Raw genomic sequence first — 72,089 nt, forward strand, 5'->3', positions numbered from 1 at the left:
TCTCAACATTATGGAGTCAGTCTGGGATTACATGAAGAGACAGACACAGCTGAGACGCCTAAATCCACAGAGGAACTGTGGCAACTTCTCCAAGATGCAGGAACAACCGACCTGCCAAGTACCTGAAAAACTGTGTGCAAGTGTACCGAGGAGAACGGCTGCTGTTCTAAAGGCATAAAATATGGTTAAATATCAATATGCCACTGGGCTACATCGATCCATAGTCCCGTAGGTTTGGATAGTTGACCATCATAGATACATCATAGAGCCTATATACTAGTCTATACTGTATGTGTGTAGTGACAAACATCAGACTTGGATTCACACGTCATCTATTTATGTAAAGGTGTTGCTCTTTTCATCAATGTTGATTTCTAAAAGGCGCACACCTACATGTGATGTATGAGTCATTATGCTCCTTCCAAAGACTGTCATTCACCCTGTCATAATCAATGATCAACCAGTTCAGGCTGTGGATAACTTAAAGTATATTCCTACACAGTATCCTTTGTTTCTCTGTGAATGTTGATTCCGTTTATAAGGAATTTACAAACCAAATTTTCAAAGTTGTCCAGAAATCTGCCATTGAAAATGTTCTGTCATACAGTTTGGGACTGTACACTGCATAGTATTGTAGCAGTAGATACAGCAGCAAGCTGGCGAGGGTCATCTAAAGCCACAGAGCCAGCCGGAGGAACCTTCACACCTTCTGTTCTCTAGATTCAAGCTCTGATAGTCGCTACGGGATACAAAGACCGTATAAAGCAACATTTATCTCACAGACAGTTGGCTTGCTCAATTCTTAAAGACTCAAATTTTATTCCTCTCTCTTTTCAGGTGTTCTCTTAAATTTTGTACATTGTACGGTATTTTATAATACATTATATATTAATTTTGACTTTTCTCAATTTTTCTTTTCTTTCTTTGTATTTTTCCTTATATAATATTCCTTGTATTCACACTATCCGTGTTGTTGTTATGTGAGGTGATTTAATGCTTTAATGATCAGCCACATGGCCATAAAACAATTTTCCACCTTGGTGGGCAGTTAAGTGTTCTATTCTATTAAAGTGTGTAAAAACGAGACTTTCACTCACATGTTCTCAAGTCCCTCAAACATGTACAGGTCTTTTAGGAATTGTTAGTACATAATACAATATATTAAATTATTATTATTGCTATATTATAATTGCCGAACAGACAAGTTTTATAACTTATTTAATGCATTTTGTTCTAAAGTCTAAACATTATGCTGAATTACAACTTTCAAAAGCAAGACACAGTTGGTAGTTTGCATTGTGTGCAAACAGCTGTGTCAGATAAAAATGACAAGATATTTGAGTTACATGTGTTTACATGTGTTTTAACATGAAATCAGACTTCTCGCTCTGAATTTTACAAGTCAGTTTTCTTATATGGAAAATGCACTTAATGATGATTGATTTGGGGATATATTGATATGAACACACTTGGTAAATCTTTCTGACTAAAGACTTTCTTTTTTCATCACAGGGGTTCTACGTTTCACTCCAAACAAACAGTTCAGTGTTGGATGTTGTAATTATGTACATAAACTTGGCCATGATGTCGTCTCTTCTGCCAGGGTCATTCACACATTTAAACTTTATTTTCATGTGTATTTACATTTAACATTGTAATTATTGCTATATTATAATTATTATATAATATAATAGTAGAGATAAGATTATTACTAAGAAAGTCAACTACAATGGCAGTATGTGCACTGACTAAAAATGAAATATCAAACAGTTGAGTGCAGAGGAGCCTCTAGGGGGAGCAATTGCTCTTTCTTTGAAGTTTAAAGACTGCTCAGGCTCACAGCATGCAGCTTCAGCATCACCAGCGTAAATGAAAGCAAATGTCTGAATTTATTTTACATGGCTTGAAAATGGAGCATGTGCTTTTTTTTCCTTCTCCAGTGATAGAATATTTTTCCATATTTGCACTCTGTGGGAAAATCAGAGCTGCTCTGATTTTATGAGATTTCCTAAATGGAAACTGGCTATTAGGAGATATCACAGGCATATAATGGCATATTATGTGGTACTCCCAGTGCACCATGCTGCACTGTATCTCCCTTTACCTCCATTCATCTATTCCTTCCTCTCCACAGTTATTTCTCCCTTATCTCCCCCCTCTCTTCTCATTTCTCTGAGACACCCCAAACAGACACCCCCACTCCCTCATTTTCCATTTAACCATTTTGCTCTTCTTCTTCTTGTCTTCCTGTGTGGGTGGAAGGGAGGAAAGGGAGGGCGGCTGGATCTTGAGATTGCCCTTGCATCCATGCAGGAACCCCTCAAATAAACAGTGTGAACTTGCAGTGCAGGTGTTGGTAGTGACGGTAGTGATGCAGGCTGCCGCGGTGGCCTCACTGCTGTCGTAGTAGCGATCACACCCGTAGTAGCAGAGCAGGAGGCTGGCAGGATGATAAGCGGCAGATAAAATCCAGGGCTTCCATGAATATTTCATTTCTTGAGAGATGCAAGCCAGAGAGGGTGAGAAGGAGTTTGGAGGGGGAAAAAAGTGTCAGATTGAGAAGAATTCAGCTGCTATCTCTGTCTCTTCTCTCTCTCTCTGCCAGCAGTCCTCTCACTCCTCTTGCTTGCCTGTTACTGCTTTTATCACCTCCCCCTCACTGTGCCAGATGGACTATTTTCATTATCTGATTGGCTTTTGTAATTAGTACCGATGAGCTTTCCTGTAGTGTAATAAATTTAGAAACAGATGTGAGAATGTCATTCTTCTTTCTGCATGACTATGGGTCAAAAATACCAAAGCACACTGACTGCATGGACATGTAGATGTGTGAAAATAAAGGAAAACCTGACATAAAGTGTCTTAGTACCTCCAGTACAGATTCATTGCTCCTTGGCGAACCATTCAGTGACCTTTTGTGCTCTGTAGAAGCATCTGAATTTATTATGTTATTCCACACATTCATCCAGATTGTTCCCTCCATTTGTCACCTGCCTGTAGGAACATTTTACATGCACAGACAAGGTTAATGTGGCACTGTGTGAACTGCTTTCAGTATGTAACAAACCTCCTGATTTACACTGCAGTAAAACTATGCAGAATAATTAATCACAACAGACGAGCAAAGCATGAATAAAGAGATTTGTGTAATTTCAGAGAGGTTTATATGGGTTTGTCTTGACCAAATGAAGTGGCCAAAATATTGTGCTTGCTGAGCTGTCAATCTGGTCTGAGAAAATCCATGACAACGGCACACCAAACTAATCCAGTGCTGTTGAAGAAATAACCTCAGTGCACCTCAGGAAATTGCTACTTCCTGCAACAAAATAGAGCCCAGTATGTCAAAATTGAGACTTACTATCTTATTTTTTTGACATAGGATCATGATTCTAACTTAAAATTTCAAAATTCTGAGTTTGTATCTTATCATTTTGACTTTTTTCAAATTTTATTTTTTTACTTTTCATCTATTTTTTTTTCCTGGCAGAAATGGGCTTCCGTACACAGACATTTCAACAGATTGGAGTTTAAAGGTTTTCACCTGGCAACACTGATACTTATGCTGGAAGACTACACTTTCTAATGTTCATCATATTTTGTTATGGATACATGAATGAGAGTCTAATAACTGCATTAGATAATAATAAGTGGAACAAATCTTTAATTTTCATGTTTATTACCCAGCAGTGTTAGCATATTAGCATGTGTTATCCTTACCCAGTCTGATTCCTGTACATGTCTTTAACCTTGATTACTGCAGGGAAGCTTTGCTGAGTGCAAACAACCTCAGCACCATCCAACTTCCCACGTTGACCATTTCACACTTTTGCACATGGAAGCAGCCCAATAAAACTACAGTTTTTTTTCCATTTGTCAAAAAGCACTAACACTGCAGCAGTTAATCAATGTGTCCAAGGACACTTAGATGGATGTAATTTGTTGAATGGGGAAGTCGAGGGCAGCTGTTGGTGCTAGTTTTTTCTTTCAGTCATCAGTCTTTCAGTCTTTATTCAATTATCTTGAAATGTCAAACTTTATTTCTTTGTGATATGTGATTAGGTAATGATAGCGGTTGCACATTCAGCCTCTTGTTTACAGTAAAAAATGATGCATTGGTCAGATGTGATTCCTTCAGTGCTTGTAAGTCTAAACTTTGACCAGACTGTCAGGTTTACTACAATAGACTGGTCTCTAATGAAATCAGCAGCAGAGGGGCAGATGCTGTAAAACACGCACACATACTGGCAATCCAGTGATTGCCTTAACTGGTGTGAAAAACAAATACAAGAGCCCACTGCTGCACACAAAGCCAACAGAGAATCAACAGAAACCATACATAAGCCCCATAACGTACAAGTTGACCTTGAGACTCACATCATTAAAACGGCATCGCTGAAAAAATGTAGTGTATACACACACACACATAAATATAGTATATTTTAGGGTTAGTATAAGATAAATAAGGAGTTTTATTATTATAAATCATGCAGTGATATTCCAGTAGTGTCCCAGAATATAAATATAGACCTGTAAATGTGCAGAATGTCCCCCTTTTTTTGGATGAATGCAGGTAAGAAGGATGTTCCTTCAGCTCCTACCTTTAGCTGGCTAGCATTGGTGATTGGCATTGATAAAATGAATGATGGCTGAATTCCATTCAGCTGCTTCAGTTTCAGGGTCTTGGTATTGCACATGGTGGCTCACTGTCACACTGTCATGGTTTACAAGGACACTTAAATTGAACAGAGCCATCGTTAATGTTATTAGTAACACCTGTGTTTTTCCTACTATGACAAGTCAAAATGTCTGCTGTGAAAAAAGCCAAGGCTTAGACATTTCCTCATTGATCAGATGCCTTTTCACACTTAAAAAAGGTGAAGAATGTAGTTTCACTACCTCTAAAGTTCTGACATACCATACTGCTCATCTTTGGCCACAAACTATTTCCTATTACATGCACAGTGCATTGATGTTAATCCATAAAAATGTTGCAGCTTTAAGCGTGATGTTGACAAAAATAAACTTTTACATGTAATCTCTTGATAATTGCACTGTGATCTAAAGAGGCACAGTCTGATATCTCAACATAATGAAATAATAAGTTGCGATCTCAAGATAACAACCTGGTGCTTTTGACTTCTGAAGATCAGTTCATAGCTATACTATGCTGTATGGTCATAGCTTGTTGGTGGAAATTTACTACTGAAATTTAACAGACAATGAAAAAAACAACAAAAGTCACTCACACGTGTTTCATAGACAAAAGCTTTTTTTAATGAAAATTGTGAATTTTTTTTTGTTCTGTCAAGTAAAAAAGATTGAACATATGCATACTATTTATAGCTTCAACATAGCAGGCAGTAGAAAAAGAGTTTACATTTAAAATATTCAGAGCATTCAAAAGCATAAGTCTTCTAATAAATTGAAACTGAGACATTCCCTTACATCATCAACTCACTATGGTTCTATTTCTGGCTGGTCTGATCGGTGGTGTTCAGCCCCTTGCTACAAGAGAAATGTATACAGTATGCAAGCCTGGGCTCAAATTCTATCCAAAATCCTTGCAGATGTACGTCCAAGAACATTTTGGTTTGGCTGTCAGTGCCAGGACTGGGCTGTATTGTAATGTGCTGGGTGATATCAGTCAAAAATTACAGTGAAAAGCTTTGTTCAAAAAAGGATTCAGGATAATATTTTGACCCAGGTGATCTCAGTCCGACATATTTGCATTTTTTTTTTTTTTGTTTCTCCATTTTTGTAACAGTTAGCCAGCTGAGATGGCAAAGCTAGGATGTCCAAGAGGTCTTTTATTCTGATAATTTGTCACCTACATGTTTGCGCTTATGGAAGACTGCTTTTTCATTTTCTGCTGCCGTGAGGGTTTACATCATTTCACATAGCTGAAGTTGACATCTGAGAGGATTCATGAGCATAAAACTGCAACAGAAGTCAAACAGAAGCTCACGTAATACTCACATGACAGAAAAATACACACAAGCTGACATAATGTGTGTAGTTATGTGTATCTGTTTGTCTAGTTCAGAATATTAGTGACTTTGTTCAACCTCTATCAGAGGGCCAATACATGCTGGAGTATTGACACACTGCTGGTGATGCAAAAACTTTAATTCCTTGACTGCATTTGAAGATTTTGGATGAATTAAATCCAATATATTGAACACTGATAGCAGCTGGGCAATGCGATGCGCTAAAGAGCAGAAGAGTATTGTGTCTAACAATAAATATTACTATATTTGATATAACACTGTATCTAAAAGGACATCAGATGTGTATCACATGTACGTTGTTTTTTCTATTTTAATTCTTTTAGAGACTTTTTTGTGCTATTTATTTATATTAGAGACCTGGAAGTGATTAACTCTTTACTTTTCAAGACCAGCAAAGCAACTTGACAACCACACCAGCAGTTTTGTAGTCATCAGTCACTATGTCCACTCTAAGCCGGCTAATTTTCCAAATGCTCTCTGTGTGTGAAAGCAATGTGCATCCACACTAGTGTTGTCAGGTTATTTTCATAAAGATCTCCGTCCACACTAAAAAGCCTTTACAGTAGGAAAACAACCAAATCTCTTCCTCTGTGTCTTATTTCTGTCATCAAAACAAAACATACACTGTTATTCTCATTCACAATTTTTTTGTTTCTGTTGTCACAATGAGCAGAAAAGGGTGATTTGTCATAAAGTACGGAGGCTCATGAGGGTCATATAGTTAAAAACAATATTGGTTTGTAAATGTGTGAGTACAGATTATAAACTGAGTGCATGGTTTACAGGACATTTTGTAGGGTTCCGGTTATGCATCTGGCCTTTAGAATTAAATCAATTTTTCTGTTTTTTCCACACTGTTTTTAATGAAATGCAGCATTTAACATACCAGCTAAAGAGGAGACACAGACTAATAACTGGTGTCAGAAATAAAAGTGAAAATACTATACTATAAATACCATATGCTGTACTTAATATACTGAAAACAAGTGTGTAACAGCATGTTAGCCATTGTACAATTCCTTTTTAGTTGTTGAAGCACAAGTTATATCTCAAAATGCATCTGGCTGATTGTTGTTCTATTTTATTCTTAAGGTCAGAGGTCCGGATCAGAAGTCTTGTTGTTCCCATAAATGCAATCTGACTGTGTACAGATTTGTCCCTAATATTTTATTAATCTGTGCACAGAGTTCATCAACCCGTCTGCACAGATTTCCACATCACGATATTTTTTTTTAGGGTCTCCGTATAAAAGCTATCCATTAACCAGACAAACAGTAAATCCTGCTTTGCATATATACAGCTTAATGACCACATTTGTATTGATTCATTGGCTATATTAACATTAAAAATGACAGATTACAGGATTATGTCATCTTTTTCCAAAATATCAGTTTTCCTAGTCTGTATTAAAACATACAGCAGGCCTTAACAGATTTATCCACCTTGTTTTCAGGTGAAAAAAAAGCTGGTTTAGTGTGGACAGAGAGCCAAAATGGAGAGAAAATGGTGCGTTTTTATGTTTAGCTTAGTGTGGCTGTACTCTCAGATTTGAAGTGACCTGGATGCTGAGTGAAGGACAGAGAACAGCAACATGTGTGCATAAAGTTCAAACTGAACTAATATATAGAATTATAGTAATCCGGAAACCAACTGAGCCTGACCATTTTTCCACTCCTCTTTCTCTCTCTGCTTTCTATCATCATTCCATCACTTGTTAGCCACCTTGCACAGTGATAGTCCCAAACAAACTGTAAAGAAAATGATTAATAAAGATTTCACAGAGTATTCTCATTCATTTTTTCTCACACTCAGAGAGAATTAGACTTTCAGTCTCAAGTCTAATATATATTCATATACTAGTCCAATCCATTCTTTGCCAAAAGTCTTCAGGATCTCTTTTTAGGCTGAGAGAAAGAGCAAAAGAGAGAATTCTATGGAAGTAATTATCGCAGCTGCCCTCTGCAGGGAATTCAGACTACTTTAATATGTTGTGAAGAAAAGCGATCTCATTGAAGGGGAGAGGGTGGAGGGATACATTAAAAGCCAGGTAGTGGTGCTAACAGGATTATTGATTTTGTAGTTTTTTTTATTTATATATTTGCAGGGTGTGGGGGGAACTGCAGATATATTATATAACCTAATGAATGAATAAATTACAGATCTTATTGGTCCCCAGCATGGGAGCACACACTTCATCACTGGAACCATGCAGGCACGATAATGATGACACAAAGGGGAGAACTGGTGGTGGTAGTAGTGGTGTTAAAGGAAGGTGCTCAGAAGGAAAGGATGGGAAAGTGTGAAAGAAAAAAAAAGAGGAAGGAGAGAGAAGGTGAGAAGGGGGGAGGAGGGGTGAGAAGGTGGGATGAACAGGAGGGGTTGGGGAGGGGAGGAGAGAGGAAGCATGAATAATCCATTGGAGAATCACGACAGGATTAAGACAAGGTGGCAGCCAAAAATATCCCTGGCCAAGGCAGCTTGGCGCAATAACGCTGCAACAGAGCACAACACGACAGCAGCCACTCCTGCTGCCAGTCTCTGTCAGCTCAGGAAGTAAAACGTTTGGGGATTATAAAAAGCCACTATGATGTGGCCTTGTACAGTAAAACTTCCAGTGTCATGCAGTACAGGGCCTAGTCCTCAAACTAGTCCTCTACTCTCTCGACTGTCTGTATACTGTATATATCTAGGACGCTGTAACAGAGATGCACTTTTGGTTGGTTTACCATCAAATAATGCAAAAACTAGGCAAACACATAAAATTTTAAATGTCTTCAATCATACTGATTATTTCTGAATCCAAACTTTGAAATTAAATACCTCATGGCTAAATTCTGGCATCTTACTGCAAAACAAAAGTCCATCTTGACAAAATATTTACTGAGACTTAAAGGGGCACTCCGATTTTAAACATCAAGATCAGTGTACATGTGAGTAGTATTATGAGGAGGAAGCATTTAAAAGTTTAAAAAAAATAACCCGGACGATGTCATCTGGGTTGTCTCAGTTTAGGTTTAGAGACTACAAATTTTGAGGGAAAGCCTGCATTATAAACTAGAGGTACGGAGTGTGAAAGATGAGGGCATAAAGTGTGAATTGAGACAGAAAAGGGTCAATTGAAAGATGCTATCGAGTTGCATTATGGGAAGTATAGGATCCAGTTTACGGAGCTTGATCCATACTAGCAAGGCTAGCAAGACTACCAACTGCCCCAGGGCCCCAGACCCTGAATGCTCCAGTTTGTCTGTGTGGCAGTTACTTTATGATAATTTCATAAATTACACATTTGGTTGGTGATATGCACCACTGAGCCACAATCAAAAACTGCTATGGTTAAGGCCCTAAGCTCGCTCAGTATACCTCTAAAGCCCCTGAAGTTTTTCTCTACAAGATTAAATATTAATAAATAAATAAGCAATAATCAAACTTAAAGTTTTTTTAGTTATTATTTATGTTTAACACTCACAAACTCAGCTAATGTCTTCATCAGGACTGTGTTTGATAGTGCTGGCTGCGTAATTAAACAACTGTTACCATATTTTGATTCAAATGTTTCTAAACTCAAATCGGAGCACGGAAATACATGACATCACCTTCATTCAACTTAGCCCCACCCACTTCAAACCAGTGAGAAAAGCAAGGACAAAAACACAAATAAAGAATCTCAACTAAAACTGTTTGTTCATATAAGACCGCATTGCTCATAATAAGAAGCTGACTGAGAATATAGGGTTTCAGGACCTTTAATATTTTATTAATATTTGATTTAAAGTGTGCATTTTTCAACAAATTTGTTTTTAATCTTATTCTCACAAACTAACGGACATACAGCAAACCTAGGGCAGGAACATAGGGGAAACATCGGTTGGTTTCTGAGTCTCTCTGGGGGTCCATGGCTCATTTTCGCTCTGGGACCCCCTAGTGAGTTAATCCAGCCCTCTGCGCTATTGACTAAAAATCTGGATATCTTGGCCTCTGTTGCATTGATTTTGACCATTTTTAAAAAATCCATTCTTCGCAAGCTCCCAAACTTCATGGAAGTGCAATAGGAAGTTGTAAAACCTGACAAAGACTGAGGTAATTCCCTTTTCTTCCCAGGCAACTGAATCCAAGAAAATTGAGAGTAAAGTCAAAAATCCACCCTTCACAAGATAACTACTTTTTTCTGAAACAAGCAAATCAGCATTTGACACAACAGACAGCAACTTTCTACGTGCTGTACATAAAGTAAGCCGATAAGACTCATTACATCAGCAAAGGACTCAATGTTAACATTTCTTGCAGTGCCGCAGTCACCCTCGATTCATACATCTGCCTTCACCGAGAAACTTGCCTTCATCCCTGCTGCTGAAATCTTCTCAAATTCAAATGAGGGCTTACCTCCTGTTTTGCCAGCATCATTTTTCTTTATCACTCCCTCCCTCTAACACTTCTCTCATCCTTGCCTACATTTTCTCTCACTGTTTTTTCCAACCCTGTATTTCTCCTCTCTGTCACTGCAGTCAAATGAGGTTAAATCTTCCTGCTGTTTGGTAAAAGGCATAGATTAGCAAAACAGAGTTCAGGCTTTGCCAACACCTAAGAAGGCAACCAGAAAAACAAGCAACACAAAGACCAAAGCTGATAATTTCCTGTTCTTCTTTGAAGAGTATCCCTTGGCAACATGTGTGTACATGTGTTTGTGTATGATACAAAGCCATGCAGAGCTGTGCACTGGTCTAACAGCTGAGTGACATTAGCATTTACATAACATAGGCAACCTATTTAACAGTGACTAGAGGCGGTGAGAAGGGGATTACAATTCATTCTTTAGCAAAATCACAACATGTGAACTACGATTTCTGGGCACACATGTGCATGCTCTTCTCTCAGTTTCATAGCCACATCGGTTCTTGTGATTTTGAGTGATTGTTATGTGAAAAATAGTTATGAGGAAGGCATTAAGAATGAACAGCACTTTAAAAAGCCTAAAGTCCACAGTATAGTAACATCAAACGACAAGTTACCATCAAACTCAATACACCTCCACTCACCTATTGACACAACACGCAAACATCCAACGACATTTGACAACATCGTCATCTCTTCACAGTGTTTCTTCAGTGCACCTGGTTCCAAAGACATACTTCACTCCATCACAATACATAAAAAAATACTGCACCTTAAAGATGACATCAGTATTGAAATAGTGGGAAAACATATGTAAGGCAATGCCAGTGGTCATATGAGGAGCACAGATTTATGAAGCTACCTGATACTTAAAAGAGGAATACCACCCAGTTTGAGAAACCATTCTTGTCAGGTACAAACAGTCCAATCAGCCATTTGTGATAAAGACTAAATTTCAAAACCAGAGCTCAAACAAATGATGAGTCTGAGGCTGCTCAGTAGAGCCAGAGCATGACTTTAGGTAACTGCAGATTAGAGTTACTAAAGATGTACTGTATATTGAGATGCAGAAAAATGTAGTTCTATCTGATTTCACCAATCTACATCCAGAAAATTCTGTAACATCCTTCAGTGTTAACTTACTTTGTTACAACCTTCAAAGAATGTTCTGGAAATATTTGGATTCCAAAAAGGTGTCTTTATATAAGCATAATGATAAAACCATTGGGAAAAGTTTACTAATGGTCTGTGCATAGTTACTTTTAAAATACTACCTGAAGGTTCTTCACTCTACATAATATTCTTGTAACATTAAAGTAAGACTATGTAACTTTTTACAAACAAAATAGCACATTATTCTTTAACAAATGAAAAGCTGGATACAAAAGCAATAAAACAGACCCTTTCTCAGTATAATACCTGCATTGATTTTGCTGGTACAATCTCTCTTGCTCTGGCATAACCAACACCTTCTGAAAGCTAATTTTAGCAAATGTTAGCGCTTTAAAATTGCTGTATAACTGACATTACTGCATCAGTTCACTGAACTGATGCTTTTAAGAATGTCCAAGGAACCGCATCTTCTAACTTTCAGGAATGTTGCAGAACTTAAGGGAACATTGCCCTGACCTGAAAACGAGTCTCCGGACTAATTATTTGCTGGGTATTTTGTGTACTATAGATTAACCAGCAGAAAACTGTAGTTCAATCACATTACAACCAACAAAAATGGAATATTCTCTACACAGAACATCTAGAGAACTTTGCTTGAAGGTTTCCCTGTATATATAATATTCTTCATACCATATTCACATTTAAAGGGAGATTATGTAAGAAATGTAAGATCAGGGTACATTTTCCCTCTCACAAACTAAAATTTGAATACAGAAGCAGTAAATGGACCCTTCCTCAGTTTAATACCCTATAGGGGTTTTGCTGCTTCAGCATTTCTTGTTCTGGCATGACCAGTAGTTTGTGGTGGCTAATGCTAGCCAATGTTTTAGTTAGACTTTAGTTAGATATTACTGTAAACAGACATTACTGAGTCAGTTCGGTGACTTTATGACCAATCTCTACTTGTGCTAATGTTACACTATGTTTTCGCATTCACTCTAATCCCATAATTGTCACTAGTGGACATAGTAGCCACTATTCAGCAAAAAAAGAACTGACTAATTTAAAGCCTGAAAAGTTAGCCTCCCTACCATAAACTATGTCTGAACTAATAGTAACTGTCATACCTGACAGTTACCAAATTTATGTGGTAAAACGTCCTTGTAAGTTTCACAATACACACATTTTCAGCTGAGGTGACTGGAGGATAGCATCTTGAAGCTGTAGTTTTTAGTTTGAAAAGACCTTGTTTATCCAGAATTAGTAGCAAAACATTTTAGATAGTTCAAGATATTCGAGAGCTAGAAAGCATTGTGCAGATGAACTTCAATCTGAAGTCTGTTTGTTAGATCTAAGCCATGGTTAATATCTCTTTGTGAAACCAGTCCCAGGAATGATGCTGTTACATCACGGTAAATACAATGTATGGGAAAATTACTGCGTAACCATATATGAACCTCCTCCTTAACTCAAAATGTGTCCCCAGAACATTTCCATAAATAATAATTATTTGCTGGGTGGTTTAAGGGAAAGTTAACCATGGTAGTAGGACTGACTGGACTGTCCATAGAAACCACATAGCATTAGTATCCTCTAAAATTGAGTGGTATACCCTTTTACAGTAAGACACAAGGCTCAGGCTTTGGCAAACTCAAACTTGACCAGAATCCTCCAAATAGATCAACGAGCAAACAACAAAGTGTACACTTATACTAGAGCCACATGACCACATTAGACTATGCTATCATTGTTTAAGTCAAATCAGGAAATTCATACAGACAGTTGTATGGGCAAACATGGGGAAACAGTAGCACACAAATTGATTTTTGACAGCAATGCAAACCTTTAGGTATTGCTATAAGTTAGTATTTAAAATGAATAATGAATGCTATAGATAGATAGTTAGATAGATAGATAGATAGATAGATGGATTGATAGATAGATAGACTTCCATTTGTATATGTTACCATCTGCATAATGTTGAAACTTTGTGAAAAATGCTGAAACTAGATACCATTAAATAAGAGATTTGATGAATGGGGGCATCATGAGCCTATACTCAACTATACAAGATAGATGAATTACAATAAAACAGTAATTTGTCCTCTGAGGCTGTGGTTGAAACAGATTTGCCATGTATATTATTCAACAAGCAGAGTGGTGTTGCATAATTTTATTGCCCTGTATTGTGGAAATATTGTGCTGTCCCTGGTTGTACAAACAGAAAATGTGCTGGTGCGTGGTCAAAGGACTCCATGAGACTTACAGTACACTCATCTTCCTGTCCAAACCTTGACTTGTCATGTATATTTCAACTGGAGTTCTGGTTTTGCTTTTGAATAACATGCATTGCACTTATTAGCACATTAGATTAGTGAGAAAAAGATCTGGAGGCAACCTAACCTATTATCAGCACACATGTGGATATTTCAGCTGCAATGTCACAGTATCACATACATTTAAGTTATGATATGCCCATAGAAGACAAAATGGGCTACACCACACCATACAGGAGGAGCTTATAGAATAGATCCAGTGAAAGTGATTTGAAACATTAGAAATTGTGCAACACTTTAAGAGGTTTGATTGAGTATAAAATGGTCACTTTGATCTGCTTTCAATAACAAATGCTCATGTATGGATGATGGTTAGTTTTCACAAGATGATAAAGAGGGTGTGTAAATGTGACTCAAATAACTGAAATTTACTACAAATGTGTAGGAGTCAAACTATAGTTGTGCGCTGAAACAAAAAAAGAATATGTACATACAAAGTGTAGTTTTTAGAGCAGATATAGAGTATCTGGTATCTCACTGAATCTGATTATAGCACACAAGGTCAATTTACCTTTCGAAGGATAAGACTGGCAATATTTTGTGCCTCAGTTTTTAACAAATCCCATGAAAAGACCAAAAACAATCTATGAATTAATCCTGGCAACAAGTATTGATTGTGTAGTCAAAGCCTAATATTGATTATTCCTCTGTGCCATAGAGCTCTATTGTTGTTCAATAGATTAGATAGATAATTAGATAATTCATTAACATGCAGCTGAAAGTAGCCCAGAAAATGCACAATTTCCACCTTTTAAACTCTTTTGTTAAAAACTACAGTGCCCAACTGTTTGAGGCAAATATTTAGCCTTTTTAAAAAACAAGTATGCATTTGTGACCAGCAGGGACTTCGTGTCACAGACAGGGTAAAGAATTTGTGAAGTATCAGTAGATGGACTAACACATTGTTGGTTTTGGTTTCACATGATTTGTTGACTAGAGGAAAAATATAAAAAAATAATGCCAAGCTCATCTGTCAAGCCAGGTTTTTGTCAAAAAGAACACTGAGACACATTACAGATTTGTTTTAGATATTGAATAGCACATGCTGTTTCAAAAAACTCATTGGTAAGACTCAGTGTGTTGCCAATTCTAAATGGAAAGATTGTGAATATAAGCTACAGCAATAGAATAGCTTTCTAGGCAGCAATGACAGGTTGCCTTCAGTAAGAGGACACCAATTACATTTAGGAATGATGTTCCAGAAGAGTTTACAATAATGCTAAATATAGAATTTTTTGCTTCTAAGCTTGACCTGCCTTATAGCAAACTGTAATAGATATATTTCACCTATATTCTGTAAATTTCTAACCTATGTTTTTGTTAAAAAAGAAAAGTAGAAAGCCTGATAGACTGTTTAGTTATTTAAAAAGGGCGGTTGAGTAATGAATATTTCCCTTAAATGTGAGGGCCAGATAGAGGTTATATAGGAGTCAAGACACACAAACAAACAGTAAAATGGTGGCCACAGTTTCCCATATAAAAGTGTGAATCATCAACAAACATTGACACTGCAGTGTGCAAGGAATAAGATCTAGTATACTGGTAACATTCCACTGTTTATTACTGGCCTACTGTGTTCAACTTTTTTCCCTTTTTATTCTTTTTTTTTACGAAAATCCTGTCATTAAAAATCTTTCTATAGTATATTTTTTTCTTAGAAAATATAGAAAAGAGTATTGTACAGTTATTTTACACATGAAATATCCTCTGGCTTTTGTTTTGGAACATATATGACTCATTTTGTTCTTTTGCAGCACATGGTGTTACAGAATATGCATTGAAACAACAAACATAAGTCACTACAGCGTAGCAAAATAAAAAATATGCAGACTTCATACAGAGAAATTAAATACATGCATACATACAATACAGTGCCATGCAAACACAGTCCATTTTGGGAAGTAAATTATTTAAGATTTGCATTTCTTTCCCGTTTTTCAAACAATTCATGCCTTCTTGCTATACATACATGACATGGCTTTTACATTATGTGGTGTTCACTGCAGCTGCTGCAGGAAGTAGCTTGCCAAAACCTCCTCATTTCTAAGTAGGGCAATCAATGTCTGCTTGATGAAAGTTATACGGTTCTTATCAGAGACAATTCAACACTTACTTTCTAAATCCACGGAAGTGTGTTCATGGTAAAATATGACAGGTAAAAGGTCTTTCTTTTCCACCTTTGTGTCTCATTTATTCACTGATATTAATTTACACATGAAGTGGATTTTAAAAGCGTTTTTGATAACTAGTGATTTATCACTTGATACTGACAATCCTCTTAACTCACACACTTCTTTTTCAAACATCAAAACATATTACTCACTGATATTTGGTCCAGCATGAAAACTATATCCTCACCCCAAGCTACCTGATTAGCTTCCACTGTCTTGTGTGAGAGCCTTTCACTTTCTCAGTGGTAGCACAAAGAAACAAGACAGCAGTGTCCCCTCAATGACAGCCCCGTAAGAACCAGCCAATCCCCTAATAAGGTATTGACTGGTCCGCAATCAGCCACATCTGCTCACATATAGGGCCTCTCTATCACATACCACCAGCTAATATCTGCCTGCCAGAGGTCAGTGTGAGATTGGTATCTGTTAGGGCTGCTGACCTTGAGTGTGTTTGTTTTGGGACTGCAACAGAGATTCTTATCGGGCCTTGGCAGACTTAGATAATACTGTTTACCCTCTGGGGAGACAGCTTTTTTGGACTTGCAAGACTGAATACTGAAGAAGGATATTTGTGGATAGTTTTGATGGAATGTTACTTGAAATACTATAGCAAAACATACATACATGGACCAGACCAGCTCCAGGCCTACGGGTGGCAGTAGTTGTCTGCACCCTTACTTTTGCAGTGTTCCCGATAGAGAGCTGAAGTCCTGACACCATTCCCAGTCCAGCCTCTGTTCCACTAGCTTTTGTAACTCAATGGAATCTCTCATTGGGGTTTTTTATTATAGGTCTTTCTCAGGAAGTGAAACACATTCCTTTCCTTCTGATTGCAACAAAGTTAAACGATTAATTTATTAGTGTTTAAACTAGTGGTTAAACTGCACTTCCCACGAAAATTTTCTAATGTAGTAGTATGCATATCATACATAATAGTAACTGTTTCTTCCTCATGAGTGACATCTCATCTGTCAAGCTGGTGATATTTAACCCCAAATTGTCTTGGGCTTGTGGGAAATGGTGTTTGTTAAAGCTGCATTAATTTATTTTTGGTGCCACTTTGGGGCAGCAGAACAGCTTGAAAAAATGACATTGACATAGAAAACAGTTGTTTATCTACACATCCAGCAGACACGGAGCAACATTAGCATTACTTTGGAGATGTGTTTCTAATCACCTGGCGAATCTATGCTCAATATTCACTCTCATTCTAAGTCTGTTTTGGTCTCTCTTTTGGAAAACTTTGTCCGTCTGCTGTTTGGGGAGGTTGCATATAGTGGATTTATCAGAGCAAGCTGCTGCTACTAGAAATAAGCTTGATGAAAGCCATGAGAGTGAAACAAAAAAGTGAGGAAAACTAAAACAATGAACTAAAAGATGCTGAAATGCTCCACAGAGCTGAGGGAAACTTCAGAGTTGGGTAATAATTCCCCATGAGCTCATCACTACGATCAACTCCTTTTGCTTTAAATTTAATCATTGGATCCATTGTCAATATGAAAGTATTGATTAATGCAGCTTTAAAGGCCAGTGAAACACAACTCGTGAGCAAGGTTATGTTGTAGGGCTGGACTGTTTGTTTTATTACATCATTATTAACGTCAATTTGATTTTTAAATGGGGTTTTCTTACTTCTGGAACAGTCCAGAAGTTCTGGTTTGACTTCGGCTCTCTATCAGTTTTTCACTATATTCAGAGGAAGTATACTTTACAGAATGTAATTTAAAGCCTGCTTCATAATTTGCTTCACAAACCTTGACAACACTAGATAGCAATCATTCAAATTAGCTCGATTAATTAATGATTCATGGTTAATTTATATGAAAGTTGTACTCTGTACACTATTTGGCACCACTGCTAGTATTGAATCACAGTCAAGCCTTCCAATTACCAGTGCTGTTCCTTTGAGCTTTTGTAAGGGGATCATGGAGACATTCATACTCTCACAGAAACTTTCCATTGTTATCAACCTACTGGAAAGTTCAATATTTCAAGTCTTGGAAACACTCTTCACTTTTGGTTTTACTGGTCTGGTGCAAAAGCAGTTTAGGATTTACTTAAGTCATACTCTAAAAATCAGGCTTACTGCCTGATACTGCTGCACGACAGTCACTCATCATTTCCTCCTCATACGCTGCAGCCCACTGCAGTTCTTTTTGCCATTGCCTAAGACCTTATGTGACCTCTGGAATAAAGCAGAAATATTTGTCTCCTGCTTAATAAACCTCTGCAGTTCTATTCACACAATGCAATGTGCAAGATAATTCTTCATAATGGACACAGTGTATGCCATCTGCCCAGTTCAGCTGTTCAGCTATTTTTAATGTTATAATAATGCATGCGATGTGCTTTCGGTCCACAGTATCTCTCTTTCCACAGAATTTTGGTTTTGTCTCTTTTTGCTGTTATCAGTGTGAAGAATAAGGTGTGAGGAGTGAGGTGTGTGCACAGTCATCTTCTGCACAGTTATTAATTTGTACACCTTTGTATAATCACACTAAGCACTTTCACCAACTCATCTAAGCGTCCTTGGCTTAACAGACTGCTATGCTCCTCACTCACTTCTTTTGAGATAAGGGCTGCAGAAGATGAACATAGAATTGCTAATATTCAAATGTACTAATGTAATATGTTTGGAATTTACTTACAGTTCTGGTAACTAACTTGTTTTCATGTGCCAAATAGTTAGGAAAGAGTTTTAGAACCATGAGCAAGTTGCAGTTTGTGCAAATGAGATACACTGTCCAGACTGAAGGACTGAATGACTGTCCAGTGGGGCTGCGCTCTACTCTGGCCAGCTTAGCTGCTATTGGTTGGGAGTGACAAGTGCCCACTCCACAGGGGACATCTCAGACTCCCCTGCGCCTTGAGAGGTGCCTCATCACTGGAGAACACCTCTCATCCACCAATACTTGACGGATACCCACTGATACTCACTGCTAAAATTACAAACTATTCAGACGTTTGTCACATGATCAGGATTCTCCCTGACTTCGATGCACTCTATCTCCTCCCTTTCTCTTTCCCTCTCCCTTTCCCGCTCCCTCTCCCGCTCTTTCCGCTTGGCCCGTTTCTTTTTCTTGTGTCTCTTTTTTGACGGCGGGAAGAAGGTTAGGAAGACGGGCAGGATGACGAAGCAGTGCAGCACGGTGCAGCCCGCGGTGAGGAGGGAGCACTTGAACAGTGTGTAGGTCAGATTGGAAGGCACAAACACCAGGGGCATGATCCCGATCACAAAGCAGGATGTGTTCTGCAGGATGGCTGCCCCGTGCTCCTCCAGTGCCAACTTGATGCACTGCGTCCTAGTGTGCTCGGTGGCCAGCACAAAAGTGTACAGGTGTGGTGCACAGTGATCCATGGCGAAGTTGAGGGTATAAATAAGGCACAGGATTGAGATGCTGTCCATGCCAACGTTCCAGAGGGTCATCAAACCCAAGACGCCCAGCTCCACGGATGTAACCGTGAGAATGAGCCAGAAGTTCCCCAAGGGGTTGATGACCAGGAAGAAAGTGAGGATGAGGATGGTGAGCACGCTGAAGCCTGAGGTAAGGATGGGAGAGATGACTGAGGAGCTGTAGCGGTCCATGAACACAAATGTGGGATTGAAGGCAATGAACTTGATGCTGTTGATCAGCATCAACGGGCGAAGCTTCTCCAGAAGCTCCACCACCTCCTCGCGCTTCTTCTCTGTGGTCCGTGCCACCAAATACATGCGTGAGGCGATAATGTCGTATTCGTCAGTCTCACGGATCTTGGAGAATATGATGTCCTCAGTGAAGTGCTGGTACTCTGGGCTGCGCAAGAAGGAGCCCCTGAGGATGGTGATGAAGTCGCTCTTGGTTGACGCACTCACATTCACCACTCGCAGGTAGTGGAAAAAGTTGTCCATCCAGGAGATCTTGTTGAAGCCGTGACTTAGAGTCTTCAGGTGCTCCTGCACCGTGGAATTCCAGTACTCAATGGGCTCATAAATGTAAAACCCAATCACAGGACTGTAGTTGCTGAAGTATTTCTGCTGGGTCAGAGCATACGAAACACTTGGAGAGTTACTAGCCAGCAGGTTCACAATGTTTGATCCATCACTGATTTGTAAACATCCCATGAATGAAAAAGAGGCGTAGATGAGATACAGAATGACCACAAAGGGTTTGACATAGGTGTTGGTAATCCATTCTGTGTAGTGCTCACGCAGGAAGTGCTGGATGAAGTGATTCTGGTAAGGGGCACTGTCATGGTGTGTGGACAAGTCATGGCCATCACTCATCATGGTTTTAAACCACGTGGGCTGGCGGTCCAGGTATTCCACTGAGGGTATTTTACAACAGAAAACACTGTGGTAGCGGTTCTGCTCAAGTTGTCCAGCAAACACCAGGCAGGAGCCATAGAATGAGAAAACATAGAAGTAGTTGACCAGGATTGCGACACACATGCTCTGGCAGAAAATCTTCACTGACTCGATGTTGGTGAAAGGGCTAGCTCCCATGCCAAATGTGATGATGTAAAGTGAGCTGGTCATGGTGTAGCACACCATCACGTCAGCAAAAGCATCCGCCACGCGTTCTTTAAAGGGGAGGTTTTCCCTTGTTCTCCTCCAGCCTGCCAGCAGCTCGAATACCCCTTTGGTTCCATGGCCTGGAAGAAAAGAGAGAGAACCCAGTAAGGATTATGTTTACACTGAAATGTTAGTACTATGCACACCTGCTTTAAACATGTTATCATCTCAACATGAACGTTAATATTTTTCCTGATGGCAAGAACACTGCTTGATATACACTGAGAGGTCAAAGCAAGCTCAAAAAATTTTACCTAAAAAGAAGGAAAACACATCCCTTCAGCATCAAAAGCCAAGAAAAGGACCTGCTACCTACTACAAATTTTCTGGATATCTGTGGTGTTTAATGTATGTTGTGTCATAGAGTTGTGAAGTGGGGGAAGTTGTTTTAGGTGTCCAAGTAAAAATCCCATACATTCTCTGCATAGACAATGTTGGGGCCAGGCAGTTGGAGTGCTTTGGAGTCCTTTATGGGCATGGCACAAAAGATGACCTAGGTCTGGCTCTTTGATAAAAGTCAAAGGTGCAAGACTTTGTAGAGAAGTTAACTACAACTCCCAAGGAGCATTGTGGTGATAAGCATCCAATGACTGAGTTTGAAATTTTGTTATGTGTGCTGCTAATGATGAGCGGAAACTAAAGATAAACTGCAAACAACAAAGTGTTTTGAATTCACTACAACTCCAATTTATTCTCAATTAGAAATAGAAATGGTGATCAAGGATCATAGGTATTGTGTGTTCAGTAGGCAAGCACCTACCAGTTGTCTTCCTGAACATTGTTCCTGAAACTGTGTATTTAAATTGAGAGCGACTAGAAACCGGAGCCGCATTCCTTGTATGTGTAAACATACTTGGCCAATAAAGCTGATTCAGATTCAGAAAGAAACCGTTTTTAATGGATCGGATTGGATCCACTCAGTAAGGTCAGTATTGTTGCTGATACCGATTCAGTGTATGTAATCCATGCTTCTATCATTGCTACTATTTAGAACCATCATACTAAACTGAGAGGAAATGAGGTTGAAATAATCACAGTTGATGTGTCAGTATGTATTAGGGCATCTCCTCATTCTAAGGCTCTGTTAGTGGTCCCTAGAGGCTGCCATGTTAGGTACATCCTTTAATATAAATGTGTCCAAGAGAATAAACATTGTACTGATGTTTTTGGTATTTTTTTATCAGTGCTGGTAAGGATACTTAACAATGTGTGACAATTGTGACAATACAGATTTAAAATGACAGATAAAATTAAAAAACATTAATTCTAGTATAGACATGGGCTTTCCTTCACTCTGTTGTTCTTCATATCTGAGATATTACACTGTCCTCTCTACCATGCACCAGTGAACAGCAGGCCCATTCATGTGAGTCAAATCTGTGGGATTTTCACCAGTCAAAATTATAGATATAAATACACAATGTTCAAAGGCATATGCTCCATAGTGCAAAATCTCCCACACAGGAACACCCGCCCACCCACGTATTTTTATTTGTAAAATGCCGGAGCTGCATTTCTGATGGGGGTGAAAACTGCTGCGAGGGAGTGTGTTATGAATTTCTGAACACTAGAATCAATTTAATGTTCCTCCACAGCACCATGTAAATATTTCAGTAACAGTGAACGGTGTATGTGGTCCATCCGTATATTTCTGTGCCAGCATCAGCTTTAAAATATTCCTTTCAAATCTAGCAGGTGGACAGTCAAGTGAGAGGGATTGCTCCCCTTGACAGCATTATAAATTCCCCCCTGTTTGACACATAGAAAAAGTTAATTAACTATAAAGAATTAGGCCTATGTAATGAGTCGGCTAGATGGTTCTTCCTGCTTTTAGTTTTATTAAGCTGTGCTGCAAGTCAATTAGTTAGTGTCAGTTGGTTTAGAGGGTGTAGAGAGAGAGAGAGGAAATTCACGCCTCTGCCTTTTCCAACATTACACCAGAGGCGTCCGCATGCGTTTCCCCTCAACAGTTACCAAATAGGATGTTAAGTAGCATGTCATTTTCAGGACATGATTGGAAAAGCTCTGGGATTTTGTGCACTGATTGATTGCTGGCAGGTGAAGGTGGATAATAACAACAAGCACATCTGGTAAAGTGTCCCTGGTTTGTGTCATTACTAATACTGCTGAAGGATTCCAACAAAAATCTTTTCACTGAACACTTGTGTGATAAAATCTTTATCTTACATTGCAATACATCTACTGTATCTATAAAATTATAATTAAATCCCTCTGCATGCTGCAGACATACATACTGGGCTGCAACTTTAGCCCAATCAGTATGCAGATCAGTGGAAGAAGTACTCAGATCCTTTACATAAGTAAAAGTACCAAGTCCCAGCAATGTAAAAATACTCCATTACAAAGTTCTGCATGAAAAACCCTACTTAAAGGTGCAGTGTGTAGAATTTAGTGGCATCTAGTGGAACGGACTTGGCAGAAATGGAATATAATATTCATAAGTATGTTTTAATTAGTGTATAATCACCTGAAAATGAGAATTGTTGTGTTTTCATTACCTGAAAATGAGCCCTATATATCTACATAGGGAACGGGTCCTCTTCTGCCTGCACCACCATGTTTTTACAGTAGCCCACCATAGACAAATCAAATACTGGCTCTAGAGAGGGCCTCCGTTTTTTTTGCAAGTTTTGTGGCCACCATACCGTTCTCCTTCACACTTGGGAGGGGAAGGGTATTCATTTGGTTGCAATCTGCAACCTCACCACTAGACGCCACTGCACGCTACACACTGGTCCTTTAAGTAAAAGTACATAAGTATTATGAGCTTGATGTAAAGTATTGCAGTAAAAGTAGTGGTTTGGTCCCTCTTACTGATATACTATTATATATGACATCATTAGATTATTAAGACTGAAGCATCAGTGTGTAAGCAGCATGTTACTGTTGTAGCTGCTGGAGGTGGAGCTAGTTTGAGCTTCTTTATATACAGTTAGCTAGCTTAGTTCAGTGGTTCCCAACCTAGGGTTCAGGCCCCTCCAAAGGGTCACCAGATAAATCTGAGGGGTTGTGAGATGATTAATGGGAGAGGAAAGAAGAAAAAACAAAGTTCTGATATACAAATCTGTTTTCAATTTTTGGACTTTTTCTCTAATCTTTGATTTTTGGTGAAATATTGGATCATTTGAACATTTATTGTAACTAGTGCAGCACCCGTTCAAAACGTGCCTGTTCGGAACGGGTCGATTGCTTGGCTTCTGGTATTGCTGCTTCAATGCACAGAAAAATACAGTTGATGTGAGCTGTGAATGAGTATATACACTAACAACATGAAAGAAACTAACATTCTATTATACACAGATGTTATAAATAATAAGTAGTCTAATAGTAAATAAATGTTATTTTCTCATTTCAAGTAAAATAAGGGCTGCATTTAAAAATAAATTACATAATGGAGAGCTTTTGAAAAAATGGGCATATAAAGTGGATGTTTTATTATTTATTTATGGGGCTCTTAGATCATTTAACGCCGCGGTCTCATAACATATGAGACATACTGGTTTTGAACTGCCCATGGGAAAAAGGAACGTGAGAATCTGTCCGTTCTTGAGTACGCCTTGTGAAATTACTTAACTCTGACCTGCTTATTTCTCTGACTGCAGTCTCTCGTCTTTTCTCTCCCCTCTGTGTGTGTATCTCACTCACTGACTCGAGTCGCAATATGATTATTGGAATGCACAGATTTGACTGGCTGAGTAGCATCACGTGAGATCATTTACAATGCATGCAACTGGTCTGTGAGTTTCCTGGGTTGCTAAACCACTTCTGTAAAGACTAGAAAAGCTGCACAGGTTAAAAAAGAAAAGTTTTGTCAAAATTTCAAAGCTCTCAATTATTCATCAGTTATAATGGACTTCCTTTGGTCCTCAGCAATACACCCACCAAGTGTGAAGTCAGTCGGATTAATAGTTTTCGAGAAAATCAAAATCTATGCAGCTATGCATCGCTTGGCTGCTATATTGGAAAGATCAAGGTCCACTATATGTTTTCTTTTAATAATATCTTTAACATTTCTCATCCAAACCACTTCACACTCAACACTGCACTTTGAGGTCAAGATTCACTAGCGCCAGTATTTACACCAGTATTTGGGATTGGTGCACACCACGGCCACAAGACATGTGTCCCAAATACTGGAACACCAGGACCCCCAACAGAAGATTAGATGAATAAAATGAATATCATCATCATGTTGTCTTGTTTAAGTGAATAAAAATCACATATTACAAAAATTATTTGGTCAGAGGTGCAAAAACTACAAAGAAGCACTTCAAAAATACACAAAGTAAAACAATTCAGACAAACCATAAAACAACAATACCCCCAAAAACAACTAGCCTACATCTATGTCATGGGGGTGCTTTGTCTTGTATGTTCTCCCCCACTAACTGCTAGATTCTTCCTATACCCATCTTCCCTGAAGAAAAAAGCAGGCACACACACAGTACAGCAGTTATGACCATGAAAATAAAACTAAGGACAATCTGTACCAGTAGCTGTTCTTAGCTGCCATTCTGTATCTTGCAGTTATAACTCTTGACTGAACATCTTCACGCCATCTACTCCATCACCATGCAAAAATGAAAACAGACATGAAGAGACATGACATCAAGCAGGTTTTGTTTTTGTACTGTACTGAAAGATCTCAGAACCAAAGCTGTCTGGAGGATGAAATATCAATGTGAAAACATGGTATGATAATGTAAAGTATACATGATTTGCATTAAATAGGATAAAACATTATAAAACACTGGTAATACCCTTCAAATAGACTGGATTTGACTATGATTTCAGTGCTGTTTTGATCAAGTCTGCTTTCTAGTAAGTAAAGAACTCATTTCATCAATGACAAACGCTTGGGAGATTTCACACCTGTCTTCTCTCTCTGTGAAACTACCTTTGTCTTTGAAAGCCTCAAAAATGAGAAGAATCCCAATTAGAGGGAATGAGAGCGAAGTGAAAGAGTGCGGGCAAAGATCAAAAACAGCAACATGCTTGCTGGAGTGATATGTATTCACACCCATGTCAAACTAAGACAGGTGTTCCAGTGGGTGACATGCTCGAACCGAGAATTGAGAAGGAAGGAAGAATAGTAACAGCATTCCCTCATGTTTAGTGAATATGAGAGTGTTGAACTCACATATTTCAGTCAGTCCATGAGGACATTTGACATTTATTCTGAGGACTTTATTCTAGCAGAAGTGTAAAAATGTAATTTTTTTTGGGAAAAAAAAAAATCTTCAGACACACATACACACACGTGCAGTTCGCTGACAGTGTCATCTTGCTTGCTGTATATTAGAGTGAGAAAAATTGTCAAGATAAAGTACGAGCAATGTCGCAGCACTGAGTCTGAGTGTATGAGATGTTTATAAATGCACTGGACAGAGCAGAGGGACAGACAGCTGCTGAGTGCTGGGAGCTCTGGAAAAGAGAGCCGGGGGCAAAGCCGGAGCTTCGGGACAATAACACCCACGAGTCACCGGATTCTGCTCTGATCCGCAGCAGGCGGGAGAGCTAGGAGTTTATTTTTTAAACTTTAAGCAGCAGCAACAGTGAGTGCTCAGTCCGTTTCTGTGGGTACTGGCTAGGTGGGCTAGGGGGTTTATATCGGTTCATATGTAGCAACGTCTGCAGAAACCTATGTCAGGTCACATGGGAAGAAGGCTTGGGAAAATGACATTTTGATGCTGAAACATATGTGCTTCAACCAAAATTTGAATTTTCAAATTTGAATACATATGGAACATGACTGGGAAGGTACAGAATGATATAAAAACCTCAACAACAACAACAAAAAATAATGGGCTCTTTAAAGAAGATAGTTGGATTGATCAAGACAATTGCACATTCAGACTTAGACTAGTAAAAGTGTTGAATGGAGATTTACGTATCACTGAATAAAAATGGAGAGATTAGCTGTAACAACATATTTAGGTATAGGTATATATTTAGATGGAAATGTTGTGTAGTCAGTTGAACTAACTGGCAAGATAATGTTAGTTTGCTAATATGACCCGTTTAGATTAAATAATAAAATTGGTGATAGAATAATAGAATAAGGACATATCTGATGAAAAATGCTATAAACTGGGAAGACTTCATGCAGGATACCTCCAATTACAAAATTTTATGCTGACATTAGACTTAATGACTAAATAGTGTCCGTTAAGTTAGAATAATTGGATATTTCCCACCCATTCCAAACACAACTTAATTTGAAACACATATTTCCCAATACATGCAGATATATGGAACAGTATAAACAAAACAAAGTAAAGTAACTAGATTTACAAATTGGCAGTTTAGTTATTATAAAACTGTAAAAAAAGAAGTTTTCGGATGTTATGTTACTGCTTGTAACATAACATACAAATGCTACAGTAACTTCCTGTCAACATAGTTGATTGCTTTTGTTTGGACAGTGCTGCAGATGTTTCCTAGAAAGCAATTTATATATTACTAAAGTCTTTACTAGCTACATTCCTCAATGGTTCAATTTAATAAATAGCAAGTAGTTATTAAGTACGTGGACATGACTTTATACACAAATTTGGGAATTTTGAATAGGTGGTACAACCCAATCCTGATGTTTAAACTTCATCCTTTGTGCAAATAAAGAACAGACAAGAAGCCTGGCCAGTGTGGACACAGCTTTAATCAATGAGAAAGTGAGAAAAAGCATGAGGGAGACGAGGAGAGGAGCACATGGCTGGAAGCATGACTGCCGCTCAATGCTAATCAGCTTTGGAGCTGACTGACAATTCTGTCTGTATGCTGAAAAATGCAAAACTGGACGGCCAAATTTTAACAGGGGCCTCTATAACTGTTTGGAATTACAGAATTACAGATATCATTGCAGTCATAAAAGTCAAGCAGTGTCATCGTGATGTTCCCTTAACAACGGGACACACACGCACGCAGTATGACTACCATTTTAGCCACGACTGAGTCTGCAGGGAAGACCAGACTCTCATTTTCTGTTCTCACCATCTTCACCCACACTCAGACACCCACACACTAACACACTCTAGAACCAACACACATACAGACAGAAAATGAACAAATCAGCCTCCTTTCACCTCCCCTTTTCCTCTATATAAGAGTCTGCAGGTGGTATAACACACTTTTTGGCAGTGGTAGTGAAGGACTTCAGCATTTGGTTCTCAATAGTTAAGAACAACTGATGGCACTGACTGAGGATTATGTTTAGATAACAGCCTGTTACCAGCAATGGCAACCTGCAAAAACCATTGAAACATGCTTTTCAAGCTGCATGGATTGGCTGTTTTCAGAGTGTAGGTGCTATTGAGGACAATTGTGTCATGTCCTCAGTATTCTTTTCTGTAAAGTTTGCATTGTAGCACCTGGTGGCAGTTCACATTCTACAATGAAACAGTGATTAATACAAATATTTTTAAATAAGTGTCATCTAACTAGTAGGAGAAGCTTCCTCCTCTAGTAATCCGCTGTAATGTGGATATGCTACTGACTGATCATGAACCACTTCTTGATTGTTCACTGATTGCTTAGCAACTATAACTAGGCATGGCAGACATGTCAAATTTTGGATTTCTCAACATGCTGAAGCAGTGTGCATGGGGCTATATATAAGAGAGATTCTCGCGAGACAAGCGTTTCCATCTAATTCATGAAGTTAATATGGATTCGCTAGCAAGCTACAGATCATAAACTCTGCCAGCAACAGCTGCCATTTTAGCTGGTAAACCGATGGTCGCTGAAAAGGAGAAGCCTGCTTTTGTCTGATGTCAAGGACCTACTGTTTCAAAAATTACTAAAAAATTTTGAATGGTTTACCTGCTATAATTGTTATTGCAAACTGCATACATGCATATTGAAACATTTAAGAGTCAACAATAGAGGGTAAAAGAGGCAGCAATAACTAAGGGTGGGTTAGAGCTTAACAATTTCTTGATGAAGCCTTGCACGCTGACTTTGTCTGTTCTGTATCTGTTTCATTAGCCAATGCAAGCATACAAAGAAAGTGTCTTTGTGTTTGGTCCCAAAAAATGCAACACAGAAGAATAAAAATAGACAAAAGTAAGGTAATAATAATAAGAATAAGGATAATAATGAAATAAACAATGTAATATTAAAATTAAATTGAAATTTTCAAATCTATTTACAGAATGGTATAATAATATTGTTTTGAAGTGGGATCTAAAACTTGTGAAAATAGTGAAAATAGAATACATTGAATGTGTACTTCAGTGGTGGTAATTTGAGACTTAATGAAAACTCAGAAAGTATTTTGACATTTGTACACAATCTATAAATCGGCGCCTGGGTCTCTGAAACCATAAGCATAACAGAACCTCCCTTTTCCCAACAGACACAGACTCACCACTGGTCTTGATTAACCAAAATAAGCCTCTTTCAGCTTACCCCAGAATGTCTTCCCACAGGTTTAACCTCACTGTGGGTCTTATCTGTGTTGGGTGCAACCCAAAGCTGCCCTGGAAAATAAAACACCCTTAGTGGTGCTGTGGGGTTAAAAAACACACATCACAGCCTTTTTTTCTCAAACCTACCAACGACTGACCTCAGCAACCATGTAACATGAGATGGAAGATAAAACCTATTGACATAAAATACAATACATACTGGATAGTACTACTACTACTACTACTACTACTACTACTAATAATAATAATAATAATAATAATAATAAAAACAATGTTAAATCATAGAATACATAGAATGTATAAAATCAAGTATAATACATTTTAAAAGAAGTGCAGTATTGCATAACTGTGAAGCTAACTGAGAGAAAAGCTAGTTAAAGGCTAAAGTGAAGAGATAAATTTTTAGCTTTCTTTTAAGAATATTTAGCGAGCTGGCTTCCCTGATATCTCTGGATAGTGTGTTCCATAGCTTTGGGGTGTAATTGGCAAAGGCTGCATCCCCTATTTTCTTTTGGCTGTTGCTGGGAACATCCAATAAACCAGCAGCAGACAATTGCAGTGTTCTTGAAGGCAAAGACAAGGGAGTTAGCAATGCAGCTAGGTCCTAGCCCATTAAGGGCTTTGTATGTAAGGAGGAGTCAATTCCAAATGTCACAGGAAGCCAGTGCAGAGCAGCTAAAACTGGACTAATGTGTTCGCTTCTCTTGGTTCTGGTTAATAGCTGAGCTGCAGAGTTTTGAATGAGCTGAAGTCTGTCAGAGGCCAGTAAAAAATGCATTACAGTAATCTAGTCAGCTTGAAATGAAGGCATGGATCAGTTTTTCAGCATCCTTTTGATTTATAAATGGTTGTACTTTAGCTATGTTTCAAAGGTGGAAAAATTATGTTTTCGTCACCTTGTTAATAAGGGACCTGAAGCTTAGATCTGAATCTAAGATAATGCCAAGACTTGTATCCTCAGATTCAATCTAGGGAGTTAATTTCCCCAGATTATTAAACAGCATTTCTTTTTTTGTTTTGGGGCCAGCTAGTAGGATTTCATTTTATTTAACTTTAAGAAATTCTTGCTCATCCATTTATTTATTGCGAGATGACAGGTAGTAATGGAGTTTATAGCTGCAGCATAATTTGGTTCAGTGGAGATGTATAGTTGTGTGTCATCTGCGTAACTATGGAAACATAAATTGTGTTCTCTGATTATGTCACCAAGTGGCAGCATGTATAGTGAGAATAATAATGGACCAAGGCAGCTCCCTTGTGGAACCCCAAAGCAGTTGTCATGTTCCTCAGACATATGATCTCCAAGACTGATGTAAAATTTTCTCCCTTTGATGTATATTTTCAACCAGTTTAACACACAGTCAGAAAGATCAACCCACTTTTTAAGACGATTGATGAAGATGTCTCAGTCAATCATATCAAACGCTGTGCTTATGTCTAAGAGGATTAGAATTGAGACCTTATTTTCATCAGAGTTTAGTCTGAGGTCGCTGATTATTTTAGTAAGAGCAGTTTCAGTGTTCTAAAGCCTGATGGAAAATCCTCCAGGATATTGTTCTCTTTAAGAAAGGAGTTTATTTGCACTGAAACTTTTCAAGTATCTCACTAATGAATGGAAGGTTGGATATCAGCCTATAGCTGGTCAGTGCATTACCATCTAGGTTGGGTTTCTTTAGTAAGGGTTTAACAACAGCTGCTTTGAAGGCATGTGGAAAGATGCATGTTTGAAGAGGTGTATTTATAATTTTAAGGACATGACTTGAAACACTGTTGAACACCCGCTTAAAAAATGCTCTAGGTACAGGGTCAATGCATGAGGTAGAGGAGTTACATTCAGTTCATATTCATCTTAAATATCCTCAGCCATCTCTGTTAAACATAAAATTTAACAGAGATAGTGGCATTTGGATTTGGGTTGTGGCTGACCAGCAGCAATTTGAAATGGAATGAAGCCCACCCATGGCAGACAACCCTAGCGATTTTTGTAATCATTTAAATTTGGCTGAGTGGTTAATTACACATTTTTCTGTGGTGTGACAAACTCAGAGCACATATTTATTATTGCTTTACATGGACTTTAACACAGTGACAGTGAAGAAAATACTTCCAGGCGGGTCCTCCAGTCAGCCAATAGTATGGCTTCAAATTCTGGTTTTCAAATTCAATTCAACCCTGGGGTGTTCTAAAATCTATGTTTTTTTATTGAAAGAACATTATCAAACAGTTACATGAAATAACACAAACAACATAACAACTCAGATAACTACACAATGCAAAGACAATGATTCAAACAACATACAACTACATGGTTTCAGCAATAGCAGTGTCCATAGTAACATCATGGCAACAGAGCTGTTATAGTGAAACTAAACGTTTTGCTCTGTGGACCAACGTAGCTATTACACATTTTGATGTGAGGCTGGGTTCCCTGTTCCCCATCTGTCTAATGGGGGGATAGCCTGTGCTGTTTGCCACTATAGCAGTATGTCAGGAAGCAGGGATGGATAAAGAGAGAGAGAAAGATGAAAAGCTGTAGCTCAGAATGAAAGGATGAAGAGGCAAGAGGCGTTGTATCTCAAGCCTCTCCCAGATGCAGGTACAACCCTGAATGGATTGTAAGAGGGCAGTTTGTCACCAGCTGTCCTGCAGACTATTTTCTGCTGAGAGGAGAGGTGGGGGGAGGACTATAGTCTCACAGCCTGACCACAGTGCCCCTATAATGGAGACCCCGGCTGAATATCCGTCCCCTCCTCCCCTGGCGCACACCAAAAAGCCACTGAGTCATTAAACTTAATTACTGCTCTAAAACCTCTGTGGCATGCAGACCCCCAAAACACATCCATCACGTGGAGAGAGAGCGTGTCAGCCACTCCCGCCCACCGTAGATTCTTCCAATCAGGATGACTGTTAACCATGCCGGTTTGTCACACAGGTGGAGATGACAGAGGAGCCAATATCGCAAGGAGGAGGTCCCACCGCAGAGGAGTGATCCAAACTCAATAAAAACAGATGAGGGGAGTGAAAGTGAGGGCAAACACAGGGGAGCCCAAAAGCAATCACTCCTTACAAACTCCAGTCACTTGGTCTCTTGCAACATGAATTAAATTTCTCCATTTGAACTCTTAAGTTTAAATGCATGTTTCCATAGTGCTGGCTACATTAGCTGGCCCTGCTAATTGCAGCTGTTAGCTCATACACTGTTTTTGCTGGAGGTGAGCTTAACCCTGCTGCAGTGGGTTACAAACAGATGTAATGACTACAGAAAGACGGTGTCATTACCCTGACTGCGGGGTGAGATTCACACAGTGCTCTCAGGCAAAGTATCAGACTGCAATTAACAAGCGCTAACAAGTTCAGGGACTCATTTCTCTTTCAGACATCTGTCTTAAACTCAACTTTTTTTAAACGAATATTTAGATGTACTTAATATTTCTTCTGAAGTTTTAGCATGTTATCATGGAAATTGAATCATCATCTGCAATAAATACGACCAACAGTGATATAGTACTGCTGCTCTCTGTGCCTGCTGTTGCTGTGGATTGTTACATATATTTTAATCAACCCAGAACCTCTAAGAATTATGGCAATATTGGACAATCTGGCATCTCACGATTTATGTCCAATGCCAATGCCGGTAGCAGTGTGCCCTTTATGTGGGGGAAGGTAGGGCATATCAAAGGTTACACTTTCATCCAGGGGATCGGAATTTGTGTCCTGTCACACACTTACTATTAACATTTGTCTTTTTATTAACCATGGAAGTTGTCTTTTCCTTACCCTAACCAAGTGTTAATTGCTAAACCCTAATAATATCTTAAAGGTGCAGTGTGTAGGATTTAGTGGCATCTAACGGTGAGCTAGACCAACCAACTGAGGCAAAGAAAATATTGTCCATTGAAGGGAGTTAGCCCCGAAGTTAGCAACAACGCGTTAGCCTGACCTGACCAGGCTCACTTAAAGTGGACTGACCTTTAAGGTGGACCAGCAATTCTCATTTTAGTGTCAATCTCTTTAACAGAGAACAGAGAAATGTCTGGCTGATGAGTGTTTTGAGTATTTGATAAGCCACGCAGTGGGAAATGAGAAGCTGTCTATTCATCCGACCAAGGTGGTATGTCACGCGTCTAACCTAGCAACCCACCGGATCGGTGGCCTCTCAGTTACCAGTTACGAGCTTATCATTGGCCAGATCAGTAGCTGGCTTTGGCAAGCATATAACCTCCGCAGATTTCTCAGGAATCTTAATTTTGTCCCTTACCCTGAGCCATACACACTCACCCACATACACTCACACTCCCCCATGTAGTTCAGCAGCAAACATTATCCTGGATTTTGAGTAGGAGTCTGGCTGGGTTTGAAACTGATTTTCTGGAATTGCCCCTGGGTGTGAAACAGCAAATTTGGTCATTTGCATTTTCAAGTCCTCTCCTTCTCTAAGAAAAGTCTGCAAAGTATGTTGATACTGCTTTTCTGCAGCAAAACACAGAATCCACATATTTGTTTTGCTTCTTTGTTAGAGTCAGTAATAATATGGCAAAGTGTATTTTGTTGAGGTAGCTTTCCTGTCTGTTGAAGAGGTGCAGTGTTGACACTAGGTTGTGAGATTATTTTTTATTTTTAAGTGAGTGAGCTGCCTGCATTTTTGTATATGTATGTCTGCATTTATTTATAAGCTGCTGTTTCTGCTCATATCTTCCTGCAAATACAAAACTCACAGACTGGTCTCCAAACATCATATTCCACTGAAAGCATGTGATCAACAGACAATAAGAAAACTATTCAGCCAGACATGTAACAGCGGCCTGTATATGTAGAATCACAGTTCTGTGTTTCCCCTTGACTGGCAGAAAGGTCTGTTAAATCAGAGCCCATGTGTTAATTAATTTGCTGGAGGTGCTGATATTTACAGTTTTAATACATTGAAGGAAGTGCCTGTTTTTGCTGTATAGCATTATGTTTTAGCTGTGTTGAGCTGTTTGTGGTTTTGACTGAATTCTGCAAAAAGGAAAATAAAGAGTGGAGATGGGTTTTGGCATGCATAAATCACAGAATAATTTATTGGATGGAGTTTTGCCTTCTGCAAGACGACAACATATGTCAAATCACAGAGAGCACAGGGAACACTTAACATTACACTCAGCCAACCAACCAATCAAATACCTTTGTATTTTTCAAAAATTTTCCCAAGTGATTAATATTTCACAGAACTGTCAAGGAAACATCTATCAACATGACTCTGAAATAACAGAAAAGGCATTGCTGTCACTCTCTCATCTTTGATATAAAATGACTTCACAAGCAATTAGTGACGTGCAGCGAACAAAAATATCACATTGGACCAAAATATAGAGTCACAGGAAGTATGATGCCCACTGAACAAAGTTAGACCGTTTCTCTGTTGACCCATTAAAAATGCAAGGCCTCACCACTCTTTGATGGTATTTTTAGCACTGTTAAGAGGGGTCCTTTTGAGACCCCGCTTCCTGCTGAACGTCCCATTAAAAATGGATTATCCCCCAACGCACCTCTTTATTGACTCTCATCTGTAAAAGTGGCTCTCATCCTGGTCAATATTCACACACTCATACAAATGGCAAATCTAATGAGAGACTGACATGTAGAGGGTAGTATGATGCAACTTGATAAAACTAATTATTGTTGCGTATTTTCATAGTGAACAAAATCAAAAATACATTGATAGCATTAATGGAAATTGTTCAAAAGTGTAAAAACTCTACAATAGATAAGGTTTGTTACTCTATGTAAATACAAGGCTTTTATTTCAGTTACAACAGCTAGAGAGTTGTCCACTTATTGGAACTAACAATGACAAGCTGCTGTCAAGTCATGTCTGACAATAGCAACTTTTGATATTTGACTGACGAGCCCTAATTGGCAGCTCTGTACTGTAGCTGTTTAAGCTAACATTAGTTTCACAGGCTGACAGGACAAACTTCATCAAAGCTCTGACATTTGAAGGTCTCAATTCAAGTTGCCAAAAGGTTTAAGTGTGAGGTTCCAGCTTCTATTCACTATTCTGGTGTTGGCTAACTACTAGCTAGCCAGCTGCTACCTATCTGTCTGAAATTGACAGTCTTTTTGAACAGCAGGAAGACACAGTCCACTCTCTACCATTTCAAACATCAAAATGATGTGGAGTTGTGTTATTCTCAGAAATTCTATTAATCAGACAGCTGCCAAGAGCTTCATTTTGCAGTTTGCTACCATTTAAGCTAGCAAAATTGTCATTGATGTTGACTAAATTTTTTTATCTTTCACAGCTTGTTAAGACACTGAATAATATAAGTTATACTCAAAATCATGGTACCCATTATTAGAAAATTACTCTCTTTTCTTTGTTGTTTCAATACAAAAACTATTAGATGCACTATCTCCAATCATTTTATGTCATCATCATTGTTCACTATCCACCAGCTGCTGGTCATTTACACTCGACAAGAGCCTACCAAGCTAGCTGCTAACTCATCAAAATGATAGGAGCAGTGTTTCTATTTTGAGAAAATCAAGCATAAATAATACAGATACCAGCATGCAGAGAACATATTAACCAGTTGACAGCCGAGAGCTTCATTTTGCCAGCCCTAGGAACTTCATTTACTGGCATCAACTGTCATTTAAGTTGGCAAAAATAAAATCAATTCGGTCATCTCAATATCAAATTAAAAAAGATGCAGCTAATCATTGTGTATCATCATCTCTCTTCTCTTCTTCTGCCCGGACATTAGAGTGATGTTCTAGCGTGATACAGACCTGAAGCCATCGGCCTCATTGGTGGCCAAAAATCCCCATTACTCCCCGTCACACACATACATGCAGAATTACACAGCTGCCTGATTAATGACATGTAATATGTTACACTTGGAGGGATCTGTAATAAGAAAGTCACTAAGGATATCTCTAGAGTTGATTAGAATTCTGTCTGATTTTACTGCGTACTGGTGAATCAACAGATTACATTTACACCATACATTCTGCTATGCTCTGAATTTAAATAAGTTAGTGTTAGCTTGGAGATGCATTATGTGAGATAATGTGGAAATGTACTGCATCCAGGTATGTTCTCACTTTATTTTCATGCTACATGTACAACTGTGCACGTGTGTGTTCACGTGAGTGTGTGTGAGAGGCATCCTGAAATGTGCTCATTGATTTTCCCAGTATCCACCTGCCTGTTTGTCATGATAGGGCATATCCATGGCTATGTCGAGTACACAATGCTTTACAGGGCAACACTGTGTGCATATGTGTATGTGTTTGTGAGTGTGTGTGGGGGTCCGCTATATCCTGACCAGGGAACTCTGACAGTAATGTAAAGATCAATACTGTCTGACATAATGAGGAGGAGTCACTGTGGTCCTGGAGAACATCTCTCCATATGACATGTGTATAAATCTACACACACATGAACACACACTCAGGCTGTTACACGTAGACAAGACCTTTCACTGTTTCCATTAATTCAGTCACCCCAAAGGTTGATCAACTCAAGTACAGGTAAGTATACTTATATGCATATAAGAAAAGACACAAATGCACCATGGCTGGGTCAACTGAGTTGGTGGCAACGTGGCAGTGGGGGAATACAAATGACTTGACTGTGATGCAAAAGGGCTGACAAATGAGGCTGTAAAGCAGATGATCTGGTGTGCCTTTACTTGGTTCTGTAGCTGCTGCTGGAATCAATGCTTGAGCAGCAGACTTTGCACTGCGTCTGTTGGCATCTGCTGGGAATTCATGTTCATTTCCAGGCTTTTTTAAGATGCACAAGTTAGGAATAGAATGCTATCAAAGTAAAGTCTTGAAACTTGGAGGAGAATAGCTGTACCTGAGTTCTGTTTTGCTGGGGGGGGTGGGGGGGAACACCCTCCTCCATAACAATGCTATTATTGGGTGTTACCTAAAGCAGGTGGGACCCAAACAGATTGGCAGCATTTCTAAAATATTTGATACTGGTTAGGGCTGTGACGGTATGGATTTTTTCTTACCATGCTGAAAAAATAAGGTATCCCCGTGGTTTGATGGTTTACCAACCAATGCCGCAATGTCTCGGCTCTCGTGGAGCATTGCCAAGGTCTTGAGTGGAGCAGATGACCATATAAAGAAATATGTCATGAGCTGATGTCGGCTCAGGCTGAAAGTAGAAAAAAACCTTGGAAACTAAGCATTCAGAACAGTCTGAAGCTGGTGCTTTTCGCTCACAGGGATTACTTCTACATATGTTTACCTCATTATTTGACACTTTGGCCATGTTTAATATAAACATCTGACACTGTAACATTATATATATATGACTGAAAATAAGGAAAAGCATAAAAGGTCCCCTTCAAGTTGCTTCATTTTACCTAGGAAAGTAAAAAAGCATAGTGTGTGTGTGTGTGTGGCTGCACATAATGGACAGGCAGTAGAGTATTTTGAGGAAAACAGAATGAGACCTCCTCTTTCTGGGAAGCATATAAGTGTCTTTCTAGGTTTACCTTGGCCACATCACCATGGGAACATGCAGATATGGCACACTCAGAAACTCTGTTATTCTTGTTGTCTGCTTTGATTAAACTGTGACTTTCCCTTCCTGCCACTGAAATCAGGTTTACCTGTAGGAAACAGAGGCTCTGTGTACTATAAATACAGCAAAGTGCAAATTCCACAGTCACAATTAGAGATGCAGTGACACATACTACTGAAGACTGAAGAAATGTGTGGAGATTAAACACGAGAAGAACTAGAACATGATACTGGGAATGGGACCAGTAATAAATTCATTTGCCAGAATAAAATACATGTCTTCCTGTTGCCCATAGCAACATCAAATTCTGTTGGTAACATTAGGAGGTGGATATTGTATAGACTCCAAAAAGCTTCAATGTATTTTTCCATCTGGGACTATATCACCATAGAGCTATATTAATTGACATATAGACCTGGTTTATAATTCCTCCCTGTAGTCCTTAATAACGACCCTGAAGCTGTCATACCACCATCATCCCAGAACCACTCACGGCAATAACATCCATAGATCGATCATCAGTCATCCAGCCCTACTTATAGAAGCAGGCAGGAATTCCCAAAAGGCTTTTCGCCATCAGCAGAGATGGCCGCACCGCGTGACTGGCTGCGAATGTGAATGAGTGTCACTATCTATCTTGCCCTCACAGGATAAAAAAATATCAGTCCGTAAAAACATCAAGGTCCAGAAAGAGAAAACTCCAAACAGCTTGTAAATCATGCAGCACCACTGGCAGGAACATCACAGGCTGAGATTGATGTGGCAGTACACAGAGCGGGTGTGAGGGAGAGAACTTTCCATGAAAACATTGTTAATGACCCTTCTACAGCTCAACCAAACTTCTAAATACATGAGAGGAGCAGCTCACCAAATACTTAGATGTTTTGGTAACCTGCTACATTATTCCCATAAAGACAATCAATCATGTAAATACACTCAAGTATTGCCTTCTTTCATTAAAGAGTGCACAAGTGCTGTAAACCTTCATTACATACATGATAGATGTTAAAATTGTGAAGATCTCATTGGCCAAATAGTGAGCCAAATTTCCCAGGGACTGAAGAGACAAAGTTGGACGGTTAACATCCAAAAGTTATCACAATGTAAATGTAGAATTGAAAATTGAAGACAAAGCAAATATTTGGCTTACTTTATTTGTTTGAATTTGACAGGGAAATAAACACTGATTGAAGAAGCAGCCAAAGTACCGACTGTTTAGCTGTTAGCTGAAGTTAGCTGGCAACATTTGTTGAAACATTTTCAACTGGATACGTCTTTATCCCAATTTGTACCACCTAGAGCAGTCATGTCCACAGCAGGCAACCAGGAAAAGCGATGGGCTGTGAAGTCAATTTGACATACTTGCCTAACCCTGAAGTTCGAACTTCCGAGTCTGTCATGTGATGCACACTGGCCCAAAAAGTATTTTTTCCTGCACACAATTATTGGAAAAGGAGCAGCTGTAAAACTGTGAATACATTTTTCTAAGCACCCCTGCAAAATGACTCGCTTTACAGTGGACTTTTTTGGCTTCATGCGCCACTGAGCAACTTTAATAGGAATGAATAGACGCCTTCTTTGAACACAGTATCCAGTTCTCCATAATACATCCATGATCCAGATGTGTACATGCAAATGCCTCTAACATTTTCTTTACATTCTTTCTGAACACACCTACAGTCTTATTTATAATTTGTTTGATCAGATATTCTTATTTCAGTCATTATTTTGTTATTATACTAAATGTATGAATGTATTATACTGTAGTTTCCACTAATGCATTTGAGATGTTTATTATTTTGTGTAATGCTAAAAAGATTTTGCAGACAACCATGAGTATAGTCAAGAAAGTAAGGCATCAATAAAGGCATAATTTTTGGGGGTTTCATAGTAGAGCCCATCTGTCAATTGTGACACCTACTGCATTGAAAATAAACATATCCTGCTGTGAACTTTGGTTGGAATGAAAGTCTGCGTTCTTCTCCTCATATGCACCCCCTTACTGACTGTTCAGACACGGTGCAAGAGAAGCATACAAAGTAAATGAAAGTACAAGTAGACACAAATTAGTCTAGAGCAGCACAAATTGGCACAAAGACACATCCATGCAAGTTGAAAATGTTTCAACTTGATTGCCCACTGGGGAGCCTGTGAGGCAAAAATGAACCATGATAGTCTGTGGTAGTTTGATAAAAACACAAATTTATTTATAAGGAGACCCTCATTAAAAACTGAATGCATACACACATGCATGTAGTTTTACCAAACATTTATCAAATTATAACAAATTTATTGCCACACAGTGAATCTGGAGCCTTCAAGACCCAGAGGGTCAGGGGTCTAGGGAAAGTTGGTAATCCAGCCTTTTCAAAACCTCCTAACCTCAATACTGCTGTTAACAAAAATAGGAAAAAAAGTTTGTGACTGATTATGGTGGCAGGCATTTGTTTGACTTTCCACCCACAGTAAAACAGAAACGCAAACCTGCTCATGGTTCATGCAAGGTAGCCATTTGAAACAATTTCTGCTCTCACTGTGAGTCAAATATGGCTGAGGTGAAAAATATTGGATTACAGCTCAGCATCGAGGAGCACCATCATGTCCCAAGGGGGTGTACAGTTGCTGCCTGTTGTGTTAAGTAAATAAAATACAGTTTGGGAGGGTCAATATACTGAGCTGATTTAAGCTTGTCAGATCCTGGGGGAGAAAGACAAAACCGTCACTTTCTCTCTGTCAGAGCATGTACTGTATGTTTCATTAGTCCTGCTCTGGTTTCTTTCCTTTCCTCCCCTCTCTGCCTGTTTTTACACTTCTAACAGCCATCACATATCCAGAGAGAGAAGGAAGTGACAAGCTCAGCTCAGCAGTAATTGACCAGCTCGCAGATGACACGGCAGATAGACACAGGGGAGAAAGACAGGAGGAGAAGCTGCTCCATATTAAACAAAGGTCTGCCCGCATGTGGCGGTAACTGCCCTGTGCAGGGTTTCTTCCTCTGCATGATTCAAAGGCCAGCGATGACATTAGCTAGATTGTTCAGAGAGAATAATGGATTAGTTTTACTACGATGTGAAAGAAAGGCTTTGATGTAACACATGAAGGGAAACCATGACACAGCTTTACATTTTCAGCTTCTGAGGGTAGAAACTACATGGATGCTATCAAACTTTGTGACACTGTTACAAAAATAATTTTGTTTGTTATTACTATGAAGTTCCATGTGTGTGCCTGATAGGGCTGGGTCTCAAATCTCAGTATGTTTCTTGAATCCACTGAAGTGTGTCTGTAGCACCGAGTATCGAAATCTGTACCAAATTTGGTACTGAAACAGGTATTGTATTGGTAAAGTATTGAAAAATAGTGCCGTGCCTAAAGTTCAATGTTGGAAAGTTACCTGAAACATGTAATCAATTACATATTATTCCTTTAAAAAGTATTTATCGTTCATTTACTAATTACTGAACAGCAAAATAAATGAGTTAGATTACTTGTTACTGTACTTTCATTACTCAAGGGGCCTTGTAACCAACTTTAAAGCCTCCACAGTTATGTGTTTCACTTTCTGTGTTTAACAAGAGTAGACAAAGCTAGCATGTAGCAGACCAGTCAAGACACTGAATGCACAGAGACCAAACAGTTATCAATCCTCTATCAAACTACTGGTAAGTAACAGAGCATTACTGGTATTAGTAACTGACTGACTTTGAAATTGTAATCCATCACTCATTACTGGAAAAAGTTACTGCTCAACACTGCTATTGTTGAACCAAGAATCTTTGCCCCATTTGAAGTTGTTTGTGTATTTTCTTCAGTTGCTTCTCCTAAGTTGGCTTCGGCTGTCCTCGTCTGATGACTGAATACTAACTGTTCTTCCAGTCCTGGCTGCTGCTAAAAGCTTACAAATTGCATGAAGCTGCCAACACCACGCCTCACAGTGACGAGTGGTACCTCACCACACATAGCACTTGGCATTTAGGTCAGAGTTTAATTTCCGTCTCATCAGACTGAAGAGTTTTTTTGGCTTCGAGTGCCAACAGATATACACCATTTGGGGAGTCATATTGCTTTTATTCATGGAGTGGCTTTCATCTGGCCACTCTACCACACAGGCCTGATAGTTAGAGAGGTGCACGGATAGATGGAAGTTCTGGTTGTTCCAAATCTCCTCTACTTCACAGTGATGGGGTCCAATATGCTCCCAGGAACATGCCGCACACAATACTGTTTCAGGGCTCTATGGAGAGTTTATAGCTTGATTTTCATGCTGATGTGTAGAGCCACAAAAGCTCAATTTCAAAGCAAAGCATATTACAGAAAATAAGATATCACTGTAATTTTTGATTTGTTTTGTTTGATATATAGATGGCAAAAAACACATATTCAAAAGAGCAGCACCACCAATTTGAACTATTCAGCACTATAACAAAATCATTATTTTTAAAGCTGTATTCATTAATTAATTTATTTTTGGCCAATTGGGGCACCCGAACAAGTTGAAAATACAACACTGACATATTATAACCGTATAAAGTTGTTATGGTGAACATGTTTCCAAGGAGTTGCCTATGTACACATCTGGCAGACACGGAACAACATTAGCATTACCACCTGACATACATAAGTCCAACATTCACTTTCCTTTTAGGCCTGTTTTGGTCTCCACCAACTCCTGAAGGAAATATCGGTCTCTTTAGCAGCTAAATGCTCCACTATGTTCACTAACATTTCACTAACTTTGTCTACTGTTTGAGTTTAGATTCATCAAAACAAGCAACCCCTTTCACATGACACATAGTAATTTGATCCATTGTTGATATAAAAATGATTTATGACTGCAGCTTTAAATAAATACATTTACATTAAGTGTGTGACATTAAATGTGGAAAACATGAAAAGGAGAGAGTACAACAACACAAAGCTGACTTAAACATTTACCAGTGTTTCATGGTAAATGGTAAATGGGCTGCATTTCTATAGCACCTTTCTGGTCTTCTGACAACTCAAAGTGCCTTTACATTATGTGCCACATTCACCCATTCACACACACACACATTCATACACTGATGGCAGAGGCTGCCATGCAAGGTGCCAACCTACTCATCAGGAGGAGTTTCTAATGGTCACACACGTTCACACACCAATGGTACAGCCTTTGGGAGCAATTTGGGGTTCAGTATCTTACCCAAGGACACTTCAACATGTGGACTGGAGGAGCCGGGGATCAAACCGCCAATCTTCCAATTAGTGGACGACCCACTCTACCTCCTGAGCCAGAGCCACCCCGGTTAACATTAAAGACCCTTTAGGTTGGATTTCAAACGTTGGCACCTGCTAGTGGTAGTGTCAAAAAATACACTGTGGCAGTTAGAAATGCACAAGACTAATCCCTAAGTTTCCACAAATAAAAGGCCATTTAGGCCATTTGAATAATCTAACAGATGCTATGATCACAATATAATTCTACACATAGGGGCTTTAAATAGCACACTGTGGTCCCAAGTGTTATTATAGTCTCCACAGAAGGGATGATGGGAGCCAGAACCAACTAAAAGCCAGAGGGACTATATTCAGATAAGATAATTAGGTCTATAGTGTATATCACCACCACAAATGAATCATGAGACTGTGCAGAAGGAGGCTCACACATGGCTGTATACCTCTGCTTCAGAAAAGATGTTTTTTTTTTACCAACAGATAACCGTAGCTGCCGGCTAACTCATTAGCACAAAAGTTGAAAATATATGTTTTTCAAATAACTGGGCCAAATGCCTTTCAACTAGCCTATTTTAATGTTATCACATATAACACTTTATTGCAACCAATATAAACTGGTAAAATTGAATTAAGATCTAAACAAAGCTTCGCAGGGTGAGGAAGTCTCAACAGGGGGCGCCACACTACCATTGTAGATTGGGTCATCTAGTAGAAAAAAATCAGTATCCATTTCTGTTCGGAGTGTCTGCCCTGATGTGGCGTTGATATAGTGATAGGGGTGTGTCTCAGTCAGGACCTCCCAAGAGGCCGGTGGACATCTGCTGCCTCTGAGGTCCTGTCACAAGAAATTACAGACTTAATCAAGTCCTCTCCATCTCCTTGGCCCTTCTCCACCTTCTCCCTCACTCTGTATGTGACTTTTTCCTCTGTCCTCCTCTCTCCTCTATTTCTTCCCTCTTCCTCTTCCTCTATCTGTCTCTGCCTGTTCCCTGCCTCCTCTTCATCACCCTCTCCTCTCCCCTTTTTTTTTACTTCCCTATACATCACACACGTTTTTCACCTCGCTCTTTTCTCCTTGACTTTCCTTTTTAGCCCCCCAGCATCACACCTCCTCCCTCTCCTCTCCTCCCCTGCCTCTAGGTCACAAGGAGCTGATCCAACCTCCTGTTCCTGAGTCTTACTTAAACTTCAGTTATGTCAGCCAGCCTGCAGCAGAGCTGTACCAAAGCCCAAGGGATCCAGTGACCTTAGGAGTGCACAGGGAGGAAGCAAGATATGCAAGATATACTGTGCGGTATTTTCTGAAGAAGAAAATGAAGGAAGAAAAAGGAGAGAGGAGAGATAAAATCTGGTGAAACATTAAAGGATAAGGCTGCTGATATTCTATATTTTTTCACTGTCAACCAGTCTCATGAAAAGACAAAACTGTTCTCTCAAGAAAAATGACACAATAGTCAAAAATGACATATAGTTATGTTTGAGTGACAGATTCAGAAGAGGTGGGGTGGATGGAGGATATAACCCAACAGTGGACCACTGTTCCCATTTCTAGCCACAAGTTGGGACAGTTTTTAAAAAAACAAACCTTGGAGCGTCCCCTAACCTTAACCCTGTGGTTTTTATTGTAGCCATGATGACGAAGGTTGCCTAACTTTGAGGAAGTAGTAACTTTAACCCACACCACTTGTTTCTCTAACTTTAACAAAGTGACCATTTTAACCCAAACCACAATCTTTCCCTAAATCTAACCAAGTGGTTTTTGTGCCTAAACCCAACCAGACCTTAACCACAGCATTGTCACATCATAAAACATCATTATTTTTAACAGTGATGTGTTTCTGTTTCGGAAAGCACTGACAAATGATGTCTTGCCAATTACTGCCGATAGGGACGCCAGATTAGAAAACACTCCTATGTGTCAATCTGGAGTCACATGGTCAAACTACATATTTGGTCGTTTACTTTGGAGGACTTGTTAGAAAAAATCTATACCAAGAATGAATTGATCCAACATTTGATAAAGTGTCTATGTATCTTAAGCCTGATATCTTATTCCTCTGTGCCATAGAGTTTAATTATTGTTCAAAAATACATCAGTGAGCCACACCTTTACACTGGGTGACATGTTCCTTCATTACCATGAACACACACACCAAGTTCATCTTGACTCAATCCTGTTCTGGTGCAGTAAATACTTCAAATGTGTGTTAACACATGACAAATGGACTATTTCCTCCTGGTTGAGCAACATTATTTGTGAAAAGCTACAGCTCCCAGCTGTTTTAAGAAATTACTGAGCATTTTTTTAAAAATTAAACTATGTATTTGACATCTGTTTTTAAGCATTTACATCTTTAGAAAAAAAGTTGCAGTGTTTGTTATTTTTTTCTGCAATAAATGTGCCAAATTAGGGAAGCATGACACCACTAAAATATTAATACTTTATCACTTCAAATGTGAATCTGAAATACATAATTAATGTATCTTTTTAAAAATGAATCTGTGGGCTTAAGCATTAATTCCAACTGTTCTTTTCCACACAATAGTCTGATATTCTCATATGCGATAGCTTTGTGTAGCTCCTCACGGTTGATATACACTCTAATAGAGTTTATTATTAAACCCACTACAGTGATGATAACATCACCTGAAGCTCAGTAAACTAATGAAAAACCTTGCAAAACAACTGATTGTCTCTTCCGAGCTAAAATCACAGAAAAAAAACACAAAATTTCCTGACAAAATGATGTGATGCACAAACACACATACAGACACACACAGCCATGCTCCCTATTTTGCAGCAACAACCACAACGAACTGCCGGAATCCCCTTTGAGGAGAAGCCCATCACAGTTCTGTTAATCCCCTCCCCAATCAATTCGCTGCGAGTGTCAGCCCCTGATAAGCCCCCTTAACCAACCACTACACACACACACACACACACACGCATGCAACACACAGTCAGTCTCAGTCACGACCCATCCCCCCCCCCCACTCATCACTCACCCATGGCAAAGAACGGGATCCCCAGCAGTGTAGAGTTGAACTTCCCGTCCGATATGAAGAAGATCCCTGCAGCTGTCACGTTGGCGATGCATATGGTCAGTACGCCTAGGAGGCCTAGGAACGGCTTCCCCCTCAGGCAGTCCCGCATGGAGCTGGAGATGGTGGCGGCCAGGAGCACCAGCACCAGGCTGACCAGCACCTCCCCTTTGGCAAGCACGCCTGTCTGGTGGAAGTCCTGCCACAGGCTGAAGGAGGTGAGCGACTGGATATGCAGCTGGTCAGGTGCATGGGGCGCCTCGGCTGTGGACAGCCGGCTGACCAGGGCGCAGAATTCGTTCTCCCAGCGCTCGGCGATGGCATCCTGCACCACTGGTCCATGGTTGCGGAGGTAGTAGGTGATCTGGACAGCGCGGGCGAATTTGACCTGCTGGTCACGGCTGTTGGGCGAGAAGGACACGCCGCCCAGCTGGTGGCCGATGAAGGACACACGGCCGTCCTGCAGGGGATTTGGAGGGAGGAGGGTGATGAGTAAAGACAGATGAAGGGTACAGTTTTTGATAAAATACATCATTCTACCTGTTTTCAATGCACCTGACCATCCATGTAAAAAGAGGAAATTTTCTCTTTGACACCAGAGGCTGTGGAGCAGCCAGAGTTGCAGCATACTACAGTACAAAGTTCCAACCCACAGAGAGCAGTGCAGTAGCAGTTTTCTGCCCTATTTCCTTCAGTGTTGATTTTCCATATAACTTGAACTCCCCTTACAGCTGTGGACAGAAATGGGTGATATATTGTGAAGGTTGGTGTGCTGCCTCATTGTAATGTTTGAATTAATTTAATCATACAGCATACGCACAACATCACTTTGACAAGAGTTTGGAGATAATGTAATTGTGCAATAAGAAGTGTGCAGAGCAGAGTTCAATAAGGCAGCTGGGACAATAAAAGTCTGTCAGGAAGAAAAACAGAACCATGGCAACATGAGGTCATTGTCTCATGCTTGGGCTGAAAATGTTGCCAGGCTCTGTAGATGTACAGTATAGTAAAAGTTACAGTTAGAGCATATTTTGTGTTCTAAGGAGTACAGCTCAGGAGGAAGGTAACCAAAGGATGGATGTACATTCAGGCACTACTAGTTACCCACAGGTCTGCTGCTAGTCACCATCTATATATCTAACAGTGCAAGTTTACTCTCAAGCTCCATCCAGGGAAGACCACTGTAAATCAGAGGAACACACCCAAAACATACTTTCTGTGAATTCAAATGCTTTGCTTTAACTTTGCTAATGTTCTAATTTGAATCATTTATTTCACTTCAGGACAAAGATTCATTCACTCATTATGTAAGCTAGGCAACTGCCTCACCCTTTGACACACATCAGTATGCAACCCTGATGCATAATGCTATGATGTTAAGAAGTTGCTTCTTACAATCTTCAGTGTTGGATTCTAAGTTCAGTCTAGGTCAGTAAAACTAAACCTACATGAGCACTTTTTTCATGGTTCGAGGCTCTAGCAGCGTTTCCCTAATTAGCATGTTCGCATACTTATTTAGCTAATGACAAATTGTCAGAAATGTTGCTGCTTTTTCCCAAGGTGTCTACCCAACTTTTTGGCAGCTTTGATCATTTTTAGTGTGCAGGACTGTTGCCTGTATGTTAGTTACATATAAACTGGCTGTTAGTCACACCACATTTTTGTCAGTTTAGCTGGGCTTCCTGTATTTACTGAGCCATTAGCCATGTCAGTGTTTTAGCTAGTTTTGAGTTATCATAAACAGCTAAATAGCAGAATCTAAGTTAAATAGTGTTAAGTTAATAGTTTATTACATCCAGTCAGTAACAGAGTTATCACATCATGATTCTTTATCTAACTTTAGTGGCTATGCAAACATTTTTAACCAGGAAGTATTTTTTAAATTGCCTAAATTCACTTTTAGTAATCTGCATAGCAAACAAACAATGCAAAGCTACTTTTCAATGAGCTAAAATCGATTTTATTAGTGTTAATAGTGTATTTTATTTAGATGTAACTGCCAGCAAACTTTTCACCACATTTCAAGTATGAGATACAATAGTTGTCAGAAATTCCAGACATGCTTGAAATACAACTAAACAGCTGATCTGAGCAAGTTTTCAAGACAGTGAGAGGAGCTCCAACGCAAAAAGCTTGATCCTGATTTAGGCAGTAATACAGTTCAGCTTGAGAATTCACACTGACTTGACCTTTCAGTCATGATTTCTTCTGGATGTATCACACATTTAAAGTTACAGTAGGCTATATTTTCAGAATTTTAGAATGATTAATTCAATCATGCATATAACGTAGGCTATATCGAAACTATATCCACCAGGTTTAAATATACAGCATATTAAAACACTGACATAGTAATTATGTCCACAGACCATTTAATCAACTAACCAAGACACACATTGTTATATCAATTTGAACTCCTGCGTGACACTGTTTTGTTGTCGTAACCAGAACAATGTCAACTTTAATTTGCAGCTTATTGTAGATATGATTTATCTTGTTATGAGCACAATAATCCACCACAATCAAACAGCCGCAATCACAGCGGGGAGCTTGATATAAATCTCATGCTTCTAGATAAATAAATCCCTGTGATTGTTTGCTTCAATTTCTGTAAACAATTTACTGTTGTAAAAAAAAGGATGCATTATTCTGCTTTGGCATTATGTGGGCAACAGGATGAATTAGTGGTTGAGGACACTGCACTTTAACATAAAATAATTGATCCCATCCATAAGTCAACAGCCAGGTTTTCTGACTATCACTGACTACCTCAAACATGTCAATTTACTTGCCAAGATCTGCTTGTTATTTTTCTCTCAAAAACAATCCAATTGAGCACCTAAAATTTGTCATTTTTGACAGTGTACAAGTGTGTTTATGTAATGTAATCACTCAGAAATTGCTAAGGGAACTCCCAAAGCTTTAGCTCTCATTTCACTTGTGTAATTGCACAAAGCTCAAATTAATCTACCACACTGACTTTGTAACTCCACTAAAGCATTTCAAATGAATCTCAATATTCACAACACACTTATCTGTAAACTTTTGCATCCCACACAGCGACAATGCATGCTTAGACTGTGTGTTATTGTTGTAATCACTGTGCTGAAACACATGCAAGTATGTATTTGATAATCTAAGACACAGAACTATATTACTTGCAAAATGCCTGTTCAGCTCTGAAAATGCCCAAGGTACAGTATATCCACTTTGTTTTCTACCCTTGTTTCAGGCACCCTTTTGAGAGAGAAAATATAGTTCTCAGTGTGTGTGACAGAATGAGAGAGTGAAGATAGGTGGGGGATGGAGCACCACACAAAGGTGAGTATGTGTGTATATGTGATATCAGTGAGCAGCTGAGTGATATGTGAAAAGGGGGGAAGTGACACCTCCCGAGCTCTCTTAGAAAAGACGGAAGTGAGTGGCAAGAGAGGTGGAGAAAGATGCGTCAGAGAAACCACCCACAGCCTTTACTGTTTTCTAATCCAATTGATATTGATATTTTTGTATATGCATGTCCTTTGATTAAAGACGCACTCCACCAATTTTACATATGAAAGTATAATCTTCTGCAGCCGCAGAGGGGAATGACAAAGAGAATCTAAGAAAATTGTGGATGGTTTCCAGGCAGGGAAGGTCTACCGAAAGATGCTTTAGAGTTGCATTATGGGAATTACAGTGTTTTAGGAGGTTGACTCAGTCTAGGGTCAAATGGGGACATTTATACCTCTGAGTTAAGGGGTTAAGGCTTAGCTTTGGAGCCTTAAAAATTTACCTACATGCTATGGGAGATTGCAAGAACTGATATTGGTCAGTTTTAGCTAAACACTGTGATTACATGGCAGGAGTCTCCTATTCAGTAGTGAGTGGAGGAGGAATAGAGGTTATCTGGATGTAACTGTTCTCTAAGTGCATGTGTTAACTACTCTATATCACAAAGTGAGTGAATCTATAAATCTAAAACTAGGCTGTGGCTATCTACAGCAGAACTGCTGTTAACACCTTGCGCCACATTTAAAACTGGCTTCAAAGTTGGGATATTGATCTTGGCCTCAGCTGCAATTGATTTTTACCACTGCTCAAAATCTGAGTCTCACAAATCCTTCAGCTTTATGGAGGCACAATCCATGCATCATCAGCAATGTGAAATTTGGGGCTTCATAGATAGTGAATGGGATGTTCACAGTATTGGTAGCCAGTTCTTCATGTCATCACAAACTCAACCTTATTAGTTGCATGTTTTCATCCAGAGACAATCCTGTGGTGATGCTAATTCAGATTAACTACAAAGTCTGTAATTACTACTGTAATTTTTTGGCCTTGAATGCACCGTTCGCTAGTCCACTTATTTGCTGGCCTCATTTACACTCATCTATCTATTGGGATCGGGTTGGGCAATAATTCAATATTATAATATTTTTGTCAGTGGTATCATATCAGGATGACGTGATTGTGTTGTGTTATTAATTCTATAAAATTCTGCGGTCCAAATGAGTCATTCTGTACAAATTTTAATTTAAAGTTAACAAAAGGAGTGTTTGAATGTTTTGTTTCATGTGTCTATTTTATACTTAAGATTTTAATTAAGGTTCTTAATACAGTTTCAAGAGACATTCATACTATTAAGTGTTTTTTATTGCCACGTATCCAAACGCACCCTAGGGCAAGCCAATTACTGTCACACATATAGATAGCCCCATCAACCAGTGCCTCATCTGTTCTCCCATCCTCCAATCACATCCTGTCTTCTGCAGCATTTAACCTGTCACAGACCTGCTTCTGCATATCAGCTGTTTCCCTAGTGTCTCGGCTTGCTGCTGCCACTCTCACCTCCAGTTTTATGATTTATTAAAGAGAATGGGGGTGTAAAACAAACGTTGACCTTAGCTTGACATTGCCATGCACTATCCAACCCAAACTACCTAATAACTTAATTCAATCCAGCACTCAATTTCACAATCCACTCATGAATGTAACAAGAAGCTTGATAATGTCAAACACAATATTATTAGTTTTAGAATAAATGTAATGCTAAAGTCACACAACAGTGTCTTTATATATTGATCCATTTTGACCATAAGAGCTTTTACTACGGAAGCCCCGAGTAGCCAGAGATGCTCTTTTTAGTGACACTTACTATCATAAGATGACAACTTAATTATCTCATTATCTTGACATATCAAACTGGTATCTCAAGATTATGGGCTTAAACAATAAGTACCACAAAATCTGATCCAGACTAATCACAATCTCAATCAATCCGTCCATCAATCAATCAATCAATCAATCAATCAATCAATCAATCATATGAACACAAACTATGATTTTGTGGTGTTCATTAATATTTTTAGCCCTTAATTTTTAGATATTGATTTAATTATATTATTTGAGGATATTTAACATTCTCACCTGTAATATCTCATCATGTTTTATTTTAGTGACTCAAATACAGTAGGTGGTCTGGTGTTGTGCTCACCAGACTGCTGTGTGTAAAATTGTTACTTCAAGATTATGGCCCCACAAAATGTCAACATGTCCTCCAATCTGAATGACAAAATATATAGTTTTCTATTTCAAAAAGACCAATATGACCATTTTCTGATCTGCCACATCTATTGTCAAAATTTGGTCAGGTTTAAGCAGCTAAAACTGGTGAATGTTAAGGTTACGTAGACATTGTGGTCATGGTTAAAAAAAAAAACAATATTAACTGTAGAGACAGAATACTAACAGTAGTCTCTTGTGCCAGCTTGGATGATATATCTGCCAGTATCAACTTATCACAAAAATATGGGTACTGGCATAATGTGTAGAATAAGTTACAAAAAAAGCACCAAGAAATTGCAGTATGAAAATGCATATAATAATAATTAACAAATATAATTTAGAAACGGTGACATTACAGTTTGTCTGTTTATTGTTCAAATGTAAAATGTACCGCTCAGTATATATCTTGGTCATATCTTTAAAAAAGTAAACTTCAGGGATCCTTATTAAAACTGTTAGTTACCAGTATATCTCAAGCTCTCAAATATCAGTATTGGTATCTGCCTCAAAAATCCAGTATCAGTCAGGCTGTTTTACTCACATGACAAGTAACTTGTTGGGAAAATGTAAACATAGGTCACTTCAACTGTTGAACAAACTAATACTTATAATAATACTAATATGGTCGTTTTTCTGGTGAGGACGGTCTGAAAATGTCACCTGTTAATCTCAAAATCACGCAATGATTAAGTTGCAATCTTGTGATTACAGGTGTGAAACGAAAATATATGTGCAACCATGGCTGCTCTGAGCTTCCATATGCAACTGCAACACGTGTTAACAGAGCTGTAAAGCTGGAGAAGTCCATATTTGTATGACCTGAGACAAACTGTGCCCTCACTGTCAGTAAGGAAAAACTAAATTATTTGCCCTATCGGTTATCAGCACATAATCACATACCAGCCTTGCCATATGTCCAATCTGTTGCCTTAACAACTTTGGCACCTCAAGTAGCTATCAACAAGCTCTAATTAACCATCGGGCATTAGCACACCGATGTGGTTGCTGATGTGAATTCAGGATGAAACTACAGACCAAGATGTGACAGGTATTTCTCACATCTCATTTTCTAAAAACACTAAGTCTAATTGAACTTCCTGATAATGTTCAAAACCATATTCATTTGTATAATAGATGTGTCTCCAAAATGTACTTTGTTCCAATAACAGAATTCTTTATCCTATATGTTTATGTAGCCCTGTCTGGTGTATCTTTTCTTATCACATTCTTTAATGTAGTATTTTTTTAATACCTGACAGTTAAAAAAAAAAAAAGATTACACAACTAATAAATAAAGCAGTGAGGCAAAACAAAGAATATATATTTTTAAACATTTTCACCTGGGAACAGAGTTAAAGTTCATCAGCAGCTCAGCAAGAAGTAAGACTTTTTACAAAGACTACGTCTGTATAACAAGCACAGAAATAAACCCCTGATTGTGACATCAAAGAGCAGGATGAGGCATAAGAAGTCAGGCAAATGAATTAGCCCAGACAGCTCATCAGAAAGGCAGACGGAGAGAAAGAAAGGTTTCAGGAACATAGAGAGTGCAGAGTGGTTGATCCAGAGTGAGGAGAGTGGGAGAAGAAAGAGGTCACATCAACCTTCAAGATGGAAATAGTGTTATTCATGTTGGAGAGAAGTTAATGCTAATGTGAGTGTGAGTAGCCTACAGTATATGCTGGCAAGGCTACTGTATACATGTTATGGAAAACCTATTACGGTGAATGTATGAGCATTTTGTAGACATGCTAGGACGTGGCTCTATGGATGGCAATGTCAGTCAGTCAGTACACTACTTTAGTCCTGACTGAAATATCTGTTGAACTGTTGAAAGGCTTGGTATAACATTTTGCGCATTCGTGGTCCCTGGAGAATTAACCATACTGACTTTGATGATCCATTGACTTTTCCTCTAGTGCCACCATGAGGTTGGCATTTGTAGTTTTGAATGAGATATCCTTACACATTCCATGCACATGAAGAAAAATACAACAAAAAAAGCATCTTCCCTTTCCATAAACAATGTCCTGGATACTCTGAATAAACCACAGGCCTCACTGTGAACAGTTTTTATTGGACCTACTTTCTACCAAAAAATCCAATAAAAAATATGTCATTCACCTCAATTTGATGATTATTGGAATCGATTCAAATCTATATATAATCTAATCGATTATTCTCTGACTTAATTGTTCAGTCTCTTAAATGTCAGAAAATAGTGTGAAATGCTCATCGAAATTTCAAACAACCAAAGATACTCAAATTACACTAACATAAAACAGAGAAACACAAGGAAGATGAAAGTCTAGAGTTTGAATATACAGTAGTTAATAAATCATATAGTAAAGTCTCCTAAGTGGCTGTTTGTTCCTTGTGAGATAAGACAGTGAAGTGACTCAGTCTAATTGCCTGTTTCTCCAGTAGGAAAGGCACTAATATGTTTTTTTTAATGAAACATTGCACAGATCATTTATATTTGAGCAGTAATAGTGCAACTTTCTGTGACACAGTAAAGCGATAAAATGACAGAAATTTGAATATGTATTATTACAGGCCCTTTATATCACTCTTTTGACATAATGATATAGTGCTGTAAACACAAACCATTTTGACTATCACTTGTCATCCAAAAGAAGAATACACTTTGTATCACTTAACCTGAATACTAGGAGCCAAACAGTCTGCAGCAGGACGATAAATGGCCTCACTACTACACTCAGACACTCGATACTGCTCGGATAGCTCAGATTGCTGTGGCAGCTCTCACTGGAAGTTACAACCTGCCATGCTGGAGACCACTGTGGTGCATTAAATATGTGCTTGTGTCTGTTTGAGCCCACAGTATGTTTGTGGCAGTGCAGAGCGGTACTGTGGCGTTTACACCACAGTATAATTGCCCTGTGTTGAATAAGCCAGTCGTCACACTGACTGTGTTCGTATTCTATTAAACAGCACAGCGCTTTCAAGTGCTCCTCAAGGCCATAAAATAGAATGAACCCTTCACAACAAGCACATGTCATGCCGCTAGTGATGAAAAACCACCTTGCACGGCACTTGCCCTGTGGTGTGACAATGACAGTTGGGTTTAATTTGTAACCAAATACCAATTATTGCAAATCACGTTTGTGTGCAGTTTAAAAACCTCACAAATACTACAAGGCTTCATCTGCAGAGGACATCTGCACTTTTCCTGCCTGCTGAATGTACACCTGTATGTCTACTTTGACATATTTTGTTGAGCATAACTGCTGCGAGAAGGTTGTCTGTGATTGATATGGCTGCATGAGTGTAGTCAGATCCTACTGAGCAACAGAAAGAAGGAGGATGATCTAGGCAAGCAGGGTACCTAATCTATTAGCTACTGTAGCCATGTCATGCTGCATGTGCAGTCTGGGGAAGGCAAGAGGGAGACACTGCATCAAAAAAAAAAAAAAAAAGGACAGAGGATATCCCTGTGAGTGAGTGTGTATGTGTGTGTGTGTGTGTGTAGGAACAGAGAGCAGAGCATTCAGGGGCTATATGCAGCCAATCAATTCACCTGCTGCACCAACAAGGGAGGGTGAAAACTGCGAAGCCGGCTGTCTGTGTTATGGAGAGGGTTCCCTCGCTGGCTGATATATGTAGCAATCTGCAGCCCCACATCACAGCCTGAGCAAATACAAGCCCCACTGCGTTCATTGAGAAATTATGGCAAGCTGCGAGGGCCAGCCTGCTACCGCTATTCACACGCTGACTGCTGCTGCACCGTCACCACTGCTCTCACAGACACATTTGGGGGGGAATAGTGTGTGCGGGCCTGCCTGACATGCATGTCAGAGGAGCTGCAGCGTGCAATAAAATCTCACCTTTAGTGTTGTGTTCGGATAGCTCACTGGCACCTTGTGGAAAGTGCTGTTGGAAAGCACAGCCTGCCTGATATCTTCGAAGATGGTGATGATATCATCCAAGAGGCAGCGCTTGTCCCTGTGGCTCAAGACGCAGAGGTGCGCGAACGTGTAATTGAATCCCTTGTAATTGACGCGCAAATCCAACACCTGCTTGTGAACCTGCAGGACCTGGTCGGCCAGCTCCAGGATGTTCCCCCCGGACTTGGCCAGCAGGATCAGCCTGCCATATCTGCCCGGGGTGTGCAAATCCGAGTACAGCTTGTGCTTCGACTGGTCGATGGGAAACAGGCTGTTGGCGAGACTCCTCTCGATCTTGGCGAGGCTGTGAGTCGGGGCTACCAGCACCTCCAGGTCCGTCTCCGGCTTGAATCGGCTGAGCACGGTAGATCCGAAAATGATGGTGAGGACCGCGGGGACAGTGAGGAAGAAAACGGGGTGCCTGCTAACGAATAAGCCCAGCCAGTAAAACGAAGCCTTGAGCCCTCTGTGTATCACTTGCCGCAGCATCCTCCACAAAATCCAGCTTGCAGATGCCCCGTCTCCTCCGATGAAGCACATGTGACATCAGACTCCGTTCCCCGGCTTAGTCCAATTCGTAAGAGAATTACACCAGGCTACAACACCAGCACCACCATGCACACACGTTCACACGCACACACACACTCACACATTCACTCACTCACTCACTCACTCACACACACCACACACACACACACACACACACACACACACACACACACACACACACACACACACTACAACACCTGGAAAAACAGCACTGCAGCAATTCGCGGCAAGACGCACAGACACACACAGACAGGCGGACAGTCAGAAAATCATCGCGCATCGGCCGATCGAGACGAGTCCGCGTTGTCCGCTCTCAAGCCATTCCGTCTCCGTGTGAGGGAAGAAAAAAAAGCCGTGAGTCTCCTTCGCTGCACCGGCTGCAGTAGCAGCGACGAGCCGCGGCGGTGTGATGTGCATGTGTGTGTGTGTGTGTGTGTGTGTGAGTGTGTGTGTGCCTCCTGTCTGCCTCTACAGTTCTCACACCAGCGGTGGCGCCTGATTTATGTACTTAACTGTAACCATGTGGCGGGGTTGAAGAGGGGGAAGGACGGCTGGAGAGGGAAATGATGATGTTGCCTGGTTATTTTGGGAACAGTGGAGGCAACAGGCAACGTGAGAGTTGTAAAATGTTCCTGCAGGTGGCTGAGTGACCGGCAGCACTTGCAGGGGGATGAGTCAGTGTCGGCTTCATGAATGGGGGGAAAGCCACCCTGTGTTGTGCTTCATGCTGAGTGGTTTACACAGGGCCAGGCAGGGAGGTGTGAGAAGACCAGGTAATACAGACGTCCCTCATTTAAAAAAAAAAAAAAAAATAGCCTGCCTGTTTAAGTTACCTGCCCCCCCCCCTCTCACTCACCTCACTAAAACCTCAGTCATTACCACTCCTGTTAATCAAGTATATTATTGTAAAAAGATGCTGTCAGTCATGTAATTCTCCATCTACTGTGCCTTCATCACTAAGTGAATAGAACAGGTGCGTGAAGACGGCAGCCTTCAGGATGCTTTTCCTAGAAATCCGTTTTTTATTGCCAGTGTGAACATGTCAAATGGCAACACAATAATCGAATGATATCCATTTGACACTTTCTGACACATTCTGATGGGCAAGGTAATATGGCACTGAAGGTAGACATACGTTTCTAACTCAGATTTGACCTTGAGTGAAAAAGCTTTAGTAACACTAGTACTGAGAAGAATTTTATAATGAAACAAATGCATTTCAGCCTGACTCATCATCAGTGATCCTGATCCAGCCACCAGTGGCAGCACTGTGCGCTCTGCAGCTGAGCAGCACTCCAGTCAGCGAGATGAGGAAGAAATCCTGCACCATCTTCGATTTTGCATGGTTTGTATTGACTTTAATAGAAGACACAACCTCTCGGTCAGTATAAATCATGTTTATTGTTACATAACACCAGCTGAGAGGAGATGTTTTTTCAACCAGTCCTTCAAACAAACAACATGATAAATTATTGGTCCATGCCTCCAAGAATAACCCAATCAAGCATTTTCTGATCTGATGGCAGTATTGGCAGGACGTCATTTGTCTGTGCCTTTGAAAACTGGCACAAATCACCATAACAAAAATTATTCATATGATAATTTTCTGATAGATCCACAGATTTAGCATTACACTCCTAAAACGTCCTTTTTCAAAACGTGTCACCTACATAATCAGACCTGTCAACTTTCCTGATTTTCCCAGGTTTCTCCCATTTGTTCACCCCCTCTCCTGCTATGTTCTCGTCCCATAATTCCCCCCATAAAGCTCTCGAAATCCCTTTCTTATTTTTACAGTTACACAGAATCCTAATTGGCCCAATCAAGTTGTTTTGGTTAGATCTCTAGACTTCAATATATACGCCAGAAAAGCCCTGCTATACCCACACCTGTCCAGCAGGTGGCAGCATACAACAGGCGGCATCCTTGTCCCTGTCCTCCTCTTCTTCTTTTTGACAAGTCACGATAACAATGATCATTCAATTAGCAAACAGCATGAAAAATTGATAATGAAATAGGTGAGATGCCAGCAAAAAATCTAAATATCTGTGTAAACATTTTAACACTTGGGAAACTCTTTTACCATTCCTGACGAAAAGCATGTTAGGAAACAACCATGTGTTTTGCAAGGTGTGTTGGGTGGACTTAAGTGTTGGTCATGGTGGGAAAAATGATGAGCGTGTTAGGTTGGTTAAACATAAGCACACCCAAGAAGCCACAAAGAACACATTATCCGTTCATTCGTTTTTCACTGTTTCTGAAGCTGACCAGGTGTCAACACAGAAGTGAAAACGTCGATGCTGGTGGCTACAACCATTTTTTTGTTCAGCTCCTGCAATGATTTAAACAAGTCTGTGGCTCTCTGGAGCCAAGAGGGGAAACTTTTCATAATGTAAAGTTGCTAGCCTCCAGCAGAGATGAGGAGCGGGCTACAGAGGTCTGGTAACCTCACTTCTTTCTAACTCCACACCCCTAGATTTTTTTCTTTTTCAAACTCGTAGTCTTCATCCCCAACCGACACTGACTCAAGTGACATCACGTGAGGCAATTTATCAGACTTGCTCAAAAGGCCTTATACACCAGTGCTAACAAAGACCTGTAAACGGACTTTGATGTGTACATTTGGAGTTCACCTTTAAAGTTTGGATATAGGTTTAGGCACGAAAATAACTTGTTGGGGTTGGAGATAGATCATGGTTTGGTTTAAAATAAATGTTTGTCAAGATTAGGGATCTTTGTCATCCTGGTTAATTGAAGCCAATATTAACTGCTGGTATGAAACAAGAAATGAAAAGCAGTCCTGTATCCTAAATCTGACTAACTGTTGACCCATTCATTCACCCTGACCTCCTCCTTACGTGGATTTTGAGGTTTCTAACAACGTCTTGCTACTTCAACTTTTGCCTCTGACAGATATGAGTCACAAATCACTCTGCTTTGTCAGTTACGTGCAAACATATGGCATTTTTTAGGTATTGTCCCTAAGGACAGACACTGTAATTTCTCTTTAAAGCACAGTCTCAAACTAAAACACACCGGCGGCATTGACGCACATCAAAACACCTGCGTATATTGTTTTTGTGTAAGCCCACACACTGTCCAATTTCCCAGCTATGACGCACATCAACCCTCCAATAAAGCAACAATTTCATCACATTCACTCCCCACATTGGCACATCCTGTTTACTGTACTTCTGTTTTTTGTGTCTGTATAACCAATACAGTGCATTAAATGACGAAACACAGCCGGTGAGTGATGCACTTTAAAAGTCACAAAGAAGATTGCTTTCCATCAGCTGAGTATGTATTATCAAGACCTTGCTGTAACAATTTTTATGAATGTCTGAGTGAGTGTAATGCCCGGGTTCCATCAGAAAGCCATCCAGGACCAGTAGTGGTCATGGTCACATCAGGTCATGAGATAGATCTGAAATGTGCTGGTATCAAGACCCTGATCTAGTCTTTCAGTTTCATAATAATAATACTACAAGTATTGTTGAAGCTTTGATACTGCAAGTCTACCTCCCTTCTCCATGCAACTTGCAAGTAGGTGACATTGTGCCCGAACCCTAACTCTAGTATGAGTATGATTCTTAGTTACAGGTTAGGAAGTAAAATCAGTGCCAGATTAATATGCTGGGATGCCATCTCAAAAATGAGCCAACCCATTTTGCCCAGGGCCCCCATTAACCAATCAGTATTTCTATGTAGGAATATTACTACACCCCAGGTTTGCTGTACACCTCACCAATTTTGAAAAGTTTGAAAAAATAACCCTGATGATATCACCAGACTTGGACTTGAGAGTTTTCATAGAGAGCCTCCATTAAAAAAGGGGACATTCAGCATTTAGGGGGGTCTAACGAAAGATGCTATTGAGTTCCATTATGGGAAATGCAGGATTCAGTGTTTTTTGGAGTTCGACCCATAAATAAAAGTCTGAATATCTCAGCCTTGGTGATTTGATTTGGACCATTCTTTTTAAAAATTATCCTGTCAGCTCCCCAACTTTATAGAAAGGCAATACTTTATCACTTGAGTACACTTATAGAGGGATTGAAGATAGATTAATGGCCCCATTACAAGACATGGCTTCAAGATTAGATAAAAATGTAGGATCCACCTTAAGACCCTTCTCATGTACAATTTAATTGCAATGAATCAAATTGCTAGTAATCCATTCTTGGGTGAAGTATGCTTTTTATGATTTCTCTGAACCTTTTATTAATGATAACAGCAATTGGTGCCAAAGTGTGTAATCCAGCCCACTCAGGTAGCTTCCTGCTTGTTGACCAGTTTCATAGATGAGGATTAAACCTGGTCCTAGTCTAACATCTTCCAGTGAACATCTCATCACTGAAAAATCAATTACAGCCCAGGATTAGGATTAACTCATGCTTGTTACACTGTAAATACCATTTGTATACTCTTGGGTTTACAGCGGTAATCATCATTGAAGCCCCTTCCCAGTCTGTATACAAGGGAAGCCACTGAAGACCCCCGCCCCCCCACCCCCCACCCAAACCCTGATCTCATTGCATAAGCGTTGTAGACAGTCATCATTGTTGTTGACCCAGACTTTAATCCTGCCTTAGCGGAGCCTGGTTTTCCGAGTAGAACCTCTTATGGTTGGAGAAGCAGAAGCAGGAGAAGTAGCATAAAAAGTAGGGCATGTGCAGTCGCTACCGCTGCACCTGAATAATTTCTTGGCATGAGTAAAACCTCATTCACTGGTCTGCCAAACAAGCCTCCTGAGCAAAAGATGCAGTAGCGTTATTTGTTCTTATTTGTTCCTTTTGATTGTCAGGAACTGTTTGGATACATTTGCTGATTTAAATGACAAAGGTCCGACCTTGCTCATTAGACCACAAAGAACACTGCAGAATTTGTGTCTGTGCTCCTTCATTGAATAAATCATTATTTAGAAGTTCAAGCTTTTCAGTGTTCTAAAGAATCATTTTTCAGGGCGGCCTTGGTTGCTGAGGAGTTGAGATAAACAACCTTCTATTGTGGCACACTATCAGCTGGGCTGGAGTAGCCTTTACAAAAGGCCTTTATCTAGACACAAAACATTGGTATCAGAGAGCTCATGGTTGGCACAGCCAGTCTGTGGCCCATGCAGTGCCATGGAGAGTCAGCAATGGGGCACAAGACATTCTAAAGCTCATATTATATCAAATGTTATTGCCTTGAGGGAAGGGAAGGTCTTTTCAAATAGAAGAATACCTCACCATTATAAGCCATTCACTACCATGCCATTGCAGATATACTATGTTGTGATATAGCTGTCATATACATCTCGTTATGAATCGCTAAGACATGAGTCTTCATCTGAGCGCACAGCTTGCGATAACATAAATGTTTTATGGATTACTGGCCTAAGTGGGTGAGAAAATACTATGTACTCATTCTTTTCTCCTTCTAGAACAGTAAATCCTCCCCTCTGGAAGGACTTAATTAAAGGCCACACAGTGACCACATTCCATTTAGCCTCTGATTGGATGCCAAGTGCCTCCTTTAGAAACCAAAGTCTCTGGTCAGTGGGGAAAGGGCTGCTACTGGTAACCTGATAGCAGGATGAAAGTGTCCTGCAGTAAAGCAGTATGTACGTAACAGCTTTCTTTTTTACTGTAATTGATAGTGGATGATGTCACAGAGATACCATACTTAATGTTTTCATGACTCTGGTTTCATGCCAAAACACAGGAAAAATAAGGTCATCTAAATAGAGAACAAAGCTGCCAGAAATGCAAAAAAAAAAAACACAAAAAGTGATGGGATGGCTGTAAAAGGTCAAATGCATACAAGAACATGCATGTTTCTCCAATAACAGCTTCTTCAAGTTGAAAATTTAAGTGATGGCACACTTGTAAAGGTGAAGCAATGCTAAGTTATTAAACCTTAATCCTCCAACATGCATTGCATGTATCCTTACTGCAAGACCTTACAAACAGGAGGGATTTATCACCTACCTCATAAAAGCTTTGCGGAGAGTTTTTGTAATGTTTCAGCTTGCAGCCTTCCGCCTCTCCTTTTTTTATTGCATTACTGCCACCAACTCCCACTCATCACAATATTGCTGCTTTCAAAATGAGCAGTGCAAAGTGGTCCTTTTAAAGCTGCACTAATCAGTATTTTATATTAACAATAGATCAAATGACTGTGTAAAAAAAGGGGTTGCTTGTCGTAACAAACCCAAATTATCACCCAACTCTGCAGTTCTCCTCAGCTCTACCAAACAGCATCCAAAGTTAGAAACTAACTGGTGAACATAGTGGAACATTTAGTAGCTAAGATGAGAGGGTGAAGTTGGTGAAGACAAAACTATTTTCTAATGTTTTCCATAAAAACTTAACAAGGTGATGATGTGTCAGTGTTGTGTTGAAAGGTTTTTGTGCTACCCCCAAGTGGCCCATACATATATACATATACAACACACACATAATGCATTTTAAAAATTTCATGATGGCAATTTTCTTGATGTAATGAAATGTGACAGAAGCTCTAACATAAAACTTTCTTTTTAAAACATTCTTATATTGGCAACAACTCTTGAAATAATCTTGAGTAGGACTGTACGAACAAGTGTTGTTCACTATTCTACACATTTTGGTAATCGAATGGACACAAACATAAAAATTGTCACAGACCCAGATGTTTTCCTTAACAAATCCAAACCCAAGCCCAAACCTAACCCGCTAATCACGGCAACCAGACAGTATATGCCACTTTAAGCTATAAGCTTGCAGACCTCTGAAAGACTGGCTCTTTACAAGGCTGCTGCTTCTTACTTTCAATTAATTCCTAAAGTTTTATCCAAATGTACGACAAAACTACAGACTTCTCACAAGACTTGGAGGTCTGGGAACAGCCAAACACAGATTCAGACTCAAACAAGTGTACATATGCCTTTAAGTGTTTTGTATTTACAGTTTCATATTTCATTGTGTATTAGTGTGTATTCATCTGTGTGGATTTCAGTCATGAAATGAGGTATGAGGAGGTAGATAGGTAATGAGGAATGCTTTGTATGTGTGCTGGCTTGTGTGTGTGCGCGCATGTGTGTGTGTGTGTGTGTGTGTGTGTGCGTGTGTGTGTGTGTAGGGTCTGTGTCACTTTATGAAAGTGATTTTCTGCCTGAGTGGTTGTTTCCCAAATGCTGGCGATGTCCTGTAATCCTGCAGGGCGCTCCAAAGGCTCGGGCGTCATCCTCACTGCTAATCAGAGCCATTCATCAGCACCTCCACAAAGGCCCACACACACTGAAGAAAAGGCCCTTACACTGAGATGCCCACATGAAATTTTTATGAACAGAAACACACTGACAGATTGTACATGCACGCACATATAATGCCAGTTTACCATGCTACAAATGTACATTGACAAAATCCCACCCACACACATTCACATACTCTGGAGGCTAAAAACACTGGTTGAAGTGTTAAACCTAAAGTTTGCCCTTTGGGACACAGCTGAGCTAACAAACAACAAAAGAAATATTGCCAAAATATGAATTCATAAATAAAGATGGAATTCACCATTTCTTGTTCGGTGTTGACAAAAGCAAGTCTAGGGTAACTCTAATTACCTAGCTAGATAAGTGGCTATGGGCTAGTTAGAATTTCATGGTTTTGGAAAGCTTTTCTATGCAGCAATGGAGTTTGGCCTCATAAATGAATTCCCTTCTCTCTTCACTAAGCATCAGTGTCATGTTATTTAGATAAAAAAAAGTAAAAGTTCATGTGGTTGGTCTCTAACAGTGATACTTATTTCTTTCTAACAAGGTTATTTGACTAAAGGACAGGATCCAAAACTTGAATTGACATGCAAAAAGCTTGGGAGTAGCTGCTTTACAATCTCTGCATTTAACTTGCTAGTCAGGTCACATGAACATTATGTTGGCTGGAATACACAGGGGCCTTCATGTTGTGGGCACTGTTTAATATTTTAGACATTTAGTGCTGCTGATGGTCTTGTTCAGAATTTCTTACACTGGCAGATAGCGTAGGGGTTTGGTATTTTGCCAGAAGGATAAGTCCAGTTATTTTTAAACTGGGCCTCATTTTCACAGCTTTTTAGCAAGTAAACCACTGTTTTTGTTGAAATTTGCACCAACTCTCTAATAGTTTATGAATTATGAAAGTAAGATCCAACAGTTAAACTGAAAACAATTAAAGCATGTACACAATACTTTTCAGCACCTTTCATATGTTTTAATGATGAAGGCATGGGCTCCCCGTTTTATAATTCTAGAGGGTTGTGTCAAACATAGTGATTGGACTGCACAGTCTAATTCTGGCTAATATTTCTACAAGGACATACAGTAATAAATTATTTTTAATGGATCAGTGGGCTAGATAAACTTATGAGTTTTGATCATTTCAAAAATAGACTAATAGACAAATGAGCGTTATCATCTGTACCATGTGATCTGCATTGTGTGTAACTCTTTAACAGCTTTAAATTTGAAACTACAGCCAGGAGATGGTTAGCTTAGCTTAGCATAAAGACTGGAAACAGGGGAAAACAGTCAGCCAAAGGTGCCAACCAGACCTCTAAAGCTCATTAATTAACACGTTATATCTCATTAATTTAATGTTTAACTTATACAAAAACTGAAGTGTACAACCTCACGGTGACACTCCAGGTTCATATTTAACAGGAAGATATGAAAGTTGTATTGATCTTCACATTCTTGACTGAGCATCATGTTGAGGCTGGTTGAGCTGAGAGACACTTCTTGGGCAATGTATCACTTTTAACAATTTTCTCATATATGCAAAACTCTACTAATGTGACAGTAACAGGCCAATGTAGAATAGCTGCAATAACAAGTGGTTGTGAAAATTGCCTCAGGCTGTGCTGTGGGGGTAAACAATACAGAATGGCATCTGTGTGTTTATGTAATGTGTACCACTGGGCTTACAGGTCTGAAAAGGACAAGTGATGTGCTAACTTTAAAACTTTAAAACTTTAAAATCAGCACGTATCAAATTGAGCATATTCTGAGACACAGAAACTGTAGTTGAAAGTTTTAAGGACCCCAAACTTACCACACTTAAAAACACGAGGACAATAGAGTGATTATGTGTAAAAATGTGTCCGACATCAAAATAAACCACGATGATGGAAAGGTGGGTGTTCTGAATTTGAATGCATTTTTTAGTGTTAATTGGAAAGTTGCTCCTTAAAGTCCCCTTTGACTCAAAATCAAGTTTTGCTTATTGTTCCTTCATATTCATTTTCTTAAACATGAAACTTTGTGCTCACCTTAAACTTGAGTTTAAGATGTGTACCTACGAGCATGGTTTGTGACATCACAACTAGTTTGGAGTCCAGTGGTGGTCCATTATGCAACTGACACCAGCGTGATGTGGAAACATGATACCTCCAGTGCACACTGAGAATGGACTTTCCAGTGAAGCACTACATCAGGTGTCCTGCAGTTAGATTGAAATTAATTAATATTTATATATTCATAGATTCTAGATTTTTTAATGAGGAGCAGGAGTAGATGTAATTTAATTTTTTTTAACCAGGTAATTGCAGTTTTATTCATTGATTGATTTTAATTATAATTATGATTTTAAGGCGAGTGTAAGTGTCAGTGTTAAATATGTCTGATGGGGATCTTGAAGCTGTAGTTGCATTTACAATAATATACCATAAAATTGATTGAGACTGGATTTCTAATAATATAGAATATTGTAGCCCACTTTCTTGTCTTTGTTCATTTTGAATGTCAAACACTGTTTATTGCTGATTCATAGCATTTGATGCATAAAAGCAACTGTTTCTGAGACAGATATCAAAAAGATACACATCTGCCTCCCTGAAAATAGCTTGCAGTCAGCACAAGAAACATCAGCAAAGTGTCATTCGTACGCCAAAAATACCTGCTTATACTGAGGCTTTATGATTCTATTTCTGTCTCTGCTCTATCAATAACATTGGGGAATAGTGACAGTTAATGAGTGCACCCTCCTTCCTGCATGACAGCACATCTAAACCTGCTGAATCCATCTAGCGCAGGGCTGCATGTTGTGCATAGCAGGTATTGTCATTGCCTAATTGGTTGATTGACATGGGTAACACGCTGTAAAATGCATGCAGACTCCACATAATTATGTCAAGAATAAAAATACAGACCTTTGTCACTTGAGTCATGCTCTTATTCACTTCAGCTTCTCCTCTAATGACCATTAATCTTCAGAGAAAGACTAAATTTAGCGGCCTCTCAGGCTATTCATTCTCCAGAAATCTTAATAAGACAAAACTTCTTCATCTGCCTTTTTAATGTGACTTGGCGCAAAAAAAATCTACAGGGTTTGCTTAATGAGGGTTCAGTGGTGGAAGTCACTGATTGATTCTGCTTGTACTCCACTGTTCCTCGCAGACTACACTCTAATGAGTCCTCCACTGTTCATAGTAAGCCCACTTAACCCAAATTGGGTGTCATTAACTGGCCATCACACCCTGATCTCCCACACTAAAGCAATCATCTACAGTCTACCATCTGCAATATAAATATATAAAAATAATTTTCTCTTGTGTGTGGGACAACTGACTGAACTGAAATTAGAACATGTACTGTATTTGCTTTATTTCTGAGAGTGGGATGAAAAAAAAAGTTTCATATCTGTCTGAAGTTGGTGTTGGGACATGTTAGCTTAGCTTAGCATAATGGCTGGATACGGAGCTAGTTAAAGGCTAAGGTAAGGAGATAAGTTTTTACCTTCCTTTTAAAAATATTTAGTGAGCTGGCTTCCCTGATATCTATTGGTAGTATATACCACAGTTTTGGGGCGTAATTGACAAAGGCTGCATCCCCCCATTTTCTTTTGGCAGCAGCAGATGATGCAGTGTTCTTGAAAGTAAATAGTGAACAAGGGAGTTAGCAATGTTGCTTGGTCCTAGCCCATTAAGGGCATTGTGTGTAAGGAGGACCTTAAAGTCAATTCTAAATGTTACAGAAAGCCAGTGCAGAGCAGTTAAAACTGGACTGTGTTCTCCTTTCTTGGTTCTGGTTAATAGCCGAAATGCAGAGTTTTGAATGAGCTGAAGTCTCTCAGTGTTTTTTTTTTCTTTTTTGGGAGGCCAGTAAGAAGTACATTACAGCAATCAAGTGGGCTTGAAATGAAGGCATGAATCCGTTTTTCAGCATCTTTTTGATTTATAAATGGTCGTACTTTGGCTATGTTTCTAAGGCTTGTAACCTTTAATCCAGAGAGTTCCCCAGATTATTAAACAGCATTTCTCTTTTGTCCTTGTTTAACTTCCAAAAATTATTGCTCATCCATTTATTTATTGCTAGAAGACAGGTAGTAATGGAGTTTATAGCTGCAGGATCACTTGGTTCAGCAGAGATGTACAGTTGTATGTCATCTGCGTAACTATGAAAACATACATTTTGATCTCTGATGTCACCAAGTGGCAGCATGTATAGTGAGAATAATAATGGACCAAGGCAACAGTCATGTTCCTCAGACACATGATCTCCAAGACTGACGTAAAACTTTCTCCCTTTGATATAATTCTTGAACCAGTTTAACACACAGTCAGAAAGACCAACCCACTTTTCAAGACGATTGATTAGGCATTGGTCAAGCGTGTAGTTTGAGGTCTGAAAAGTGAAGCCAATGCAGAGGTGTATTAAACTTGCATTCTCTCAATGGCCATCAGGGGGCGACCCCACTGGCTCCAAAAAGAAGTTCACTTGTATGGAAGTCTGAGAAAATGACCCTACTTCTCACTTGATGTATTACTTTCAGTAAACACTGTCCTAATGAGTTTATGGTCTCAATTGCTAGTATCAAGTCTTCTTCAATACGGCATGATGTTCATTTTGGAAATTATGGTCCTATTTGATTTAAATTTGACGAAAAAGCAGGGTATGGTTTGGGGTGTGGCTACCTTGTGATTGACAAGTCGCTATTACAGTGACAATGTTGATTAGGTAACATAACCATGGTGTAACCCCAGATTGACAGAGTATAAGCATAGCCTTTGCTATTCCAGTGTTTTTAATTGTAACATTTTGGTCACCTAAAAAAGTGTTCAGCGTTTGGTTGTACTAGAAGACCCTCTAAGAAATCGGATGTTTAGTTTTTCGGGTAAGTACATTTTGTTCTAATGGTTTTAAGCACATTCTTTGCTAGTGAAAATTAGCATTAACATCAGCATTATCACAGTTAACCATAGTCTTTAAATGCACCATGCTAACCAAGCTAGCAGCTAGCATTAGGGTTAGCTCCACCCTCTTATCCAAATATGGTCACTTCTCATCACTTCTGGCTCCAAAAATCCAGGATGGCAACAGTCAAAATGCCAAACTCAAGGCTTCAAAACATGAGTTCACAAACCAATGGGTGATGTCATCGTGGCTACTTCCATTATTTCCTACAGTCTATGGCATTGGTACATTGCTGCTGTTCTTGGCACATCGATTCGTGGAACAGCATAAAACTGTCAGCAGGAATGTGTATACGCATGGACAAGATACAAATAGTATAGGGTCCTGCAGATAAAAAGGTATTTCCATATAGCTACTACATGACCTTGATATCAATCCTCTTAACTTTTAAAAAACCATATTTCCCAAAATGTTTAAGCTCTTAAAATAGTATAATGGTACAAATCAGAGGGACATGGCAGCAAAAAACTGATGAAGAATCAGTCCTTATAAACAACAGTTGTGATTTATTTTATGAAATGTACAGTATGCCCTCTTCTTGCTTGTCTTTGTTTCCAGTGTTGTTATTTAGATAACAGTGGGAACACACATGCACAGTGTTAATAATTGATGTAGGAAGCATTTGAACACGCAGTGATGCTTACACTTCAGGACGATGCAGAGCATGTTTTATGAATCTGCAGATACAGTACATAACAACCCCCTGAAGGACTGGATTTAAAGTTGCGAGAGAGAGAGAGAGAGAGAGAGAGAGAGAGAGATCCTTCTGGGTTTCTTCCACCACTCACCCACATGAAAAGAGCTTTTATTCCACAGAGACAGAACAGTAGAGCAGGGGAGTAGAAAAAAAGTAGGAGGTGGATGTTAGAAGTCGACCGCTGCTGTGTGGGGGATGGAGGAAACCCTGTGCAGAGTTAGCATCTTTCTGGCCTCTGAGCTTCACTGACTCTCTAATATCACATCACTGTACCTGCAGGAGGAACAGAAAGCACCGAGCAATGTCCTGATGAGAGTGGGACTTGCAAGTAGCGGATACTTTACGTGCTGTGAGGATTTTCAACCTGATAAAACATACCTCTGTGTCATACTCCCCGAGCGCCGATTGTCCTCTCCGTCTGTTCGCTGTAGGTCTCCTACTTGGACACACACACAAACACACAAATACACACACAAACACACACACACACGCACACACCGACATACACATACACACACATGCACACACACACCATGAATCACCTCCTGAGCAGCCGTCTGTCAGCGTGTCCACCCATTTTACGCCACACTCCAATCTGTCAGTCCGTGCTTTTAATTGGCAGTGGGCCTGCTCAGTGGCTGTTCCATTCAGAGGGATGACAGTGGGTGGAGGATTTACAGAATATACTTTTTTCATTTTAATGCGTTATCCTACAATAGACATGCCAGATATTTTTCTCTGTTTCAAGCAATGAACATGGATGAGAACAACAAATCTTCAGTCTTAAATCTAGAAAGTAAACAGTGAACAGTAGAACAAAGTGTGGTCAGTCTTATCTTCTTTGTCAAATTGCAGAGGAGCTTTGAATGATTCTAACTACAGATATCTTCAGCCCTGGTCACAACAGAAAGTGGCACAGCAAAGTTTATCTGCACGTCCTTGCCAAATTTGTCATGCTAATGTTACAATGCTAAACAGGGAAAGACAACTTGAGTGAAAAACACAGTGACTATCTTGCTCTCAAATCAGCACAGACCAAAAGCTCCCCCTACAGACTATTTACCTGTAGTGATTTTACCAAATATTTTTATTCCTAGGATGACGAAGTCATGAACCACCCTCATCTGCCTCTGATTGGCTGACCCTGATATTCTTACCCTAACCAATCTCACTCCTCATGCCAAAACCTAACCAACCCAACCAACAGAGGCAATGAGTACTAGCCAGTCAGAAGCAGAGTAGGTCATGACTTCGCCATTCTAGAAAAAAAATTTGGCATACCGGTGTAACATCAGCTCCTACAGCGAGTGATGCATTATGGTTTGTTTGTAGCTTAAATGTTTAATGCTGCTAATGTAAGCTAGCAAGCGTCTCCAAGTCTGTTTATCTTTTAGAGTTACTTAGCGGTATCTAGGTGTTTGGTTAGCTCAGTTTAACCTGCAGGTGTTTCTGATGGCTTGTGCAACGTGTTTTCCTGCCACAAAGGAAACAAATTAATGAGGAGTGAACACGAGTCCAAAGCATCTTCCGATGCAGTTTATAGTCAGAGAGAGAGTGGTTAAATGCAGGTGGATGATGTAACACCGCTAATAAGCTATGATAGCTTCCTCTTGTTTGTCTGTCCCCTCAAAGGTAAGCAATGTAAAGATGGTTTGCAGTTGGGCAACAACACAAACTTGCATGTCAAAGCTTCTGTTGATGTTGAATGTTGAACTTGACACAAACAATTTGTTCACATTTGAAATGAATTAATTTTGCAACTAAATGTTTTCATTTTAATACTAGAGTGACTGGGCCTTTCCACCCTTTTTATGCTGCACTCCAGTCTCAGTCTGTCCTTTTTATTGGCAGTTGGCCTGCTTGTTGGCTGATCCATTCAGAGGAATGACAGTAGGAGGGAGATTTACAGAATATAATTTTCTTTAATGCAGACGACTACAATATATGCCAAACATTTTTGTCAGTTTCAAGCAATGAGCTTCCTGGTATTCCCTCTGATTTAGTCATACCTGGAAACTGCCCAGCTTTATTATTAGCTACTGGGCAACTCCACTGGAGCGCTTATGGGTTCAGTGACTTTGTCAAAACCTCATAAGTGGTATAGAGGGAGTAATACTCATATACCTCACTAACCCACAGTTCCCCAGTCAGTGCAGGGTGTTAAACTCCAGCAATAATTCATAAGCTTAGTTCTTTATCCTCCAGACGACTGGAGCACTGTAAGTTAAGCTCTGCTGCCTTTTTATCATTACTTATTATTATAAGTTGTATAACACTTCTCAGTAGCAGTATTGATTATAATTACAGTAATGAGATGCACAACATGTTTTAGATAACCTTATGTACAGTAGGTTAGTGTGATGTGCAATGTGTCTGACTTAGACACTGGAGAGACTATGGTTTCGATAATGCTGCCTACCAACAGTCAGTGTTGGTTTATTTCAACCATGGTAAACCATGATTGGACACAATCTTTCCCTAACTTCAACCAATTAAAATTCTTCCCTTTTCCCTTTATACCTGTTTCCAATAAAGTTCTCTGAAGTACTGCAGCAAGGTGAGGTTAAACCACTCAAGGTCAGTAACAACATTTTCAGGGGGTGTTAAGTTGCTCTTCAACATTATGGAGAGATTATGGTTACAGTTAATAATAAAGCAAACATTGATTAAAGACTAGAGTGTTCTCTACTTTCTACATTGGGACGGATGTTTTTTAAAATTATGAAGTGTGAAACCATCCAATATGTGTAATTTATAGGGCTAGTTACTGGGCTAGTTTGCTAACATATTTGCCATACCATAATGTGATATAATATGTCAATGTTGTGTTTACAGTTTGATGTGCTGCCCCCAAGTGGCCAAGAAAAACATGGCTTAAAAAGAAATACATGTATCTCATATATGTACATAATGACATAATACAAACTGCAGCCTACAGCCATGGTGCAAAAAAACTAAGTTTGTAATGCAGTACATATAGATAGATAATAATAATTACACATTGTTACCACCATCAGCACTACAACAACTACTAGTAGTACTTCCACTACTGCTACTACTAGTAAAGTAATATTTTAATTAAACAGGCAGAACCAATCTTAATAAAACAGACCCCCCAAAAAATTAATTATATGAAAGCTTTCCATAGAGATGTTTATGGCAAAGTGATGTCAAAGATCACACTACTTTTGCTTCCCTAAGCTTCTAAGAGCCTGGATGGCAAACTCCCAACCACCACTAGACTTCTATCTTCTTTTACTAGACTTGTACTTGCCAGAATGCACCAACGCTGAAAGAATCAAAGCAGTTGTAATTAAGTTAGAAGCCTGCACATTAGAAGTGGCATGGTTGACCATAACTATCAGTGTACATACTGTGTCAGTGTGCCCTGGTGATGGT

The 72,089-nt window shown here is 39.4% G+C and overlaps 1 protein-coding gene and 1 long non-coding RNA gene across 3 annotated transcripts in view; both read right to left on the reverse strand.

Annotated features, from left to right (window-relative positions):
• Positions 1-4,686, reverse strand: part of LOC121882631 — a 9,747-nt gene extending 5,061 nt beyond the window's left edge. The window contains exon 1 of the long non-coding RNA XR_006092133.1: positions 4,599-4,686. This is a non-coding gene — a long non-coding RNA (uncharacterized LOC121882631). The remainder of the gene's footprint in view (positions 1-4,598) is intronic.
• Positions 4,687-15,402: 10,716 nt separating this feature from the next.
• On the reverse strand, positions 15,403-55,888 carry ptchd4 (patched domain containing 4). Of its 2 annotated transcripts, none has more exons than XM_042389580.1 (3): positions 55,192-55,888; positions 45,761-46,256; positions 15,403-20,649 (listed from the first exon to the last, which is right to left on the reverse strand). In XM_042389580.1, exons 1-3 carry the CDS (start codon positions 55,789-55,791, stop codon positions 18,974-18,976), a joined length of 2,772 nt encoding a protein of 923 aa, XP_042245514.1. In that variant the 5' UTR covers positions 55,792-55,888; the 3' UTR covers positions 15,403-18,973. The 2 variants fall into 2 exon arrangements, with proteins under 2 accessions (XP_042245514.1, XP_042245515.1); XM_042389581.1 differs by lacking the exon at positions 15,403-20,649 and adding an exon at positions 43,411-43,589.
• Between the last annotated feature and the right edge of the window lie 16,201 nt (positions 55,889-72,089).

The sequence above is a fragment of the Thunnus maccoyii genome, chromosome 17, assembly GCF_910596095.1.
Source record: "Thunnus maccoyii chromosome 17, fThuMac1.1, whole genome shotgun sequence".
Classification (NCBI taxonomy): Eukaryota; Metazoa; Chordata; class Actinopteri; order Scombriformes; family Scombridae; genus Thunnus; species Thunnus maccoyii.

Coding starts and splice junctions, on each gene's coding strand:
- ptchd4 (XM_042389580.1), bottom strand. CDS start 55,791: ATGTGCTTCATCGGAGGAGACGGGGCATCTGCAAGCTGGATTTTGTGG. Junction 46,257..55,191: donor ATCCGAACACAACACTAAAG/GTGAGATTTTAT, acceptor AATCCCCTGCAG/GACGGCCGTGTGTCCTTCAT. Junction 20,650..45,760: donor GATCCCGTTCTTTGCCATGG/GTGAGTGATGAG, acceptor CTTTTCTTCCAG/GCCATGGAACCAAAGGGGTA.